General features: G+C 42.7%; 4 protein-coding genes across 6 annotated transcripts in view; 1 reads left to right on the top strand and 3 right to left on the bottom strand.

Moving 5' to 3' along the window:
• The window catches only part of inavaa (innate immunity activator a), a 10,877-nt gene extending 1,348 nt beyond the window's left edge, over positions 1 to 9,529 (top strand). Inside the window, exons 2-10 of one of the 2 annotated variants that reach the window (XM_056274605.1) lie at positions 2,532 to 2,628; positions 3,206 to 3,339; positions 3,702 to 3,824; positions 6,253 to 6,487; positions 6,591 to 6,644; positions 6,946 to 7,177; positions 7,272 to 7,418; positions 7,857 to 8,553; positions 8,655 to 9,529. In XM_056274605.1, the coding sequence (XP_056130580.1) occupies positions 2,565 to 2,628; positions 3,206 to 3,339; positions 3,702 to 3,824; positions 6,253 to 6,487; positions 6,591 to 6,644; positions 6,946 to 7,177; positions 7,272 to 7,418; positions 7,857 to 8,553; positions 8,655 to 8,747 (1,779 nt within the window). In that variant the 5' untranslated portion in view covers positions 2,532 to 2,564 and the 3' untranslated portion in view covers positions 8,748 to 9,529. The remainder of the gene's footprint in view (positions 1 to 2,531; positions 2,629 to 3,205; positions 3,340 to 3,701; positions 3,825 to 6,252; positions 6,488 to 6,590; positions 6,645 to 6,945; positions 7,178 to 7,271; positions 7,419 to 7,856; positions 8,554 to 8,654) is intronic. The other variant, XM_056274606.1, reaches the window with a different exon arrangement.
• Positions 9,530 to 24,233: 14,704 nt separating this feature from the next.
• Positions 24,234 to 27,509, bottom strand: rpl10a (ribosomal protein L10a). The gene is made up of 6 exons (XM_056273423.1): positions 27,474 to 27,509; positions 26,966 to 27,037; positions 26,802 to 26,882; positions 26,243 to 26,391; positions 24,585 to 24,757; positions 24,234 to 24,447 (listed from the first exon to the last, which is right to left on the bottom strand). The coding sequence occupies exons 1-6, from the start codon at positions 27,476 to 27,478 to the stop codon at positions 24,277 to 24,279; spliced, it is 651 nt and encodes a 216-aa protein (XP_056129398.1). The 5' UTR covers positions 27,479 to 27,509; the 3' UTR covers positions 24,234 to 24,276.
• Positions 27,510 to 40,248: 12,739 nt separating this feature from the next.
• fance (FA complementation group E) lies at positions 40,249 to 44,578 on the bottom strand. Its single transcript, XM_056274972.1, has 10 exons — positions 44,315 to 44,578; positions 43,315 to 43,915; positions 42,941 to 42,985; positions 42,806 to 42,862; positions 42,311 to 42,454; positions 41,450 to 41,573; positions 41,053 to 41,125; positions 40,859 to 40,925; positions 40,642 to 40,767; positions 40,249 to 40,552 (listed from the first exon to the last, which is right to left on the bottom strand). Exons 1-10 carry the CDS (start codon positions 44,551 to 44,553, stop codon positions 40,451 to 40,453), a joined length of 1,578 nt encoding a protein of 525 aa, XP_056130947.1. The 5' UTR covers positions 44,554 to 44,578; the 3' UTR covers positions 40,249 to 40,450.
• Positions 44,579 to 44,747: 169 nt separating this feature from the next.
• On the bottom strand, positions 44,748 to 50,175 carry mkrn4 (makorin, ring finger protein, 4). 2 transcript variants are annotated; one of them, XM_056274677.1, is made up of 9 exons: positions 50,146 to 50,175; positions 49,825 to 49,916; positions 47,887 to 48,015; positions 47,530 to 47,774; positions 47,344 to 47,426; positions 46,996 to 47,237; positions 46,790 to 46,897; positions 45,494 to 45,596; positions 44,748 to 45,381 (listed from the first exon to the last, which is right to left on the bottom strand). In XM_056274677.1, the coding sequence occupies exons 2-9, from the start codon at positions 49,875 to 49,877 to the stop codon at positions 45,241 to 45,243; spliced, it is 1,104 nt and encodes a 367-aa protein (XP_056130652.1). In that variant the 5' UTR covers positions 49,878 to 49,916; positions 50,146 to 50,175; the 3' UTR covers positions 44,748 to 45,240. The 2 variants fall into 2 exon arrangements, with proteins under 2 accessions (XP_056130652.1, XP_056130651.1); XM_056274676.1 differs by having other exon boundaries at positions 46,996 to 47,240.
• Positions 50,176 to 67,815: the final 17,640 nt, after the last annotated feature.

Consider the following 67,815-nt stretch of genomic DNA (forward strand, 5'->3'; position numbering starts at 1 on the left):
CGAAGAGGCCTCGGTCTGGTTCCAGGCAGCCCTCACTGTTTCCTACGCTAGGTCTCTCCCCGTTGGTAATTCCTGGGCCGACCACAGTGGTAATGAGCATGGTAGTGGCAGCAGTCCAGGAGATCACAGCTCCAAAGGCTCATGGGAAAGGGTGGTGGGGGGAAGTTTGGGAGACAGTGAATCCACATCGTAATCTCCTGCTCATAAACACTCACTTCCGTAGATGTTACATCTTTATGGTCCGATGAGCAGCGAGGATGGGTGGAACGGTCAACTACCATCCCCGACACATTGTGAGATAGCCATCATCAGCAGTGATCACATGAGCTGCAATCAGTGTGTTGTGACAGCAGCAATTACGTTAGGTAGGATGGGTGGAGATCAGGCTATCAGCAGTTTTTTTGTTATCAGGAAATGGATTGCTGTTCCTGTCATATGCAATGGCGAAACGCACTGGCTTTGCTCCTTCTAAGAAAATGATTGCAACACTCCCATGAAGACAGTTCTCAAGAGCGCTATGGCAAATTACATCAGTTCACTGGCAGCACGTCACAAGTTCTCGTGAAATCTGCTGTTTTATCCCAACCTACCCACCCACCCACTCACTCTTAGACCCCCGACCCAGACATTGTGAAAGTCTTGAGCAAGTTATGGAGTGTAACAGGGTAAAATCCCACATTACCCTGCCTGTCTCTGATTACCGGGCTGAATTGCTGTTGATGTCTTTAGTTTTCAAATTGCTACAGAGTCAAGCATCTGAGAGCCTTGTAGTCTCCCTATGTTGGCCTCTACCTTGTACACTAACTCAGCACTCTTCCTTTCCTTTCCCCCTTTCACTGCTGCCTTGTCTCAATATTGGTCCAGGGCCGGTCCAACAACACTCCTTGGCTGAACCTAGAGGTGTCAGCAGATACTGTGCCCACAGCAGATTACCCAGACTGGTGGGTGGATACAGGGCCTTTGTTGCAGTGTTTTCACTAAGCAGCGGTGATCCGCCTGCTCCTCATTGTGCTACTGTGTGCCCAAAGCTGCATCAGCTCACATGGGTTGCTGTGGTAAATGGGCTGATTCTGCGGGTTCGGCACAATAACATCCTGTCAAGCGGGGGTTCTCATCCACACGGCCTCTCTGTCTTTCTGGTCCCCACAGGAAAAGGCCTGATACCCATCTCTAAACACAGAGCTTCAGGAAGGCAGGACCCGAGGATTAGGATATATAGAGCATTGGTAACACATACTAAGTAATGGTGTGTGTGTGTGTGTGTGTGTGTGTGTGTGTGTGTGTGTGTGTGTGTGTGTGTGTGTGTGTGTGTGTGTGTGTGTGTGTGTGTGTGTGTGTGTGTGTGTGTGTGTGTGTGTGTGTGTGTGTGTGTGTCTTGCTCGCCCCAGACATATTGACAATTGAAATATTATTTGCTGCTGAGACTGAGGTATTGTTTTCATGGTGTTGTCCGACCTTTGCATCCTCCCAACAGTCATCCGTCCTATGAGTTGTGGCTTCACAACAGTGTCACAGAGAAACAAAATGAACAAAAAATATCCTCTAATCGAATTAGTGGCCACAAAGTAGTGGCTTGTGATCCGCTGAAATATTCTAGGAGAGGCCTTCAGTAGTGGTAGGCATGTGAGACCCAGAGCAAACTAATTGACCGAAAAAAAGTACAAAATAACGACAAAATGTTTTGTTTTGTTTTTTTACATCTTCAGGCAAATTTTTCAACTCGGCCGTGATCCTCCCTCCCTGATTTCAAGCCTCAACCGCTCCCAAAACAAGATCTCAAATTTGTTGTTGTTATTCTTTTAGTAATTATCTTGCTGTTGTGTGTTGTGTCTCTATGGCTGCCATACTTGTATTCATTCTCCATCAGATGTTTGGTGTAAAAGCCACAGTGGAACAAAGAAGACCGTAAACGTGACTTGGACCTTCTTGTTTACGAATTGTTTTCTTTTTTTTTTTGGTGGGGGGGGTTGAAACAGGCGATGGTGGGCCATGAATCAGCAGAAGGCCTTATGTGAGCTGGTGATCCATAGACAAGCCTGTCATTGAGACATTCTTCCACTTCAAAGTCCCAGGAGGGCTCTCTGGACACTGGTTGAATGGGAGCTGTGGAAGGGGGAGTGAGGAAGGAGGTTGCAGGGGGTTGGGGAGTTTTGTGGAACAGGTGCAGTCCATGAGAAGGGTAATTCCCGCTGCCATCTGCTTTCTTTTTCGGGGTTTGGGTTCTTTAAACACCCTCTGACACGCCTCATGGCGACACGCTCCCCAGGCCAGTCATGCTGTGCCCCGTCGCCATGGCACCTCGATTCGGATTAACCCCCACCCCCTGACACATGTGCCGAGTCAAGCGAGCATGGGGGTCTGCTGCCTTTTGTGTGTGTGGGGGGGGGGCTGGGGTTGGTAGTTGTGTGTGAAAGGAAAAGGACATTCACTACCCTTTGCTTTTTTTTCTTCTTTTTTTTTGAGGAGAGTAGAAGGAAGCGAGAGTGTTGAGTAATTCTGAGGAAAATTGTGCTTGTTTTTTTTTTAACCAGGTATCCCTAGATCCTTGCCGAGAGAAAATCGAGATGACAGCCATCGAGAGCAAAGAGGAGATCAGCGACACAGACAGTGGGATTATCTTGCACTCTGGTAAGGACGCCACTCCAAAATCACCTCAAAAAATTATCAGTACAGCAACTGGTGTACTCATTTTTGGATCAGAAAATGGCTGCACGATGATAAACAAAAAAAAATAAAAGACCCATCAAAAACATATCATTCAAAGCAGTTTCCAAAAGTCATGACCCACATCTTGATCTCAGAGGAGGGTGTTTCCGAGCACCTCTTAAACAAGCCACCGTGTTTCTGGTCAGGATTCTCACCTCTCAGATGCAGTTGCAAGTCATAAATCTTACCTTTTTTTTTCCAAACTTAGAGCACATCCAAAGCTCCAACATGTGTTTCTCACCCAACCACGTTTTTTTTTAAGCATTCTGAAAGTATGAATCGTGTCGTTACATATGGGTGTGTCCACGTGATTCACAATATTGAGCAATGAGTCACAGCATTTTTGTCTGTTGTGAGGCAAAAATGTAGATGTAAACTTGGATATTAACTAGAAATTTTTGATGAAAATTCTTAATCACGCTCCATGTGGAAAAGCCTGTGCTGTTGTCAGATGGCAATGAGAAAAAGATGGACTTAATCTTCTCTATTTGCACTACAGGTCCAGATAGTCCCACATCACCCATGAAGGACATGACCACCCACACCAGGGCCTTAAAACTGAAGCACCAGGCCCTGGAGGATCGCCTGGAGCTCTGTCTGCTGGAGCTTAGAAAACTGTGCATTAGAGAGGCAGTAAGTCACCCTTAGATATTAGGTTTTTTGAGAAAGCATTTGAGTCGATATTCTCTGGATTAGCTGGAGCATCAAAGAAACAAGAATAAAAGAAATTATAGTTGTGTGGAGTAACGGGGATAGAAAAAGATTTACATTGTGTGTGTGTGAGTGTGTGTGTGAGAGAGAGAGAGAGAGAGAGAGAGAGAGAGAGAGAGAGAGAGAGAGAGAGAGAGAGAGAGAGAGAGAGAGAGAGAGAGAGAGAGAGAGAGAGAGAGAGAGAGAGAGAGAGAGAGAGAGAGAGAGAGAGAGAGAGAGAGAGAGAGAGAGAGAGAGAGAGAGACATTGCACTCCTGAACTGACTTCTAGCTTTGTCGTCACAGGAGCTGACTGGTAAACTGTCCTCAGACTATCCTCTCATGCCGGATGAGACCCCTCCTCGAGTTCGAAGACGGATCGGTGCTGCCTTCAAGCTGGATGAAGGTCTGATCCATCAAGATGGAGAGGTACGGGTCAGAGTCCCTCTCACATATATCATAATCATCACCATTTGTGGTTTAGACAAGCAGTCCTACAGGATAAAAGCTATAATAATAACAATGGTAATAGATAGATTGATAGATTCTTTATTGTCCTGCATAAGGACATTTGCTGCCAAAGTCTGTACGTTAACACTAGAACGACCAAGGCCGTCTTTTTGACGGTTTTGGATTTACAAAGTTTAATAACTTGGCGGGGAAAAAAAAGATACAGACCTGCCGGTCCCTGAATGCTCCTAAAATCGCATATATTAGAATTAAAACAAGTTTTAGATCAATTGCACAAGAAAAGTTATAAGATCTACCTAAAACGACCATGAGCCGTCAAACAGACCACACGTAATTTGCGTGTGATCGTGCGCATCATGTCACTATTCATGACGTGTGTTGGTCGCATCATTTCCTTCACGAAGTTCATTGCTCTGTCCTAGAAACACACTGCCTTTCTCCAGTGCAGAGTAATAGTCTAAACTTGATTTTTGATTATTTCCAACATGTCTGGTTACAGACGCCGTTTCAGACGCAGCACCGACTACCACCGAGGCGTTGCAGTATTTACAGGAGCTGGACAGCGGCGATTTTAAATTGTTTGAAAAATAGTATTAATGTTGTTAAAATGTTAATTTTGGTGTCAGTTGTTTCTTAACAGACATACTGACATATGCAATGCATTAATATCTCAATTGGGTATTTATCTTGATGACCGTGATCTTGACAAACCGTGGGCCGTCATTTTGATGGCCCATGATCGTTCCAGTACTTTTAAATTCCGGTCGTTGTTTGGGACCGTTCCAATATTTATTTTCAGTTCTTTTTTTACATGTCATGTTTTATAGGCCTTGTTACGTTTGTCAGATCAGCAATATGTGTGTTCCGTTTTGTTTTGCAGGTGAAATTTTCACTTTTTCAATTTTGCTATTCAAGTTCGACCATGTCTCTCTGAAGTGTAAATAGTTTAAAAATAGTATTATCGTTGTTAAAATGTTAATTTTGGTGTCAGTTGTTTCCTAACAGACATACTAACATATGTAATGCATTAATAACTCAACTGGGTATTTATCTTGACAGAATAGAGTTTAAACACCGGCCGTCATTTTGACCGCCCATGGTCGTTTTAGGTAGGAGTGAAATCCCGGTCGTTCTAGTGTTAAAAACAAAAACATACATACTTGGATATATACATCCATACAGTCACACATCTGCACACAGGCACTACTATGTACTGCATTATACATACTACGTACATGACATTTAATGGCACATAGATACACAAACATGAACAGGGAGTCCAGAGGTCGTGCTAGATCATCAAATATTACCCGTCATATTAATTTTCATTTTTTTAATGAGATATAGCCTATTTAATAGCATTTAATTTTTAAAATAAATCGACCAAAATACATTTAATATGCACAATAACGCTAATATAGACAGAAGAATAAACTTAGATTATGCATTTATAAGAGAAAAAAGGAACAAACGAGACACCGACACTCTTTTCATGTCAACGTATGAATAAATTTTTTTTTTTTACAGTAAAACCTAATTTATCTGAACCTCCGATTTAACAAGAAGAATGGGCAGAAAATGAATTTGAAACAGCTTTAGTTAGTGATTTTGCCCCGCAGTGACAGCGGAAAAAAAATAAACAATATGGGGGCACTAATTAACACCGCCGCGGCTATCTTGGTGGTCGGGTTGCTACCACTTGCTTGCTCCACGGACTCCGCCTGCTCCTTGTCGCCAGCTATTCGTCATCGTCAGAATTAATTTCAGGTTCTTCTTATCTCATCCTCCACCTCATCAATCCCTCTTTTTTCACCGGGTCGTTTATCAACCACATTCGGCTTTTGAAAGAAACTCTGAACACTCAGCTGCCAGGACATTTGGTGATAGCCTACTTAGCTTGTTTAAAACAAGTTGGCAGCAAAGAAGACAAGATGCAGAGCTAATTAATGACGCACAATCCCTACCAAGTGGACAGTGGGGTTTACAACAGATAGTCTGCGTTTTTTTATTGACTGTGTTGCATGTGGATTTAATTGGTCAAATGACGGACAGCCTTTAGATTTTTCCATCATTGTTAAAAAAAATCGGTCAAAGACGGAAAATATTCGGTTAACGCGACCTCTGACAGGGACTTTCAGCAGGCTATTTTCTGAGGGAGTGGACCAAACTCCTGCCAAGGCAGGCTTTTTTCCACACAGTGGACCTGTACTATACAGAGTACTTATCAAATTAGTCACTTGTCATTACAATATTTTATGAGAATAAATAAAGAATTGAAAGGTAATAAAAAGAATATTACAATCCACAAGTGCAGTTGTGCAGAATGATTGGAGTAACAGTGAAAATGCATGCTGAAACTGATGTCAGCACTTTATCTTGACTGCAGGATTCAGAGTTGCAGGCACTGGAAGCTGATCTGGCTCTTCAGCGCCAGATTTACGAGGCCACTCGGAGACTCTCCCTGGAGGAGAACCTCAGCAAACCCCAGAAGAAGAGTCGACTACTGCAGTGCAAGAAGGAAGAGAGTAAAGTGAAGGAGCTGCAGGAAGCTGTATTCCAGCTCAGGATCAGGAATGAGCGTATCTCACCGCACACTGACACACTGACCGGCACACACAAAGGTGAGTGGCACTACTGTGCCCCTGTGGCAAAACTGTGCTCTGCAAGAACTATAGAGTAGTTTTGGCTTGATGGATTTTGACGATGTTCTATTTCTCTGTCTAGATCTCCCCATGTCTGATGACAGCTCTCTGTCAGATGTGGTTGCCCTGGATGATGGTAAGTGGATATCTGACCCCAATACTTACCTCTAATTTCAAGTTTTCCTTGAAAATGTTTCATCATATTTTGATAGAGATATATATTAGAAAAGCTACTTATTAGGCTTTAACAGCAATCATCCACTTTACTAAAATACCCTTGAGCAAGATTTTGAATCCCTGCCATTCCTATGGATGGTGTTCTGAAGCTGACCTCTCACTGACCCCCAGTGGTATAGAGCAAGGCAACAAAAAAAAAAAGACTGTCACTAAAACAAAGATTTTACATTCTATTTCCTTTTCCCTCTCACCACCCACAGATGTGGATTCCTCCTGCTTGCTCTCTCCTCCAGGGCTGGGCTCCCCCTACTCAGAACCCCTTCAGTTATCAGCCTCCCACCTCCAGTCGCAGTCCTCCCAGCAGTCACCGAGCCAGACAATCGGGGAGTACGAGCGCTCCCCCATCCAGAATTCTCCATGGAAGGAGTCTAGTCTGGACCAGCCTTACCAGAAGCCTATAAAACCTCTCTCTGCTTGCAGCAGCAGGTCTAGGTGAGAATCCTCAAAGCACAAAGCTGCCCAGACCATTCAGTATCCGACTGCACTACGTTTGTCATAGCATCCTGTCTGTTTGTGTTGTGTGCAGTAGTCCAGTGGCCATCCCAGTGAATACGGACAACAGGGTTCTTCCCCCCCAGTTCATCAAGAAGCTGGCAATCCGCCATGCCCACTCCACCAGTGCCCCCTCCACCCCAGAGTTGCATGTTCGCCGACAATACTCCCAGTCATTCAGGTAAACAAAGAAAGCCCTCTATCCTTCTTTTTTGTAATAGTAATAATAATAATGATAATGAAAACTTGATTTGTGAAGTAGTTCATTTCAATTCAACTTCAAGTTTTATTGAAAGCCAATTAAGTTTGCACACACAGGGAATCTGTCAGGGTGGGAAACTACACTCTAGGACATGCCACCAAGAAGAATTCTCAAATTCCTTAAACAAAGTTTACAAAGTGGTTTAAACATCAAGACAAACAAAATACACAAACCATGGTTACATATAGAAGAGGACCACAGCAAAAATTAAGCCATGGGATCCTGGTTAGGATGAGGGGTGAAGTTTAGGTTTTATCAATACAGAATATTCCATAAAAAACACATTAGAAATGGGTCTTCATCAGACATAATAACCGATCCAAAACTTACACACACATTGTCACACTTTCTCCTCAGACTTCCTAAAAGTAAGCCAGCCCCTGATGGGGAGCGGTTCAGCTCAGAAAATGGTCAGGGAAGGGCCAGATTGCTGCAGCAACGCTGCGTGGCTGACCTCATGATGCGTTCCCCAGAGTACTCCCCCCAGCGGCTGTATCAGTCCAGCTCTGAAGACAGCAGCTCTGAGCACTCGGCCTCCTCCTACACCAGCTCTCCCGGCAGAGACGGCCCCACAGAGATACCCAAGCTGTTCCCTCCCCCTTATGGTTTCCATTTTGGAGCTCAGAATAAAGGGCTGAACGATTTCACCAGCCCCGGGGTGTACAAGAACAACCAGCCCCAGGCTAGTCCCAGCCACAGCAGAGCCATGCCAAAGGAAGGCCCCCTATCCCCACAGGACCTGGACATGGCAAAGCTCCACCTGTCTCCACCTACCCCAGTGGCCCGCAACCCCCAGCAGAGACAGTGGCAGGAAGGAGGATCCTCCCCCAGGAGGATGCTAAAACCCCCTCCTCCCTACACCAGGCTAGTCCGAACACCATCGCTGAAGGAGTACCCAAACCATGTTAGCCGGCTGATGCCCAGGGAGATTGTGTCTGAGGAGCTCAAGTCATGGCACCAGAGGAATCAGCACCAGAAGTCACGGTCGGCCTGTGTGGAGCGCCAGGGCTCCTACAGCATCAAAAGCCCTACTAACCCGCCTCCATACAATCAGGTTAGTACACCCCCCACACAAAAAAAAGCCTATTTCAAAACATATGACACTCTGACATCACCCAACAAGAGCAAATGACTATGAATGACCTTGTTTGGCAGGGTCCTGGCAATGTCATTCTGCAGAGAGCTTCAGATGGGACTCCAATCCAGTGGTTTGTGGAAGAGGATGCTGAAATAGTGAGCCAGGTGTAACCTAGACTACAGAGCTACTGCAGTATGTTGTGCGTTTGTTCTTTTCTATTTATCTCTGTATTTATTAAGTCAATGGACACTCCGTAAGACTGTATGCCTTTACTGGCAGGACACTACCTTTGAAAATATGCAGAAAACTGTGGGCCTTTTGGTACCATGGTCAGCATACCTGTGCCCCACTTTTTTAATTTAAAACTTGATGTAAGGCAGTATGCCGGTTTATTTATTTTTTGAATATTCTAAATATTTGCTAAATTGGTTTTTCTGAGGTATCTGGAGTGAAATGAAGAGATTCTTCCGAACAAAACGAGCATGATTTTTCAAGTTTTATACATGTATCATGGATTAGAGCATATTAAACCGACATACTGTACGTTTCAAGAATCTCCTTGAGATCAGCACACATTTTGCACAATAGATTTTCACCTAGTTTCCAAATATTCCATAAGTTTGGGTAAAATAATTCTTTCCATGCTATATTTATCTATTTAAAGTCTTTACCCTCATAGCATAGACAACTATCACTAAAATTCCTAATATACGTTTTTAAAATTCATTGCTCGATTTTTCATATAATTAAGATGGAATAACAGTTGTGGACGCAAGATAACGTGAAATAAGCTGGATCTTAACCATTGCTATTAATTTTTATTAACCCCTGATGCCTTTTTAATAGTGAAGCGGTTTGTGGAATGTTTTCACTGCAATATGTTTTGTTACTAACTAAGTGATTGTATCAGTTTTGATATTGTTAGTATATTTATAATAAAAAAAAACTTTTTATATGGTTTAATGCAAAAGCAGTAGTGTGATGCCTTCTGAACGTTCTCGCGAAGTGACATCAATAAGACAAAAAAAAAACAAGTTCGCCAACATACATGGATGAGGTTTTTGAAATACATGGATGAATTGTCAAAGAAAGACACTCACATTTTACATGGTGTATTATATCCACATGCATTAGACCGTACCTGGTTTGACTAGGGTATTTTAGCTTGCTTGCACATCCCTACCTCACAGTATCGTCACCAAAAAAAGTTCAGACATTATTAATCCTCGAATGTTACTGAAACCACTCGGTAATTGACCAAGACACATGAAAAGCTGATTCGATGACTATCACCTTACAGTCATCGAGTCAGAAGAAAAAGAAAAAAAATCAATGAAGCATACGGCTCTGAAACTTCCAGAAGAGGAAGGTCAGGGTTAACATGAAGACAAGCACAAGGAGGCAACTGCAGAAGAGAGCCCAGCGACAGCAATGAGCCTGAGGACGCTGTCTAGACTTGGAGTCCAACCTGACGGGAGGAACCACACATCATGTTAAACTAAAGACACATCCATGAATATCACTACCGTGAACTTTGATTTACTAACCCTATAAAAAACTGATGATGAGGGGTCATGCTGCTCCTTTTATCCTTTTCTGCTTTTTTCTTCAACAGAGCTTTGCTCTTGTGTCTCTGCCTCAGAGTTTCCCAAGAGGAGCTGTAATGAACCGCCAATTCTGTTAGTGGTCCCCAACTTAATATTCAGAGGCTACTGTGGACGGTATGAATGCTGAACCATGAGAAGCCATTTCTGTGCATTACTTTTTGCTCTGCTTCTTCTTGGCAGCCGTTTGCTTTGGGGGAGATGGGGGGCATTCTGGGTTGGGGACCGGAGGGCTGTCCAGGGGAACCTGAATAGCTGAGGCTTGTGATACGGTATCATCCAGATCCATAACTGATCTATGAGATAAAGATAAGCTCAAACACACTTTATTGTCCCCGTGGAGAAATTTTACTTGAATTCAGTCACGACGGCACACAACACCATATAGCTGCCTACATAGTAGAGAAAAACATGTTACATACACAATGATGAAATCAAACACAAATGAAAGCAAATTGTCTCCCCCTCCCCCCCTTTCTCCCAATTGTACCTGGCCAATCACCCCGCTCTCTCAGGTGTCCCGAGGACTGCTCCACCCCCTCTGCCGATCTGGGGAGGGCTGCAGACTACCACATGCCTCCTCTGATACATGTGGAGTCGCCAGCCACTTCTTTTCAACTGACAGGAGTTTCGCCAGGGGGACGTAGCGCATGGGAGGATCACGCTATTCCACATAATACCTATTATATTATATTATATTGTATTATAAATGCTATTCACCTAACAGCACCGCCATACTCACTCACACCCCGGTTACATCCCGTATTGACTACTGCAATTCTATCCTCTTTGGTCTTCCCCTCAAGTGTCTTCATAAACTTCAATTGGTCCAGAATTCAGCTGCCCGTATCATTACTAGAGCTCCTTCCATAGATCATATCACTCCTGTTCTTCAGCAGCTCCACCGGCTCCCTGTTAAATACCGTATTGAATTCAAAATCCTGCTTCTCACCTTTAAGGCCCCTAATAACCTAGCTCCTTCGTGTCTTTCCAAACTCCATATCCACATGCCCTCCCGCACTCTCAGATCCTCTCCTGCTCTCCAACTCACTACATCAGCCCGCTTGACTACCATGGGGTCTAGAGCCTTCGGTCATTCTGCCCCCCGCCTATGGAACTCTCTCCCACAAGACATTTGCAACATTGACTCTCTTACAACCTTCAAATCTCATCTCAAAATGCACCTTTTCAAACTGGCATATTCAGTCTGGTCCACGCTTCATTGAGTTTTGTGCAGATGATGATTTTATACTAATCTGTTGTGTTAACTTTTTATTGTCTACCCTGCTTTGTTTTGATTTTATGCTGTCTGATACAGTGCTGCTTGTTTTTTACTATGTTCTGTAAGGTGTCCTTGAGTGCTCTGAAAGGTGCCCACAAATAAAATGCATTATTATTATTATTGTCCCCCCGAACAGGCGCCCCGGCCACATACCCATATCTGGCTTCCTGCTCACAGACACGGCCAATTGTATCTGTAGGGACACCCGACCAAGCTGGAAGTAACGCGGGGATTCGAACCGGTGATCCCCGTATTGGTAGGCAATAGAATAGACTGCTATGCTACCTGGACGCCCGCAAATTGTCTCTTTAACCAGAGACAGAGGGACTACAGGTGATGTGTATAACACGATGATATCGGACATTATTATGTGGCCTTGATACGAAGTATAAATTCGGTGGTAAGTCATGCTACCTGTCGTCCAAAGAGCAAACGTCATCCCTTGTCATGACTGAGCAGCTGGGTTCTGAGTTGAGGGCTGGTGACGGGACGGCGGTTTTGCTGGACCGCTCGCTATTAATTACCAGCTTACTTAGGTCCTGTTTTCCCTTCTCCTTAACAGAAACAAAAAGATACACCAACAGCATGGATATTTGGATAAAAGTACACTTGAGAGGAAATAAGGTTGCATGTCTCTGAACCATCTTACTTGGGTGTGTTTGGTGATGACTGATATGCTGACCCTACGGCGACTGTTTTGCTGAGAGAGAAATCAGAGAGCAGATCATAAAGAGGTGTTTGGGGGAACAAGGTAAAGGAGAGGTGAGAGGGAGAGCTGAAGTAGCACAGAGATTAGATCATGCAAATAGCCACGTAAATACATACATGCTCAGAGCTCTTCTTGTCCTTCTTTTTGCCTTCATTTTCATGCATGTCTACAGGAAGAGATACTGTGGTCGGTCAGATGGCAGGAAAAATAGAATAAATAAGAATGCAACTGTATGTTATGTTAACAGCCCCATGGACCTGGCATGAGCTTGGGTTCAGTGAGACTCCTGCGCAAATTGCGTTGGATCAGTTTCCTGGTCTCCTCCAGCTCCACTACATCTCTGTCATGGCGTCTCTTCAGGTTCTCCACATGAGCCACCATTAAGTCAACTGCCCGGCTCACACGCGCCTCCTATCAGACAGAGAAAAGCAGTCAAGTCAATTTTATCCATCCATCCATCCATCCATCAATCAATCCATTATCCAAACAGCTTATCCTGCTCTCAGGGTCGCAGGGATGCTAGCGCCTATCCCAGCAGTCATTGGGCGGCAGGTGGGGAGACACAGGCCGCCAGGCCATCACAGGGCAGAAGACAAAACAAATAGAGGTAAATAAAATATGAAAAACCGACAAAAAATGACAAAGACAGGGGGGGGCAAACTTGGTTTAGTAAGGTGTAGGAGTAGGGCGGGTCATACTCAGGTGCCAACATGAATTTGAAGGAAATTCTAATATGTGGTGTCTAAATTATGTTTTTTATGGTGAATTCAAATATGGGTTTATTGTTTGGATAGAATAACTCTAACCTACATCATTTTGCATTTCTAAATTGCCAATTTTACCCTTTCGAACCCCTTTATAAGATATTAAAAGATATAAGGGTTGTTAAAATGGTGACTGAGTCAATTTTATTTGTATCAGAAATGGCGAAGGAACTGAGAATGCTCTGATGGCAGGGGCATATAATTCAGAGATGACAGAGAGCAAAGTAAACAGTAAACCAACTGTACAGCACCTGGTGTACAGCTCCCAGCACTTCAGCTGTGTTAGCAATCCGCTCCACAGTTCCACCCATGATGTCCAGCGATAGCTCCAGCCTCTGGAGAATCCTGCTCCGTTTGCTGTCCAGACACAGGACTTTCAATGTCTGTAACATACATGCAAACGCACAGGTTGTGACTGCTCACCGATGGGGTCCATCATTCATTAGCTATACCTATCCATCCATCTATTATCTATATACCCATTTAGTCCATTTCAGGGTTGCAAGGGGGCTGGAGCCCATCTCAGTAGGTTTTTGTGGAAGGCAACCTGAACAGGTCACCAGTCTATCATCAGACCCACACACACACACACAACAGACTCTCCCACCATTAGTAAAGTTTCCATGTCATCTTCCATGAGCATCTTCGGACTGTGGGATGAAAACTGGAACACCAACAGGTGACTCACTTGAAAACAAGAGCATGCAAACACTACACAGAAGGGCAGGGATTGAAACCAAGACCCTCTTGCTGCGAAGTAAGTAAGCATGCCAAACACAAGGCCGCCATGCCGCCTCTCATTTCGTCATTTGCTTTTATTCAACTGGTTATGGTTCCTGCCTCCCTTCCCCATCACGTACCTCCAGGGTCTCCCTGCCTTGGGTCAGCTCCACCTGAATGTTCTCCTCCGCCAGGTTTCGGGCATGCTCCTCCGCCTGCAGCCTCTGCTTCAGGGTGTACTGGTCACAGCGGAAGGCCAGGGCAATCTGAGTGAAGGCAGCCTGGACGGAAGGAGAGGGCACATCACTCAAGGGACTAAATGCTAAGTTAAAGAATGAGCCTGAATTTTGGTACAAGTATGTACTTGATTTGCTTGAATGACAATGGATTTGATAAAAAAAAAAAAAAATGAAACATGACATTGAATGTGGATGCAAAGCTATAGCGGCATGCTCTATTTGCATTAAAGCGATTTTGGGGAAAAAAGTTAATTTTTGATAGCACAATTAGAATTTGTTTAGCATCTCTAGACTCTACCTTAAAAATTAGTCTAGAGATGCTTCTTCTAATTTGTCACTTTTTCAAATGATCTGATCCAACATGCAGTTAGTAGCTTGGTTGAGAACAGCCATGGTCAGAAATTGATCTTGGCTAGTCATTAATTGGGTGCATCAGTAATCCTAACACTGAAAACTGCACTTAACTGTGTCTAATCACAACAAATCGTAGTAAACAAGCACTAGTCCTCACCGCCACCTCATCCTCTGACATCTCTATGCTGTCATGTGGAAAAAAATATAAAATATAAATTAGAGCTCTTAAAAGATCAAATCTTATCAGATAATCGAAATGCTATGATGACCTGCACATTAATTTAACCCTTTGTATTAGATCACCTGTTGAGGCCAACACGCTCTACAATGGATAATTCATCCCAGGGTGTGACTGGTGTCTCTTCTTGACTGGAATCTGTGATAAGGACATGCATTTCAGCGTAATATCATTGAGTCATTATATTGACCATATTATATAAAAAAGATGTCAGTATGAAGGACAATCAACCATACCTTCTTCACTCTCCTCACAGCCAGGCATCGTGAACTGATTGTCAGCGTTATTCAACTCTACGGAAAGCTTTAAGGAATAGTTTAAAAATCGTCAAATTTGGTCAGTAAATGAATACCTTCTGACAGTGATAGGCTGTTTCAGAGACAGGAGCGCTGTAAAATCTTGGACTCACCTTACCCAAGCTGATGGGACTCAGACACATTTATCCATCAGTCTCATGACAACGTAGGTTGGAAAAATTTCAAATAATCCAAACTTCTCCATAATCAACTAACAATATAACAGTGCTGCCCCCCCCCCCAAAAAAAAAGCAGATAGCCACAAGCAAGCTTGTCCAGGTTAAAGTTTGTCTCCTCTCTCCGTCACTCTCTTAGCGTGCTGAGGGAATGGATAATCCTATTAAGAGATCAACTGTCCACTGAGAAACATGACCAGGATAGCCACTTAAACTAGCTCAGGGTTTGCTGCCGCCTCTTTGTACAAATTGAAATGTACTGTTACATAATAGTGGACAAGGGTTGTCCCCAACTGGATGTCTTAAATGAAATGAGCATCCCCCTGCATGTATGGATTTTATCCAAAAGGAGGCACATATTTATTGGAGGTGGTTAATTATACCCTTCTAAAATAATATCCAGTGAAATTCAGGTGAGTGGAGACACAAATCTTGACTCATGACACTATGGTATCTCATGAGGTAGCATGTTATGAAAGTTGTGTATCGGCGAGAACAAGAAAATTTGATTTGACAAGCCATCCCAAGACTATACGAGATGATTGAAAAACAGTAAATCAACAAATTAATTAACACGGGAATGCCAAATGCCTTAAGTTATCAAATTACAGATTTGGCATGAGTGGGCCACAGAATACAACAGTTTTATGACCAGTGGCAGCTGGTGCATTTTTCTCAGGGGGTGGTCCCAAAAATCAAGCACACATGTACTAAGGTATCCCTCCAGTGTATTTGTGACTATAAGTGTTACTTTTCTTGTATCCTCTTATTTATGTAGACCTGTGTTTTTATTTGATCATTCCTGTATTTATATTTGATCATTCCTATGTTTTTGTTTGATTGTAGTCATTTTAATCTCTCTGTAAAGCACTTTGGTCAACGTTTATTATTTATTACAACTCATTCTGGCGCATTTGATTAATTAGTGTGAATGCTGGGCATTCACACTATTGCTTTGCAGTTCTTTATTTATTTTTCTTCCGCCCCTTTTTTGACACTTTGTAGCTCCTTCACACTTTTAGCTACTGAAACCATTCAACTATCAAAATGTTCAACTCATTAAGGACATTATTGCCCCCCTTTCAGATTTTTCATACCTTTTGAACTTTTTGAAATATTCAACTTTTTTTTAGCCATTTTTTGAATGGGAGTCAATGGGGGACTTTTGCAACCTTTCCACCTCTTTTACACCTTCATACTTTTAGCCACTGAAACCATTCAGGTATCAAAATGTTCATCTCTTTAAGCCCATTAAGGTTCACATTTTGGCTTTTGAAATGTTTTATACTTTTAGACATATTAAGCTTTTTCTTCTTTTTCAAAACAATGGAAGTCTATGGGGAAAGGTTGAAACCCTCATCACCTTTGAACTGTATCTCCTCCTTCATTTTTTGAGCTAGAAACCCCATTTAAAGCTTAAACAGTTCAGGACATTCACTCTTTCAGAATCCTATTCAGATTTTTAAAATATTTTATAGTTTTTGAACAATTCAGCTCTAAAGTTTAGCAATTCTGCCATACACTTTGCCTGTTAGAATGTTCAGTCCTATTGTGACATCATATATCAACTCAACTGCCATCATTCAACTGCCAGCCTAATTACTGTCAACTCTCAACACCTGGTAGATTTGATCAGCTTCTGCCACTTCTTAACTGCTCTTCCTCCCTCTTCAACATTCCTACCTTCCTTCCTTCCTACCTTGCTTCCTACCTTCCTACAACCTTACTACCTTCCTTCCTACAACCTTCTTACCTTCTTTCATACCTTCCTTCCCACAACCTTCCTGCCTTCCTACAATCTTCCTACCTACCTACCTACCTTCCTTCCTTCCAACAACCTTCCTACCATCCTTCCTACAACCTTCTTACCTTCCTACCTTGCTTCCTACCTTCCTTCCTACAATCTTCTTACCTTCCTACCTTGCTTCCTACCATCCTTCCTACAACCTTCTTACCTTCCTTCCTACAAACTTACCTTCCTTCCTACAACCTCCCTGCTATCCTACCTTCCTACAACCTTCTTACCCTCCTTCCTACCCTTCCTCTTCATCGCCACTCTTCCTCTTCATCACTACCCTTCATCTTCATCTTCATCACTACCTCTCCTCTCATTCAACCCCTCCTCTCATTCTACACACATTTCAGTTTCCAACAATTAAACTATTTATGTATTTAGCAAATTATGGCAAATCTTTCAGTTTTTTATACCTTTAAAACTTTTAAAATATTCAGCCATTTCACATTTCAGTTTCCAGGTATTTCAGGTAGGCTAGTGACTTTCTGACTTTTACTATTTATCCATTTTCAGCAATGCTTTCGCGATTTCTTTCAGCAGCTCAGCATTCAAATGCTTTTTCTATGGAAAAGCATTTTTCTAGTTGCTTTTACTAGTGCAGAGCCCATATGGGTGTAATCCCCACTCTGAGCACAACATGGGTTGCAATGGCAGAATAGCCCTTTGTCCAGTCGCCACGGGAAGAACATCTGTATGTACGTATGTCTGTCCTTCAATTTTCTCGATATCCACTCATCCAAAAAACTTCACACTGGACACTGCACTTCCATGGGTCCTTATCAACACAAGTGCGAAGTCGACCGGATGAACGGTTGTCGAGAAAATTGAAGGACAGACAAGCGATTCCTTCCGTTTTAGTATGACGTCAGATGACGTACGAGCCACTCACTCTCTGCCACCACCCAGGGGTTGGTAGTGTTTAAATCAGAAGCATTCAGATAAGCTATTGGGGCGCAGCTCTCCAGCGCCCCAACAAGTTCCTATCCCTTGAAGAGGAACGAACTGCGCAAGTACAACCAATGGGCAAAAATTCTTTGCGCCCCAGGCCAGAAATATGTGACCTACAGTGCATCCGGAAAGTATTCCCTTCACTTTCCCCACAATTTTTTATGTTACAGCCTTATTCCAAAATGGATTAAATTCCCTTTTTTTTCTTATCAATCTACACACAATACCCCATAAAAACAAAGTGAAAAAGGTTTTTTAGAAATTTTTGCAAATTTATTAAAAATAAAAAACTTAAATATTGCATGTACATAAGTATTCACACCCTTTGCTATGACACTCAAAATTGAGCTCAGGTTCATTCAGTTTCCACTGATCATCCTTGAGATGTTTCTACATCTTGATTGGAGTCCACCTGTAGTAAATTCAATTGATTGGACATGATTTGGAAAGGCGCACACCTGTCTATATAAGGTCTCACGGTTGACAGTGCATGTCAGAGCAGAAACCAAGCCATGAAGTCAAAGGAATTGTCTGTGGACCTCTGAGACAGGATTGTATCGAGGCACAGATCTGGGAAAGGGTACAAAAAAAATCTACAGCTTTGAAGGTCCCGAAGAGCACAGTGGTCTCCATCATTTGTAAATGGAAGAAGTTTGGATCCACCAGGACTCTTCCTAGAGCTGGCCGCCCAGCCAAACCGAGCAATCGGGGGAGAAGGGCCTTGGTCAGGGAGGTGACCAAGAACCCGATGGTCACTCTGACAGAGCTCCAGCGTTCCTCTGTGGAGATGGGACAACCTTCCAGAAGGACAACCATCTCTGCAGCACTCCACCAATCAGGCCTTTATGGTAGAGTGGCCAGACGGAAGCCTCTGCTCAGTAAAAGGCACATGACAGCCTGCTTGGGGTTTGCCAGAAAGCACCTAAAGGACTCTCAGACCATGACAAACAAGATTCTCTGGTCTGATGAAACCAAGATTGAACTCTTTGGCCTGAATGCCAAACGTCACCTCTGGAGGAAACCAGGCACCTCTCATCACCTTGCTAATTCCATCTCTACAGTGAAGTATGGTGGTGGCAGCATCATGCTGTGGGGATGTTCTTCAGCGGCAGGAATGGGAGACTAGTCAGCATCGAGGGAAAGATGAATGGAGCAAAGTACAGAGAGATCCTTGATGAAAACCTGCTCCAGAGTGCTCAGGACCTCAGACTGGGGCGAAGGTTTACCTTTCAACACCAAAACGACCCTAAGCACACAGCCAAGACAACAAAGGAGTGGCTTCGGGACAAGTCTGTGAATGTCCTTGAGTGGCCCAGCCAGAGCCCAGACTTGAACCCCATTGAACATCTCTGGAAAGACCTGAAAATAGCTGTGCAGCGACGCTCCCTATCTAACCTTACAGAGCTCGAGAGGATCTGCAGAGAAGAATGGAAGAAATATCCCAAATATAGGTGTGCCAAGCTTGTAGCTTCATACCCAAGAAGACTTGACGCTGTAATCACTGCCAAGGGTGCCCCAAGCAAGTACTGAGTAAAGGGTGTGAATACTTATGTACATGCAATATTTCAGTTTTTTATTTTTAATAAATTTGCAAAAATTTCTACAAAACCTTTTTCGCTTTGTCATTATGGGGTATTGTATGCAGATTGATGAGAAAAAAAGGAATTTAATCCATTTTGGAATAAGGCTGTAACATAACAAAATGTGGGGAAAGTGAAGGGGTGTGAATACTTTCCGGATGCTCTGTATATTTCGGTAACTTTAGGCTGAATCCAAATGTCCATCTCATAGGCTTTTTTTCTTTTGAATGTTTTTTAATTCCAGAATACAAATGTAACAAAAGCACAGAAACTTTCAAGAAAAGTACAGTCTACATTCAAGATGAAAATGTACAATAAGTACAAAAGAGCAACAGTAAAATACATAAATACATGAACAAAATGTAAAATAAACCAATTTCAGCTTCTGACAAATACTCATAGATATAGAGCTTTCTTAGCTATAACCAATTTCAGCTAATCTAAACAAAGAGACAACTCCTTCGGAAATATAATAAATATGTTCCTTCTTTTGCTTTCGGTGCTATAGGGAAACAAATATATCTATATCTGATTCCTGAGTAAGGAGAAGCAGTTTGGATAATGGATGGATGGATGGATGGATGGATGGATGATTCTACTGGAGGCCATTGTGGTGTAACATTGTGGTGCAACATTCACTTCCTTTTTTAGAGCCGAGGCAAAACACTCCTTGGTGAAAGAAGATCTTGAAAATTTGTTATTGTATTTCTTGTCTAAGAAAAGACAACCTTCAGTGGACAAGGGGAACAAGTTTAGGTACTACCAACATGTACATTAAGGTCCCCTTAAGGGCTTGTGGAATCGCTGTAATCACCAGGGCCGGGTTAGATTGGATAGATTACACTAGGCAGAGCATTTTTTGGGGCCCCCCCCAATCCAAAACAAGCACATTTTGATGCTTTGTAAACAAACATTACTTTTAACTGATACATAATTATTATGGTTAATTAGTTGGGTATATATTTTGTTTATTATTGTGTATTTATAGTTCGTTACTCGCAATTTGATAGTCAAGCTGTTCTGTGAAAAAAACAAAAACAAAAATGTTAGGCTCACGTTCGCTGGCCTCTTCCGTTTCCGTGAACGTCTTGTCCTCTGACATCAAACCAAAGTCCTGCTTCTCCGTAGTGAAACTGGCTTGTTTCGCTTTGCTTTCTTCCTCCGTTGTCCATCGTTGCTCGTGGTGCTTTTGTGTCATTGTAAAAGAAGCGTCCTCAATTTGGTGGTCTTCTTCCAGGCAGGTGAAGACCCTGTCTGGTTTCGCAGACCCTGTCTGGTTTCGCAAACCTGAAATTCACCAGCCACTTGGAGCTGCCTTCACCTGTGATTATTTCCTATAGAAACAAAGACCATGTCAAATAAATGCACTGCAGAAGATCAGGCTTTGATCATCTTTTTTGCTATTAGAAATGTTTTTATGTATAAGCATTATTATTATTATTGGTATCATACCAGTAGCCATTTGTCCGACCCCTTCAGCTTCGTGATGAAGTCCACCAATCTTTCACTGGCAGACCTGCGGGCTTCTCTTGCACGTTTTGCCATCTTTGCTGTAGTGGGTGTAGTGGTCATCAAGTAATGTAAAGGAACCTCTAGGGATGTGTGGCAAAGGACAACTTGTGAATTCTAGACCAACCCAGAGTAATTCATCAAATATCGTAATAAACACAACACGCAATGACAATGTATGGTCATTTTTTGTTGTGGCTGTCCTGTAAAGTTTGTCAAATGTCACTTACCCCCCTCTGGTTCTAAGCCCTTATTATGTTCCTGTAATGTAAGAGAGCAACAAGACAGATGATGACTGAAAAATATATTTATTTAACAATGCACTTTTCAACATTAGTTAATAAAGTGTTTGAAGCACCTGAATATATTAGTTATTAATGGTTCTGATTATACCGGTAGATAAATTGAATTTCAATCTGACCTGGACGACTTCCGAAAACGTCCATTTCCGGAATCTTGGGAGCTTGAAGACAGGAGGCAAGTCACCTCTCAGTAGAGCTTTGGACTGCTTATATGTCACCATGACTCTGCCAAGACAACAGTAGTGGTAGATTTTGGGCTCGTGTATGGACAGACAAATCTGGTTTGGAAAACCTCCAACTTCCACCAATACAGACAATGGTGCACGAGCTTCCTCTGCTGTTTTTGCCTGTTTTTGCAAGCAGCCACCTTGGAATCTCCAAAACACTTGCATTCCACCATTTCTTCAGGGACCTCATGTTTAAGTGGTTTCTCAGTAGCAGTCTTGCTGCAGTAATTGAGTGACCGGATATGCTCACACAGACTGTGCCTGAGGCCACTCCATTGTGCAAGCAACTGAAATTGACGACAGTCCTCCAATTTACACTTCGTCACATGTTGTTTGCCCCATGTTTTACATTGTACATATATGGGCACACTGAACCATGAGTACCTTTTGGGATGGCAAAAAGGCCACGAGTTTGATCAACACATACGCTTTGAAGGTGAGATGCAGCTGTAATGTCTTTTGGCCTTGCATGTTTTCTTTCTATGTGTACAAACAAGTTCTTTTTGTAAAGAACAACACAGCAGTGAGGGCACTTCACTGACTTTAGATTTGCCACACGTGAAGATGGCAACTCTACACTCTCTACTGATGCTGAGGGAGGATGTGTGAACGAAGGGTCTACACTCTCAACTGAAGCTGAGGGAGGAAGTGTGTATGAATGGTCTACACTCACTAGTGATTCTAACCCTACTGATGAGGATGGCACAGATGGGCTGATTTCAGCTGAAGGTGGCACTGACGGGGGTAGCACCAATGGTTTTTGGCATCCAGTCACATGTATTATCAAATCCTCTTTGCGCATGATCGTTTTTGCACAATACGGGCAGTGGTAATGACCCGTGCCTCGGCATGGCTGGTTGCATCTGCAAGTTATTTTGTCTGCAAGGGAACAGTAATCAAACTTTTAAAAAGTACAACTTCACAACAACAACAAAAAAAACACAAAAATTTAATTTAGATAAAATATACAATGTACAATTATGAATGTTATCACATCCAACAGTGAATTAAATAAATTACAAAACAAATCTCAGTTCCTTGCAAGTAACTTTCTGCTTTCTTGCCAAGGTGATCTACTGACTCCAAATAACACTGTTGACCTTTAAATCTATGGCAATTTCAATCGGAAAGAGGGCTTAACAAATTCCAAACTTGCTTGCTTCTCATCTACTTACCTTGTAAATGCACTGCATTTTGGATGTGGGCATCCAGGTGTTTAAAAATGGTCTCCTCTCGTGTGGTGGTAAATTTGGGACACAGAGGACAACCCAATTGTAACCCGTGGGTTGTGCGTCCTAACTGGCTTCCAGGCTGGATTATGGATGGGTGCATCTGGAAAACAGTGTAGTTTTTATTATTATTATTATTTCGGGCAATTCTAGATTGTTATTTTAAAGTGACTTTAACCAGTAATACATACAAAGCCGTCGAGGCACTTACCAGTTCTGCGCGTGCCCATATAAAACTCTCAACAAATTCCTTATAAAGGTTATTGCTGTGCATTACATTTTTCTTAAATACACTACATAAAATGAATGTAATCATACAATAGGCTACTCGCCAGCAATTAGTAGCCCGCTAACCTTGGCTGTCAGGCTAGTAACGTTAACTGCGTGCTACACTGCACACTCTGGGAGTTAGCCAGACTGAGCATCCGACCAGCTAACTACAGCCGCTGCCCATTAGCGTAGAAGTGGTTCAAACAGTTTGTACTCAAACAGTATCCATTTTAAACTCAATTAAACTAATTCATTTACACAAATATTTTAATAAGTGCTTAGCTAGCTACATGACCTGCAACAACTACGCAACGAAACATAGCTAGCTAACGTTAGCTAAATGCTTAGAGCCACTTGACATTTCGAATGTATTTTCTCCATATCCGTAACAGTTATACCCACGCTCGCTGGATTCTTCGATACATTAAGTTTGATAGACAACACTGAAAAAAACCTTAGAAAAGACAACTAACCTTTCAAAGTATCTTCTTACCGCTGTCGCAGTATTTTCTACTTCCTATTTCCGTTTTATGGCGGATTGCAATCTTAAAAACAACACGAAGAAGACCAACGTCCGGCCTCCTGTCAACCGCAGAGGTCACGTGATTTCCTATCAACTGCGGATTTTATCTGCAGCCAGATGCATCTCGTTAAATCCGGCGAAGTCTACACCCCAAGTGGACTCTCAAAGTCTACATCAAATCCGCTTGAAGCCCCTTGTGGACTCGATGAATTGTGGCTTATTTTTTTTGCGATTACAAAACATTACAAGATACATTTATACACAAAGATGCAAAAATAAAGATATAATTAAAACGCTTGCCAGGGGGAGGGATGCATTAAGACGCCACAAATACCAACTCAATAGTATGAGACCACAGATGAGTACAGACGTATAGTTTTCACTCCTTTCACGTTGGTTTATGACCTAATAGTATCCAATTAATGTTGCAAGTTGGTTTTTAAATGCGGTGAAAGGATTTGGACAGCCCTCAGTACTCGCAGATGTCACGGGAACACGCCCTTAAAGTCCACGAGACTGCATGTGGGGCCAAGTCCGGACATTCGGATTCAGCCTTCGACAACGTTGAACATTTTTAAACTACAATTTATTGCAGATTATAGATTTTACTTACTATAATATTTACCTTGCTCATTTAATATTAACATATATCGAAATAATTACGTCTTTTTCAACGACGGTTTGGGAGTCTGGGACGTAGGAAATGGTTGGGCGGTAGCTTAGCGCCCTCTATTGGCCGGTCACCACCACTTTTTTGTTGAATCTCGTTTCAATTTACTCAAGATTGTACTCTGATTTAGATTAAAACCTAATTGGACAGCACACCGAAATCAACTGTGAAACTATGTACTAGTGGGTACTGTTGAAAAAAATAAATCCACACAAGCGAAATTGGAGTATCGCCACATTTTTTATTTATCTGAAAAAGCTAGTCTTAATACAGGCGCTGGGGCTTTCCCATGGTGCTCTTGATGTAAAGGGCACGCACATTCTGCCAGTTCTTCTTCAGCAGAGATACCAGGAAGTTGACGGCCAGGTGGATGTTGTACACCAGCTCATCTTCAGTCATCTTCACATGTCCCACAGCCACAGCCAGACAAAGCACCTAGAAATCAGGGATTTGTTTTTCAGTGACTACTAATGCTCTAAAAGCTTGTACGTTTAGAGCATTCACAGCAGCAAATTCTTAATATGGACCAACAATCCAACAGTAATTTTTCTTTTAAGCACTGGTGAGCCTACCTTCTTCATCTGGAACTTGATGGTTGATTTGACCTCATCCACCTTGGTGTTAAGGTTCTCGTTGTGTGTTAGCAGGGAGGGGAACTTGCCAGCTTTGTTCAACCCTGGGCCCAGGATACGAGGGATCTGCTTGATCAGAGATTCGGAGGCCAGGAAGGCATCGTACTTCTTGGCTACAAGACAGCAGAAACGATTAGGGTGTTTATACCTGGCATTAATATGTGTCTTGGGTGATTCGGTCACAAGTAGACAGCTCTAAGTACATCAGTTCACACCTGGCATTAGAACATGTCTCAAGTGATCCCTTGAGACACGTGATCGGACCTCACTTCCCCGCTCTATATGCGAATAAACACCTACACCACTGTGGTAGGGAGGGGTGTGTGGTTTAGCCTCGGCTTCAAGTGGAGAGAGGGAGTGTGGCTCACGGGAAAGCAGCACACTGGCCCATGCAAGTGAACGAAAGCCATTATTAAATAAACCTTTTTAATTGCCTTAAACTGTCTCCCTTAATCTCAAACCCTCTCTGTGGCACGTGTCACAATAACGTAAATAAACATGTACAAAAATGTGAAACAGGAGTTAAAGCAACAAGGATTTAACAAAATGAGACCTTGCTCATTCATCCTCAATTTACTGCACCAATTAGTATGACGTACTCCACATCTGTAAGTAATTACTGTCAAATTAAGTTGTCATATAAAATTTGAAGTGCTCTTAAGTAATAAACCATCCCATATCCCAACTGCACTTATCTTCTTATATTTCCATCCCTCTTTATTGCAAAGCACAACAGGTTTTTAAAAAGTGTTTTGTAAATTAACATTCTGATGCTCAAGATCTGTATGGAAGCCCTCACACCCCTGACCTGATACATTAAAGACATTGTCTATTGTGGGTAAATAGTTTCACATTGTAACAATAGATGGATACAGCAAATGCATGTTGCACCTGACAGACAAATCTGATGGGGAAAATTAACAGTGAATTAGGAGTGTCAGGCTCAGATTGTTTGCCTTTTCATTTTGCACCCAAAATACACAGCAAAACTTTAAATTCTTAAAAGTTATGTGCTAAAATCTAAATGTCTGAACACTAAGAGTTTGTAATTCTCAACCCGAAACCTGTCAGGCTTGACCCGATCACGTCAGTTCAGGCTCAGATTATTTAACTATTCTTGTGAGAGGGTCGGGCTCTCAGCTGCGGTGGATAAATGAACTTGAACCTGAAGTTGAATTTGAATATGCGGGCGGGGGCTCTTCCACAGTTGTGAGTCTGATATAACACATGACATTTATGAAGGGGAAAAAAAATCCCAGGGGAGGCTTTGGTGACTGTGTAGTCAGAGGATGTCAATTTACTAGGCAGTCCTTTAGTGTGGCTTGGGACACGTGCGTTTACACTTCAAATGCAATGTGGACAAATGCGTCCCAGGCCACCTCCAACTGTGACCTTAGCAGTCAGATCTCAAGATGCACTGAGGACATATTGGGTGCATTCACACCTGTAATCAGAGCTGTCCACTTGTGATTGGATCACCTAAGACGCATGTTAATGCCAGGTGTAACTAGCCTAAATAACCAGTTGAGATCACATTTATTATGTCTGGAGTCTATACAAAGTCATTAATTAGATATGAAATCGTGAGTAATTCCTACCCAGTTTCTTCACAAGCTTCTTATTCTTGTTGAGCTTTTTGAGGGCCTCGATGTCCATGTGGGGCATGTCAGCAGCTTTAGCCTCATCACAGTGCTGCTGGTCTCCAAGGACGCACACTGAGAACTTCGGCCTAGGAAGGGTCTTCAGCCTACAATGAACATAGGGTTAGTAATAATACTTGCTAGCCTGCTTTCAACCCAGGATATTGCTTTACCATGTGAAAGTCTTACCCATACCGCCATCATGGCCGAAATCCAGATGACATCATCCGTAATTAATTGCAAAATGGTCGGCTTGGGAACATGAGCTTTATCAGCCCAGTTGCCCTTTGCCTTCCCTCATGTTTTAAGACCCAGGGTAGGGGTCCGTCTGCTTCGCCTTCCCTGGTGTGGGTCAGCTCAGTCAGACTACCCAGAGTACTTCTCTATGTCTGTTTCTGGCCTGTCTGGGTCATTTTTACTTTGACCAACCAGGGCAACTTTTGTCTAACAAGTAAACATTCAGACAGGGCTGAGAACACACAGAGGGAAGGTTGGGTGAGACGTTAAAAGGCCAAACCTGACGGTGCCAGAGAAACGCTTGTCCTTCTGGGGATCATAGTTCTTCAAACTGATCTGCAGCTCCACAGTCTCCAGGAACCTGAGAGCACATACATTAAGGTTGTTGTAGATTCGTGGCAGAATTATTGGAGACATAGTTAGTTTCCAATCTAGATGTCTTACTTCCTAGGTTTGGTCACAGAGCCCTGTAGGGTTTCCCTGACAGCTTCATACAACGTGTCCCTCGAAACCTTGCTGTTAAAAAAACAAACAAACAAAGGAATATTGGAGGATAAAGTTTGTTTCAAAGATCATGAAATCACATCTTTTACTGGAACTTTATTAACGTGTATGGATGTTACACAATGATGGGAAATTATATTAAACTCCATCGGGGAAGAACAAAATGTAAGACTATAAATATTCTAGAGAGTGTTTAACGTGTTTTACATTCGCTTGCTTTTGAAAATATGGTTATAATTGCCCGATGACTTTAGATTACATGTGGGAACTCTGAAGTTGTACAGTTCACCGGCGTTACCGCGCTCGCGTATATACAACCACCTAAGAAAGACATTTCTGTGATAAAACAAGACAAACGACGATCCGTGACATCCTATGCTATAATGATAAAAGATGGGAATACAAACAACTGTTAGTTTGTTAGATCAAATGACTAAATTTTTCTAACCTCATTTTCGTGGCTTGTCCCTCTCGTTTCGCTAGGCGGAAAAGGAAGTTCCGTATGAAATTGCGTCAGTTAAAAGCGCCCGTCGCCAACGTCACTAAAAGGCCTCCATGTTGGTAGAGGCACTCTGTTTTTTCCTCAGTCTTTTATCAACAAATTCAGCTATTAACATTAATACAGAAAAGAAAAAAAAACAAGACACAAAGCAGTCATTAATACGTAGAAAATAACATAAGAGCCAGGGGGATTTTTCTAAATAAAAACATTAAATAAAGAACACAAATAAACAGTTTTTGCAGCTTTCTTGTTTTGTGAGTCATACAGTGTTTATGTACAGTTTGGATTAATTTTAAAATATAAATAACGGCTGTTCTATATTGGCCGAAAATGAGCTCTGGAAGGCATTTAATAGGTAACATAATAGCTGACTAACACCAAAAAATAAAATCAAAGCTACAATCCTGAAGATACTCACATCGGCATTTGTTGTTTGATTGTTTTCATCGGTAACATTCTAAACGTATACTACATATTTAATCAGTATATATTAATGTACTCACAGACGTCACGCAAGTTGTATACAAGACACACTTGAAATGCTTATCTTCTATAATGTCATTTTATCCTCAGTTTTAAGTATCATAAATGACTGATAACAATGACACAACAAAAAAAATGACAGACACACGTCATTTCATTTTTTTAAGGCCTTTGTCGGCCATTTAGTAGTGGGGTTGAAGAGAGAAATCAAGTCAATTTTGTTTGTATAGCCCAATATCACAAATTACAAATTTGCCTCAGTGGGCTTTACAGCAACACAGTATCCTGTCCTTAGCCCTTCTCATTGGATAAGGAACAACTTCCTAAAAAAAAAAATTAACAGGGAGAAAAAATAGGAAGAAACCTCAGGGAGAGCAACAGAAGGGCTCTGTCCTAACAAATCTTTGTCAATAGGGGAAATACAGAATCAAAAACATCCTCCACAGCCTCCCAAAGGAGCACCAGAGACTGCCCTTCTTGTGCTTGACCTTATGTCCTCCCTTGACCTTCATCTCCTCTTCATCAGGTGAGGATGTTTCCCGCTTCATCCTCCACAGCCTCCCAAAGAAGCACCGGAGGTGGCCCTTCTTGCACTTGACCTTATGTCCTCCCTTGGCCTCCGTCTCCTTTTCATTAGGAAAGGATGTCTCAATAGGGCATAAACTTCTTAAACAGCATCCTTCCATTGGGTCTGGACTGTTAAAGATTATTTCCTGCTCCTTTTTAACAGGGGATGGTGTGCCTGCCCTGGCCTTTTCCTCTTCGTCGGGTGATGATGTTTTCCCCTTCATCCTCCACAGCCCCCTAAAGAAGCGCCAGACACTGCCCTTTGTGGACTTGACCTTATATCAGGTAAGGATGTTTCCCCCTTCATGGCGGCATCTCTATGCAGAGCGGCATCTCTCTGCAAGGCCTCCACCTGCTGCAGGGGCACGTCTTTGTCCAGGAGGATCAACTCCTTTTCTCGCTCCATGGCCTCCTTGGCAGAACGAGCAGCCTGTGCCTCTTCAGGTTTGAGGAGACACTCGCTCTGGAGGATCTCCTTTAGACAGAGGAGTTCCTCTTGATAAATAAGGAGACACTCCTCTTCTTGCCATTGCTGGAGGTGTCTATTTAACTTCTCCTCTGCCTGGAGGGGGGTAGCAGCCATATTTTCTTTGCTGTGGACCCAAAGCTCATTATCATCAGTAAGGTGTTCCACCCACTCCACCAGAGCCTTTGTTTTCTTCATGGCATCAGTTTTTAATTCCTTTGCCTTCAGGGCGGTGGCTCTCTGCAGGACAGCGTCTCTCTGCAGAGCCTCCACCTGCGGCAGGAGCATGTCTTTTTCCAGGAGGATCGACTCCTTTTCTCGCTCTATGGCCTCCTTGGCAAAATGAGCGGCCTGTGCCTCTTTGGATCTGAGGAGACACTTGGTCTGGAGGGTCTCATTCTGACAGAGTATTTCCTCTTGATAAATAGATTTCTCCTGGAGAGATCTCTGGTGGTGTGGAGTCCTGTCCAGGATAACTTTCAAGAGATCTTCCACCTCAGTCGTCCTCCTCCTCTGTTCTTACAATGCATTCAACTTCTTTTTTTGCTCCATGGCCTCCTTGGCAGAAAGAGTGGCCTTTGCCTCTTTGGACTTCAAGTGACAGTTGCTCTTGAGGATCTTATTCTGACAGAGGTGTTCCTCTTCATAAATATATATCTCCTGGAGACATCTCTGGAGGTATGCAGTCTTGTCCAGGCATTCTCACGAGAGATCTTCCACCTCTCTCATCCTCCTCCTCCTCTCCTCTTGCAATGCAGTGGGGGGTATCTCCTTACTTCAAGGCTCCTGTAGTCTCCATCTCCTCACTTCCTGTGTTGCAGTTGGTGGTCTCTCCATCCTGTTGTCCCCCTCATCTGTTATAAGACACTGTATTACAGAACAGGATCAGTTAAATTACAATTTTTGTCAAAACTAATTTCCTTTTATTTTCGTTACATAATGAGGACAGTGATGTTCACTATGTTTGCTATACAACAGATGGAAAATATCATAGGCGGCACTAGGACATCAGGTATGGAGGAGCTACATTTCCTAGGAATTTCATGAAAAAAATAGCTTTACCTAACAGTAGCCATGGAACTTACAAATAAGAAAGTCCTCATTTTACTAAAATACGATTCAACGAACCTTATTTAACTGTGAGCATTTTACTCAAAATTACAGTCAAATTTCCTAGGCCTTTATTTATATCTTGTAGAGGAGCTCAAACAGGAGTCGTGACAACTTTCTCTTTCGGCTACACAACGTGCACCATTTATTCCTTCCATCATTAATTACAGCAACAAAAAACCCGCGCAGCGGAAGTGTGTCACTGTAATCCCGAACCGAGGAAACAGCAGCTGTAAACTAACGTTCCTACTAGCTCAATAAAGGGAATTATGTAGCCCCATAACCACTACAATCTCACCTTTCTGAACAATGTTACAAGGTACTTTACACAACAGGATAAAATAATACACATAGTTAAGACAAAAAAACAAAATACAATAAAAATATAGGACATAATGCCGGATCCGCTCCACAGAAGAGGTAAAACACGGTCAGGATAGTCATAAGAGCATACTTAAAACGAAGAGAATTGGCGCCGATAAAACAAAAGATTATGATTAAAAACAATTCAAATGGGGTGATGTAAGAAAAATATAAAGAATTAAAAATTTAAACTTATAATAAAAGTAAAATTTATTGTAGCGAATTCGGGGGACAACGCAACCACAGGAACTGCCGCGGGCGGAAAGCGAACCCGTATCGGCCGCACCGCAGGAGACATTGCTAACCGCTTGACTAAAGGGTCAGACTCGCCAGCCGAAGGCCAGCGTGTCTACTTATCCGTGCACGTTACAATATAAACACTATCAAACATTTAAAAAAAATTGGGCAACAACGGAATTACTTTAAATAAAAGCCTTCCTGTAAAAGTAAGTTTTAAGAAGTGATTTAAAAGAAGGCAGTGAGTTTGCTAGCCTAATTTCCTCAGGTAGGGAGAGCCACAGCTGTGGGGCTCTTCAAGAAAACGCCCAGTCGCCTTTAGCAACAAGGCTAGCTGAGGCTGGCCGCTACCAGGGGCCGTCACCGGGCCCATGGGGTGTGAGTAAATCAGTGATACATGAGCGAGGCCATGTAGGGCTTTAAAAGTAATTAGTAAAAGTGTGTAATCAATCCTATACCTAACATGCAGCCAATGAAGCATTGCAAGAATGGGAGTGATGTGTTCATGTCTCATGGGATTTATTAACAGCCTGGCAGCTGAGGGGATCATACCAGCCCCTAGCCTCTTAATAGCGCCGCCTATGAGTTGGATTAAATGTGTTTCAATCTGCTCAACACAAACACGAAGTCTGACAGTATTGTAAAATTATTAAATCTAATCCCAAAGCAGCAATGTAATGTTTATCTATCAACTCGTTCATCTTCCATGCTTGGCAACCGTAACTAAGCATTCTAAGCCTAAAGTGATTCTACATTTCCGATTTTTTTTCATATATATTTTTTTTAATTCTTCTGCTTTTGTTTTGTGTATGCAACCCTGGTATAAACCGTTTGTGTTGTTTATCATTTCCGGGGTTTCTTCCTCTTCTTCTTTCTTTCAACTTACAACAAAATGAACCAAGAGCGCCCCTCAGTGAATAAAATAAAACATCAAATTACAACACAAGAAGCATCACATGCACGCATTGTAAACCATAAACTTTACAACTATCTTTTCCTTACTTTTTTTTAACAATCTGTTAGCCAGTCCAACTCAAATCTTCCCTTTGCATTATACCTTTCAGCCCGCTCACAATTCAAAATCAGCGAGGTATGATGGGGGTCCTCTGTTTACTCTGACTGGGTATCTATGAACAGGTGACTGCGACTCAGAGGGTTCAAGGGCTCTGGGGTTTGTTCAGGATGGACTTCAGTTCAGTCCATGACATCTTGTCCGCCATCCCTGACTTTCAACCCATATGACTGAAAGTGGTGATTTTTAACCGCCGGTAAAGTCTTAAAAGTGAGACAGATGAATCGCTGGTGATGACGTGGTCGTTACATTTGGCTGTCACCATGGAACATGTAACAGCAATGACCCGGTATGGGCGGGGACTGTAGGTAGGACACAGCTCCCCCTCCTTCTTCTGATGATATAACACCATGTCGCCCACTTTCAGAGCCATAGGGGCAACACAGCGCCGCCTGTCAGCATTGTGTTTCATCCTGTTCTTTACCACTGCATCTGCTTGTCGTAGCTTTGCATCCGTCTCAGACTGGAAGGGAAGAGGAGACTCAGGCAGCTTGATTCTGAGGGTCCTACCAAACAGCACATCAGCAGAAGCCATTCCAGTGGGGCCGTGCCTATATTCCCCGGGTCCTATGTTCCTAGCGATGGGTATCGTTATGATTTTATCGATACTACTACTCTTATCGGTACTGCTTATCAGTTCGGTACTTTATCGATACTCTTATCGGTTCTTTTTTATTATTATGCAAGAAAAAAAGACACTTAATTAAGAACAGAATCGACATTGCTTTATTATTCTATTATATAACTTTATATAAATATAAACAAATATTATTTATTCAGCAGCAACAGCAGCAGCAATGTTTTAAATGCGTCTGAATTATAGACTTTATAATCAACATTCAACAACAACAAATAAGATAAGAAAATAAAAGTAGATAAAGATAAAGAAAAAATATATATTAAAAATAAATTTGTACAGCAAAAGGCTAACGGAAGTTCAAACAAACAAGAACCTAGAACATTATCCTAACAGTTCTTCTGCAGAAAAATCAACATATCTGCCTTCTCCGGCAGGAGTCGTGATTTCTCCTGACTTATAGCGTCCCCGGCTATTAGCCTATCTAACTCCGTATCTATGGCTTATATATTTGTAGCTAAACAATTAGCTAAGCAATTATATTTTATTTATTGGCCTATTCGTAATAATTCGTTATTAGCCTAGCTAACTCCGTATCTATGGCTTATATATTTGTAGCTAAACAATTAGCTAAGCAATTATATTTTATTTATTGGCCTATTCGTAATAATTCGTTATTAGCTTAGCTAACTCCGTATCTATGGCTTATATATTTGTAGCTAAACAATTAGCTAAGCGATTATATTTTATTTATTGGCCTATTCGTAATAATTCGTTATTAGGCTAGCTAACTCCGTATCTATGGCTCATACGGCTTACCTGCAGTGGACGTGGATGGAACACTACGAGCAAAGCAGTCGAAAACGCCGCATTTCTGCAGATTAATACCATGTTTCGACAAAAGATGTTTCGGCGGATTGCTTGTATTGCCACCCTTACTGGCAAATGATTTGTTGCACTTGTGGCAACGAGCGTTGTTGTCATCGACTTTTGAAAAATATACCCAAACTTTTGAACGTTTAGTTCTCTCCGCCATGATGAGCCCTTGAGCAGAGCTGTCTGCGCGTGTGTCAGCGAGTGTGTGGAGCACAGCACAGCCCCGCCCCTCGCGCAGTAAGAGAGAGAGACAGAGAGATGGAGAAAACGGCGAACAAGATTATGTTCGCGACGTTTAAATTCCTCGAAAAACACAATTGCCACAATATAAATCTCACTCCATGATTTCTCGAGTACCTACCGACTACCGATAGCAGAGCCGAAAACGTCGGATCTTAAAAATGCTCCGGTTTTTACTAATTTAGAACCGGTTCCCGTTTAGAACCGGGTTTTGGGGGGCATCCCTATATGTTCCCCGATCGGGGAATATGGGACCCTTTCGAGAAAAAAAAGGGTCCCATATTCCCCGTTTTCCCCTAAAAAGGTCCTATAATCCCAGTTGCAATAGACACCGGGGAACATAGAACCCTCTTTTGGAAAAAGGGTCCTATATTCCCCGCTGTTTCCAGGGGAACATAGGACCTTTTTCCAAATAAAGGGTCCTATATTCCCCGCTATTGCCAATCGAGGAACAAACCGGGGAACTTAGAACCCTTTTTGCAAATTATTTCCTTAACGGGTCCAAAATAATAAAAACTGGGGTCATGGCTGAGTTGTAGGCTACGACAATCTATTCCTCCGCTGATTAAATTAGGCCGTATTACCACTGTTGGCTGTTGTATATCGCAGGCCACCTTGAGTGTGTATCCAAATTCGGCCTAGAGGAGGCTGTAATTTGCTTTATTGTTATTTCTTACCAATATTTACTGCAGTAGGCCTAGTTAGTTGGCTCTCCGGCTCAGCATGGACAGTCGGCAATCAACGCAAGTTTGTCTTGCAGTAGGCCCGCCTACCAGTATAACCTGGCCATTTCCACCTTCGCTCAAAGTTCAATTTGCACAGCACTGGACACTTCAGCCACTCTCTTGTTACTTTGCAGTTCGTTTTCCATATTAAATCACTTGGCAGACTTTCTTTCAAAAAGACTTTAATGATGAACTTTTCAGGCAGAGAACTTAGACCAGGACTTGGAATTTAGGACCAGCACAAAGTATCCATCAACGGGGGCCGCCTACCTTACACAATAGGCTAATTGCCTAATAATAATAATATGTGCTTCTCAAAAAACTAAAGGCTTGTGGAGGTGCTAAACCAAAAACATGAATCAAAGACAAACATCAAAGGATGTAAGGTACTACTACTTTCGGCTGCTCCCGTTAGGGGTCGCCACAGCGGATCATCCGTTTCCATTTCTTCCTGTCTTCTGCGTCTTCCTCTGTCACACCAGCCACCTGCATGTCTTCCCTCACCACATCCATAAACCTCCTCTTTGGCCTTCCTCTTCTCCTCTTCCCTGGCAGCTCCATATTCAGCATCCTTCTCCCAATATACTCGGCATCTCTCCTCCACACATGTCCAAGCCATCTCAATCTTGCCTCTCTTGCTTTGTCCCCAAACCGTCCAACCTGAGCGGTCCCTCTAATATAATCGCTCCTAATCCTGTCCTTCTTCGTTACTCCCAGTGAAAATCTTAGCATCTTCAACTCTGCCACCTCCAGCTCCGCCTCCTGTCTTTTCGTCAGTGCCACTGTCTCCAAACCATATAACATAGCTGGTCTCACAACCATCTTGTAAACTTTCCCTTTAACTCTTGCTGATACCCTTCTGTCGCAAATCACTCCTGACACACTTCTCCACCCACTCCAACCTGCCTGCACTCTCTTTTTCACCTCTCTACTGCACTCCCTGTTACTTTGGACAGTTGACCCCAAGTATTTAAACTCAAATGCCTTTGTCACCTCCACTCCTTGCATCCTGACCATTCCACTGTCCTCTCTGTCATTCACGCATAGGTATTCCGTCTTGCTCCTACTGACTTTTCATTCCTCTTCTCTCCAGTGCATACCTCCACCTCTCCAGGCTCTCCTCAACCTGCACCCTACTCTCGCTACAGATCACAATGTCATCCGCGAACATCATCGTCCATGGAGACTCCTGCCTAATCTTGTCCGTCAACCTGTCCATCACCATTGCAAACAAGAAAGGGCTAAGAGCCGATCCTTGATGTAATCCCACCTCCACCTTGAACCCATCTGTCATTCCAACCGCACACCTCACCATTGTCACACTTCCCTCATACGTATCCTGCACCACTCCTACATACTTCTCTGCAACTCCTGACTTCCTCATACAATACCACACCTCCTCTCTCGGCACTCTGTCATAAGCTTTCTCTAAATCTACAAAGACACAATGCAACTCTTTCTGGCCTTCTCTATACTTCTCAAACAACATTCTCAAAGCAAACATCGCATCTGTGGTGCTCTTTCGTGGCATGAAACCATACTGCTGCTCGCTGATCGTCACCTCTCCTCTTAACCTAGCTTCTATTACTCTTTCCCAAATCTTCATGCTGTGGCTGATCAACTTTATACCTCTGTAGTTGTTACAGTTCTGCACATCGCCCTTGTTCTTGAAAATCGGTACCAGTATGCTTCTTCTCCACTCCTCAGGCATCCTCTCACTTTCCAGGATTGTGTTAAACAATCTAGTTAAAAACTCCACTGCCATCTCTCCTAAACATCTCCATGCCTCCACAGGTATGTCATCAGGACCAACTGCCTTTCCATTCTTCATCCTCTTCATAGCTGCCCTCACTTCCTCCTTGCTAATCCGCTGAACTTCCTGATTCACTATCCCTACATCATCCAACCTTCTCTCTCTCTCATTTTCTTCATTCATCAGCCCCTCAAAGTATTCCTTCCACCTTCTTAGCACACTCTCCTCACTTGTCAGCACATTTCCATCTCTATCCTTGATCGCCCTAACTTGCTGCACATCCTTTGCAGCTTGGTCCCTCTGTCTAGCCAATCGGTACAAGTCCTTTTCTCCTTCCTTAGTGTCTAATCTGTCATACAACTCACCATACGCCTTTTCCTTTGCCTTTGCCACCTCTCTCTTTGCTTTACGCTGCATCTCCTTGTACTCCTGTCTACTTTCTTCATCTCTCTGACTATCCCACTTCTTCTTTGCCAACCTTTTCCTCTGTATAATTTGCTGTACTTCCTCATTCCACCACCAAGTCTCCTTGTCTTCCTTCCTCTGTCCTGATGACACACCAAGTACCTTCCTAGCTGTCTCCCTAACTATTTCTGCAGTGGTTTTCCAGCCATCTGGCAACTCTTCACTACCACCCAGTGCCTGTCTTAACTCCTGCCTGAACTCCACACAACAGTCTTCCTTCTTCAACTTCCACCATTTGATCTTCGGCTGTGTCTTCACTCGCTTCCTCTTCTTGGTCTCCAAAGTCATCCTACAGACCACCATCCGATGCTGCCTAGCTACGCTCTCCCCTGTCACCACCTTGCAGTCCCCAATCCCTTTTAGATGGCGCCTTCTACATAAGATATAGTCCACCTGTGTGCACTTTCCTCCACTCTTGTACGTCACCCTGTGTTCCTCCCTCTTCTTGAAATATGTATTCACCACAGCCATTTCCATCCTTTTCGCAAAATCGACCACCATCTGTCCTTCCACATTTCTCTTCTTGACTCCATACCTTCCCATCACCTCCTCATCACCTCTGTTCCCTTCACCAACATGTCCATTGAAGTCCGCTCCAATCACCACTCTCTCCTCCTTGGGTACCCTCTCCACCATGTCGTCCAACTCATTCCAGAATTCTTCTTTTTCATCCATCTCACACCCAACTTGCGGGGCATATGCGCTGATAACATTCAGCAATAAACCTTCAATTTCCAGCTTCATACTCATCACTCTGTCTGACACTCTCTTCACCTCCAGCACGCTCTTGACATACTCTTCCTTCAGAATTACCCCTACCCCATTTCTCCTCCCATTCACACCATGGTAGAAGAGTTTGAACCCACCTCCGATACTCCTGGCCTTACTCCCCTTCCACCTGGTCTCTTGCACACACAGTATGCCTACCTTTCTTCTTTCCATCATGTCAGCCAGCTCTCTCCCTTTACCAGTCATAGTGCCAACATTCAAAGTTCCAACTCTCACCTCCACATGCCTACCCTTCCTCCTCTCTAGCTGCCTCTGGACATGCTTTCCCCCTCTCCTTCTCCTTCGCCCAACAGTAGCATAGTTTCCACCGACACCCTGCTGGTTAACAGTACCGGTGGCGGTCGTTGGTAACCCGGGCCTCGACCGATCCGGTATGTAAGTCTTATTTATGATCCGCATATTTGATTTGGCAAAGATTTTACGCCGGATGCCCTTCCTGACGCAACCCTCCCCATTTGTCCGGGCTTGGGACCGGCACTAAGGATGCACTGGCTTGTGCATCCTCAGTGGCTGGGTTATCAAAGGATGTAAGGTAACACTCACCAAATGGTAAAAAAATAACAGAGGCAGTCCTCTATTTCACCATTTTATTGTTTGGCATCAGTCATTAAGGTTTCTGAAGAAGACCACCCGGCCAAGTTAATGACTGATGCCAAACAATGAAATGGTAAAATAGAGAATTGTGTCTTTTTTTTTCATTTGATGAGTGCTACCTTACATCCTTTGATGTTCTTGGTGCGGTGCTTCTGGTATATGAAGTTCTCATGTACCAACACTTTGCCCCCTCGATCACCATCCATAACTATCGCCATTGTTTGTCTTCTTGTAAGCTAGTAAGCACATGACAGTGAGTCCACGAGTTATCACCGATAACAACCGATTGTTGCAAACTGTTCCAAGTTGGCGGGCGGTTTAGACATTGGTGAATTTTGATCATGTGGTTTAGAACGTCAGGAAACTTGCGTGCAGATGACCACACATCCACAAGTTTTAAATATTTCCAAACTCGAAATCATGTGTGCATTTGGCTATTTATAAATTATTTTTCGAGCAATATGTGTTTTGTGATTCAGCTTTAGCGTTGTTGATTAGCCTTTCATTCATATTTTGTCAAAAAGGCGTATTCATTAGCCTATGCCTATGTCCCGTTATTTCTGTAGCATACAGCATCTTAGAATCTTAAGAGACCAGGCAGATATTATTTTGTTATTACCATGCTATATTAGCCTACTTTATAATTATAAATATTTCAATTATACAATTTTTAGCATTTCTAATATAAGGCTATATTGTTATTATTATTATTATTATCATCATCATCATCATTATTATTAGGCTATTGTCATGTTATTATTATTATTATCATTACAATTATGATGCTTAAAGGGCCTTACTGAGCAGATGGTTTCTATCTAATATCTGTCAGATGCTTTTCCCAATGATGGGAACGACGGCTTTCTAGGGAACATAGAAGAAGTGGGTCGGAATTGACCTATTGTCGGTATCAGCCAGCTTTCGCAGGAGTCTATCCCTGGTACAATGCACTAGACCTCTGGGAGATGGACTGCTGAGGACGGAACACAACACCTATCCTCAGCTCCCAGCACTTCTGGCACAATGTGCTACTCATACGCCGAGTTGGCGGCACCCGGGATCGAACTCACGACTATAAGCGAGAGCTCTACCGACTGAGCTATGCCCGGGTACAATTGCCCAAGGAACATAGGCTTACTATATTACATTCAGACACAGACGAGCCAGCTCACCTACTCGGCGAGGCGCATTTTCCTCGATAAGTGACACATTTCACGCATAAATATCAGGGAACTACCGGGGTGGGTTATGCGCCCAAATATAGGCTATAGCCTAATACGTTGAAATTGGTTTAGTGTCGAAAGTTTCCACATACTTTAGCCAACCTGGACTTTGTGAATTCGTTTTTGTGATATAAAAATAGAAATCGTATGATTCATTGTCTTCTTAATAATCTGCCCTGAATAATGCATTATTGAAAATGCACTTTTTGCGCCAAACAGCGTCAAACCTGCTGACCGGGGAACATAGGACCTTTCTTTATAAATAGGATCCTATGTTACCCGGGTGCCCTAGGGGAACATAGGACCCTTTTTATAAAGAAAGGTCCCATGTTCCCCTGCACATACAAAACGGGGAACATAGGATCCTTTTGGGGAAAAGTGGGGAATATAGGGCCCTCTGTATACAAAAAGGTCCGATATTCCCCGGTCTCATACAAAGCGGGGAACATAGGACCCGGGGACTATAGGGAGGACCCCATTCCAGTCGAGCAGTGAGGCGTGGCACGGTAGTTGCGGAGGAACGCAGAGAAGCATACAGTCTGTTTCCATGGACGTCCTTCAACGTGGGCAGCACGTACAGCCTTTTCAAGGGTACGCAATAAAACGTTCAGCCTCTGCATTAGCCCAAGACCACTGTGGAGCTGTCTTTCTATGTCCGAAACCAAAGTATGCTGCAAAGTCTGCATATTCTGAGCTTTGGAAAGGTGGGCCATTGTCTGTTTTAACCTCTAGTGGAATTCCTAATGTAGAGAATATTTTGTCAAGTTTAGGAATTGTGGCTCTGGCTGATGTGGACTGTAGAATCTCTACCTTTGGATACCTGGAGTATTCATCAATGACCACCAAAAGGTAAACACCAGATGGAAATGGACCACAGAAATCCACGCCAACTTTTTCCCACAGTGATGACGGCAGCTCAGACATGCAGAGGTTCTTGTGTTTGATAGGGCACAACAGCCTGACATTTGGATGCAGCCAGCTATCATGGTTTCTTCCTCTTTGTCGGTGCCAGGGAACCAGACCTTTCTGATCAATTTCTTCGTTTTGACCACAGCCCTGGTGGCCTTCATGTGCAAGTGATATTGCCCTTTAAAAACTAAATGTGTAGTAAATATGTTGTGAAACATTGTGGATGCTATTGTTATCCTGAAATGTACATCTGACAACAAGATTATGAAGATGATGAGCTTTATTTTCTCTAAGATAGAGTTGGAATATGAGACAAGCTAGAGGTAAGGACTCAAGTCTCAGCACCACTGCAGGGAACCGAGGGAAAGGAAACTAACTCCATAGCAGCTTCAGCCACATCCACTTTGACTGGAGCCAAGGCAGAGTATGTTTTTTAATGCGTGCGCGCGCACACACACACACACCTTGGAAAAGCTAAGGCGTGATTTTTTTCAAAGCAGCTTGAAGGGACTTCTTGAGGAAGGTCTCATTTGTAGTGAGGCAGCAGGACAGAGAATGCTTGCAGAGAGAAGTCACCTGAAGAAAAAAAAAGGCAATCATAAATTAAAAATAATGCTTTACTCACCACCATTTAGCCATTATACTTAATAGGAGATTCAGCTTACATGACTGTTATATTTGGTGAGTATAGTTAACATCATTTTTGCAAATTTCATGGATTTTGTGAATTGTGGAGCCTGGCTGATGAGTTGCTTGGTGAAGTTTTTGAAAATGTCTTCATTCAACTCAAGCTGAAAAAAAGGCAATTCTTTTTTTAAGAAATGACTTCGCAACTCATGAATTCTTTTACATCAATTTCAATATAAAGTACATTTGGCTCACCTTGGAGTCTAACAAGCTGTGAACGACGGAGAGCACAGGCTCAGTCCATACAATTCCAAAAGTCATTCTGGGTCAAACAAAAATATAACATCAGAATTTCAAGTGTTATCACCACAATTCATTGCCATTCATTTATCCTAAGAAATTAAAACAGCAGCTTAAGCATATTGATTGATTTGTGGTGGTTCTCTCACTGAAACACCAGCAGCCTGTAGTGGGGTTCCAGACAGTCTATCAGTCTGTTCAGCAGTTCAGCTTGAGGATTCCCTGAGTAGAAAACAAATACAAAAAGTCAAGATCATCAACACGTTGAAACAACCAGGGAGATTATCCTTCAAGCATCAAGCACCCACCCAGTTAAAGAGTCCTCAACTGAGACAGCCCCACTATTTCTTGGGGCACTTCACTGTAGTTGACCAAAGTGTTTTGACCTCCCAGTAAAAAGGAGAGCAAGCGCAAATACAAATTCCTCCTTTGGGGAATCAGTCTAGTATTTAAGAACAGGAGTCAATGATTCCCTAATTGTCACTAGCGAGTTCAAAACTGATAAACACATGCCATCAGTCTATACACCCTGACATCTTTTCTCACCAAGGTCGTTCTCCTCCAAAGCAGGTCTGATGAGGGCACAGCAGGTTGGTCTGGGGTAGCGACTACAGAGTGATGTCACTGCTGTGACGAGGCATCTTGAAGCCGACTCTGAGAGGGATATGACCTGCAAGTACAGCAGAATAATATCAGTATAAAATCGCAATTAAGTTACAATCCTCAATTTAAATTTTTTTCATCATCAATGTATTTAAGACGAAAGCTGATTCACGAATATCCAAGTCTTGAACACTTTTGTAGTTAATGATTTTAATGGTTAATGTTAAGTGTACTTTTCAGTAAGTGTCTTGCAATTTAATCACAGCAGCCAAATGCTAGACAATAAGGCAGGTCATGGTGTGTTTTAAAAAGAAAGTTGATGGTAACAAGCAGATATGACAGACTAATGGATGATCTTTGCTAACTTAATTACAACTTCAGCTAAAACTCAGGCTCAACTATATGTCTTGTTCAGCTGTGGGGAAGGTGCCAACACAACAGCACTGGTGACTTTCATATCAAATGGATCTCTGCAATTTCGAGTGGCCAATCACCAATACAATTACCAAGTGTCAGTGAGTTAAACAAAAATGATGATCTTCACAATCATAGTTTTACATTTGCATTCTTTAAAAAGGTAATGTTCTCAAACCATATGCCATTGACAGCCATATGCACTTGGGTTTTCATCCCAACCTATACTATTCTGCCTGATTTCACACATTAGCACACCCTAAACCAACGAGAGAAAGAGAATCATTGTCAATCAGCTGGTGCAATATTTGTAAGAAAATCCTTGCATACACATGGCTCTTGTCGGCACATTTTTTCGAGACCACAGCTCTAAGGTGTCCTCAGGGCTACCTTTCTCAGTAGGAGGCTCTTAATGAGTGTTACTGCTGTACTGTGGCTGAGGTCAGGGGAGAGTGCCAAAAGACAACTACAGAGTTTAGGCAAGGTCTGCTCTGGTGTGTCAGGCAAGTTCAGCAGGCCGCACAACACCTTGGCCTAAACAGAAGAGCAAAAGACCTGAATTAGTCTAATCATAGTGTCAGCAAATGACCGGATACAGTAGGTAACTCCAGCTAAACCATCTTATTTGTCAAGAAAGTATTCAAATTGCACACCATAAAGGCTGCAAAGCAAACCTAATTTTTTTTTACATAAAACGGTTGGTTACAAAACTAATGGCATGGAAATAGTCGGTCTTCTTTCTTGCAAATGTCTCTCACTGCTATTAACTTTTAAGCATGTATATTACTCTGATGACTAAGTGAAACTAACATTAGAGGGTGCTCTTGATTTGTATTACAAAAAAAACCAAAAACTAAACAACTGTTAAATCATTCAAGGACATACTTGATTGGGGTCACATTCATTCAGCACCTTCAATACATCTGTGGGGCTTTGATCCCACTGAAAGTAGATGACAGTACAAGCAGAATCAATATCACTTCTGTTTATTTACCAACTTAATCAGAGACTTGATCTTACCTCTGAAAAGCTCTCCAGCAGCTCTTTGATTTGAGGGATAGAAGCCTAAAAAGAAGGAAATCAAAGAAACTAATGTGATTAAAAGAAATAATGTTACATCATAAAATGAAAAACGGGCCAGATTAGTACATATATTCTGAACAGTTTGGGAAATTACCAGCTACTAGCCATTTGCTGGCAAGTCTTTGCATGTGGCTGCCAAGTTTGTCTTGTCCATCTGCCTTGCTCGCAGGTAAGCTCCCAAGATTTGGTAAGCCTATTCTAAGAATATGATTTGGACTGATAATGAAAGTGCCTGAGTAATTTTGAGATGGGTTATACACTGTGGCAGATGTACAAAAATTTGGATTCTTGTCCTAACTTTGACTCTTTACCTTTATATGTTCAGGTAAGGATTCACACGTATTGTCCGTTGCTGGCTCTAGTAGTTCAGCAGAGGTTTTATCTGTGGGGAAATCATTTCTTTCCGGTGTCTCCTCTCTCACACATTTTCTCTCCAACTGTGGACCCTCACTATCACAGACCCCCTCCATGGGTGAGACATCCATCTTCAGACGTTTTCTATCCTGTCCAATTTCCTCGTCATCCGAGTCAAGAGTCATAACGCTAGTTCTCCTTTTCCTCTGGGTCCCCGCATCTGAGGTCTCTGATGGATGCCCAGACGGACTTGCATCTTTTGGACCACTGAAGCACTTCGCCCATCCTCTCGTTTGGCCAGGATCTGCTAAACACTCAGAGAGCCCTTGAAGTCTCTGACTGCATTGCGGGGTGCACAGCGGCTCCTCACCGGGGCCACCCAGGTCTCTTCGCAGCTGTCGAATCAGGGCGGTGACCCAGGGGTTTGGACAAGACTCCTGTTCGAGGCACTCCAGTACACAAAGCGCCTGGCTCTGAGGAAGGGTGGAGCTCACCATGTGAAGGAAGGAGAGCAGGTTGCATTTGAACGTCACTGGCAACAGGCACACCAGGGGTTTACTATGGGGGAAAGAGGGAAAGGCTGTAACCCATCGATTCTCAATACGGGACTTGGGTACCAGTGCTACTGGTTTTCTATCCTGCCAGGTAGTTTAATACACCTGTTGGTCCAACCCCCCGCAACCTCGAGGCTGCAATGAATACAGGTTAATTTGAAACTATCCCGCAGAATTGAAAACCAGCAGTCCGAGGACAAGATTGAAAAACTAAAGTTCTGCATGTTGGCAATTCAATATTCAAACCACTGTTTAAATTAACATCGTCACAATTATCACTGGTCCGAAAACATCAACCCGCAGAACTGACCTAACACTTATCACCAACACAGCTTCCCTTTCCCGTGGCTGGCAATGCCAGGTAAACGTACAATAACACCATAATCGGTAGTTCGCCACTTACACTTCAAGTGGTTGGCTTTCATTTTCTAGCCACACGTCCTCTCGGCACAGCGTCTCCAGGAGGTTGTGCAGGCTGGGTCGACTATTAAACCGCCGCTGTTTTTGTAGGACACGCAGACCTTTATGAGCGCCAGAGTTTTCAGACAGGACAGACACAAGTAACCTGGTTTGTCCGTCAAACCGGCTTAATACCCGCACGTCCGCGGTCTTTTGACACATGCTGCTTTTGAAGTCGGTCATTCTAAACAAAAAATAATTACATTCGGCAGCCGCGTTTTGTTCTCTTCTTCCCCGTTCTTCTTCGTGATTTTACCGACATGGATTTCTACAAGGCCACCTAGCGGCCAGAGTACCAAAACATTTAAACCCGCCGCTTCCAATGAAACTGAAAAGCTATGTAATTAATTAATGAAGAGATTTGCCCGTTTTGGCAGAGCAAAATGTGAAACAATTGTTTATTCATTTGTGTATGCATACAAACTTTTACAAAATGAAAATGATAAAATCTGACATTAGATCTTCATAACATGAGAATTAAAAATGTGCCATCTTTTAAAACAAACTGCATATTTGGTGAACGAATGAACCATATATCTACAAATCTACAGTAACAGAGTAATTGATGCCACAAAACTCATTATAAAACTAACCATCTTCAACTACTATGAGACCCTTCCCGTCAAAGCCAAAGATTCAAATAATCGCTCGTTCTTCAAGCACAAAAAGGTCATTAAACTTGCAAGCTCGTGTTAGTCAGCTTGTCACCTGAGAGCTTGCATCTAAAGAATGACCGATGAAGAGATTCAGTTTTTAAAGGGAGAAAGCAATTCTAGAATCAAACAAAAATGGCATAATTTTCTGGGGCACAGAAAATGGGGGCCCTCTTTAGTCCTTGAGAACAGTGGGGGGAAAAGTGAGCTATGACATTCAGAAGAACTCGCTTAGGAAGAATTCATCAGAATCATCATCGTCGTCATCATCATCCTCCAAGTCCCAGAGGAGGGTCATGGCAATGACAAAATCAAGTAGCTGTTGGCCGTCCAAGTTTTCTACATCCTCCGTACGACGCTGGTGATAAGGAAAGGCAGAAGACAAACTTAAAACCTTTCCACTGGCATTCAGGACCCGAGTAAGACATTTGACGTCGGGGCAAGCTTAAGGTAAACTGAAGTTTATTTACCGACTGCGACGTGCGGCGCCGTTGAGATTTATCATGCCAGTAAATGCATTCCGACTTGAAAGGGCAACATCCGTGTCGCATATAATAAACACATCTTCTTTTACTGTTGCAACAAATTAAAAAGAAATACAAGATTGAGAATTCAGTGCATCAATCTAATTGACCAATCCCATATGCAATTCACATGTGTGAATGAGAGGGTGGACAATGGAATGGTGAGGATGCAAGGAGTAGAGGTGACGACAGCGTATTAATTTAAATACTTGGGGTCGAGGTATGCACTGGAGAGAAGAGGAATGAAAAGTCAGTAGGAGCAAGATGGAATACATGTGTGAACGAGAGGGAGGACAGTGGAATGGTGAGGATGCAAGTAGAGGTGGTTAAGGTGTATTAGTTTAAATACTTGGGGTCAACTGTTCAAAGTAAAGGGGAGTGCAGAAGAGAGGTGAAGAAGAGAGTGCAGGCAGGGTGGAGTGGGTGGAGAAGAGTGTCAGGAGTGATTTGCGACAGAAGGGTACCAGCAAGAGTTAAAGGGAAGGTTTACAAGATGGTTGTGAGACCAGCTATATTATATGGTTTGGAGACAGTGGCACTGATGAAAAGACAGGAGGCAGAGCTGGAGGTGGCAGAATTGAAGATGCCAAGATTTTCATTGGGAGTGACAAAGGAGGACAGGATTAGGAACGAGTATATTAGAAGGACAGCTCAGGTTGGATGGTTGGGAGACAAAGCAAGAGAGCCAAGATTGAGATGGTTTGGACATGTGTGGAGGAGAGATGCTGAGTATATTGGGAGAAGGATGCTGAATATGGAGATGCCAGGGAAGAGGAAGGCCAAAGAGGAGGTTTATGGATGTGGTGAGAGAGGACATGCAGGTGGCTGGTGTGACAGAGGAAGATGCAGAGCACAGGAAGAGATGGAAACAGATGATCCGCTGTTACGACCCCTAACGGGAGCAGCCGAAAGGAGTAGTAGATAATAATTGGCCACTCCCACTCACGTTTGTTATTACAGACAAATGAGAACAAGGGTAAAAACAGTGTACATATTTTTAAATGCAATCATTTCCAAACACTGACTGTTTTCAGGGGGAACAAAAATCAACACTCCCCATTTATATAAAAAGGCCTAACATGACCATATCAGATTGCTAGCAGCTGTACAGCGCTGATTCCTAAACAGTATTCACATTTAGCAGCCCACAAGGTCTGAAAGAGTAGATGCCATTGTAGCAGTGTCCAGTTTGTTTCAATACTAGGTTTGAAATTACCCTGGAAAGGAGACCAAAGGTCATACCTGCATTTCTCTTTGAAGGTAGTAATGAGGGCTTCTTTTGCCTGACCTTCAACCCAGTAATTGTGAGGGACATAAAAAGCAGACTTCACTCTGCATTGTGGGCAGCTCCTGAGGAATGAAAATAGCAATATGTCAAGAAAAAAAACCTTTAGGGGTTTGCATTTGAGGAGCCAACTGATGGTTTTAATCATTTTGCCAAAACCCACTTTATTACTTCCTCTTGCAAGTCTTTGGTTTTCCTCCAAGTAACAATGCATTCTAAACAGTAAGAATGATTGCAGTTTGGCAGGACGCCGAAGCGGCGTGCGTCTGGACTCATCTTGTCATAGACCTTCTCCATGCAGATGCCACAGGTCACATCTTTACTCTGGAGGAAGGCCTCAGTTTGTCTCTGGTCACGAGAGGAGAACGCAGCAGCACCAGCCTCTGCAGTCTTATCCAATAAAGTCTCCTTGGCACACAGACACAACTTCACAGTTAAAGTCAAGTCTCTGACTGGTAATATACAACTGAGCTTAGTATAATGAAAGACATTTTAAAGTATGCAAGCAAACCTGCTGACTGCTGCGATGTGATGCACCTGCTACAGTCACTGAGCTCTGTGATTCCTGGAGTGTTTTTGGATTAGATTCAGCACCTGTCAAAAGAAAAAAAAAAGGAGGTAAAGTCCAATGTTATATCACTGAGACCAAAACCTTAGAGAGTAAACTTAATAAAAAAAAGCAATTCTGATGAAATACCCTGCTGAGGTAGATGCTCTCGTGACCTCTCCTCAAAGAGGTTTGTCGTCGTCGTAAGATGTGATACATTAAATACAGAAGCTCTGTGCTCTTGGCTAGACACCATTTCGGCTTGAGAGAGCACGGGCTCAGACCCTCGTCGGCTGGGCAATACATTTCCAACACAAGAGGAGTTGACATGGGGTGCTGAACCCCTTCTACTGGCAACAGCTGCATCACCATCAGACTGAAGAACATGGAGATATCTGAAAACCAACAGTGAACAGATTATGTAGTGTTGCGTGAAGGTCAAGTTTACAAAAAATTGCAACTAGTTCAGGGTCAATCCAAACAAGGCAAGAAAGCAGAACCACTCACCTGCAGCGGCCACCATACCAGCATGCACCTTTTTGGAAGTATCTGCATATTTGAGTTGATGGTATTGCTGACCAATGATGAAGATAATGACACCTTGATCCAAATCTGCAGTAGCCATTCACGAACGCTCTAAATATATATATATACACACACATATATATATATATATATATATATATATATATACACACAAAAAAAAGAGAAGAAAAACTTGGTTAGAAACTCCAAACATTTTGCTTGACCAGCTTACTTTTCACCAAGCGGGTGATCGTCCCACCACAATGTGTACAGGATCAGTAGACATGACAGCAACCCAAATAAAGTTGAATCAGTTCATCTGGATACAATGTTCATTGACAGAAACTTATCATCACTCATTTTTACCCAATTTCCCCTCGGGTGTGAATAAAGTATTCTGACCTTGGTGACTTCTTCAGTCTAAACTGACTGCACGTATCCACACCCTTATAAACAATATAGTTGCATAACGACCGTAACCAATGATCAGGTTCATATGCAAATAGTTTCATATGCGTATTTGCATATGAAACTGTCAAGAAACGTAGCCAATGAACTGACTCAAATTTCTTACCTGATTTACTGAGCATGCATAAAAAGACATGACAGCAACATTCATGAAAGACTTTAAGGCATAAAACTATAAACTAGTTTGATATTCACAGAAAGGTGAATCAGTTCATCTGGACACAACGCTTATTGCGAGAAATGTTCCATCAATCATCTAAGTGACCTCTTCTGTCTCAACGGACTGCAGGTATCCCCACCCTTAAAAACAATACAGTGGCATAATGACTGAAAACGATCTATTTCATATGCAAATTGCCAAAACCATCAACTAGAGTTACTATGGCAATGTGTACTATTCACAGAAGATCGAGGAATAGTTGCAACAGCATTGTGAGAAGGCAACAGCCCCCCCCCCCCCATTCGGTGATGATCGTCCCCTCGTCAAATATGGCCTCTTTGACTCCCTGCCATCTTACAATGCTGTGATTGCGACTGTTCCCCAATCCTCTGAATAGTAGACATTGCCAATGTAACTGTAGTTAACGGTCACAGTCAATTTGCATACGAAAGCAATCAATGTTTTGGGTCGTTATGTCACTGTTTGTTTGTAAGGGTGGGGGTACCTGCAGTCAGTTGAGACTGAAGAATCATGTTCATTGGCCATGTAGGTTTGCACAAATTCCTATATATGGAATTTGACTCCAGTTCCATGGCTCTCTCAGTGTACAACAATAAAAAAATCTTCAGATATATACACACAAGGGTTGACTTGTACAGATGAAATAAGAGGTGATAAAGTGTAACGGCGCAGAGAATAGATGTTTCTCTCAAATGTGTCCAGATGAACTGATTCACCTTTCTGTTTTTATCTTGTCTGGATTACTGAAGCATGCATACAGATAGCTTGATATTCAGATCTCGTTCTTAACTGCTTACTTGACAAATATGTTAAGTACACCGAGAGAGCCAGGAAACAGGAGTAAAATGCCATGTATGTGCAAAACTACATGGCCAATAAATATGATTCTGATTCGTTCCTAACTGCCAGTTGTCCTACCATCAGCTAGCAAACAGACATCATCTAATCAAATACGCACCTGCTGTGGCCACTGTCAAAACCGGCGTGAAAGTAAATATGTGGGTATGAACAGTCATGCCGAGCCATCTTTCGCTAGTCAAGAGAAAACTTTGCGGAGAGACTTGGGGAGAAGCGGTACGGGTGAATTTAGAGTAATTAAAAGTCGCGAAGCCAACGACCATCAGTTAACAGCTGATTGCTTGACTCCTTTTTAATTACCTTTAAAAATCAATACACACTTCGTGTTCCACTGCGTAACTGCACCTTACGTTACGTAATCAAACAGTACAACGCCTAATGTTTTGAAATTATACTTTACCAAATTTGCTTACCTACAAATGACTCCCGCATGGACAGCTGGATACTGCTTCACTCCGCGCTCCATTGTCCCGTCTTTACAATACACGAAGTTCACTTCCTCCACCTAAATAGAAGGCAGGCAACAACAACAAAATAGGGCACAGGCGTTACATTTGGCCAATTAGTTGAGGGCGCCAAACGCTCGTGAGTTAAGTTTGGTAATGGACCGAATGAAACGTGACGTCTCAGTTTAGGCAGTTTTTTACTGTTCCCTAAACTGCCAAAGGAAAGATACAAGATGCAAATATAAACACCGTTTACTTAATACGTTAAATGATTACGTTCTCTGTAACCTCATTTTCACTGGTTGTCCCTCTCGTCTCGCAACGCTCAACAGGAAGTGTTTTCTCTTCTTCTTTGGTTATAAGCGGTTTGAATCCGAAATATTGCTTCGGCTACTACCGCTTCTTCTGCTGCGGTTGATTTTCTTCTGCTTCTTGTTCGTTTTTAACAAATTAATGCAACGAATTTAATATACAGAAGGCAGTATACAGAGCAAACATACATAACAAAGGAGCCAGGGATACACTACATTCCATTACATAAAAATATTAAAATATATTTTCTTTTCTTCCTCTTCTTCTTCTTCTTCTTCTTCTTCTTCTTCGCCAACATCAGTTGGCATCCATATTGTTGCATTACTGCCATCTTCGGGATTCAATTAATTCCTACAGTATCCCGATTGTCACACTTTTCATTACAGCCCTGTTTTCCCGAAGATAGTTTATCAAGCATCTTCTGCCCTGTCCACTAGCACCATACTCCAGTATGTTCGTTAATTCTGTTCCTGTCATCCATTATCATTCCAATACCTAATAATCTACAGAACCAAGTATCTAATGTTATAAAAAATGTGACCACACAACGCTTTGACCACAAAGCATTGGTTGTCAAAATTGTTAACAAGGTGTCTAATTCCAATTAATATTTCACCTACTAGTAGCTCTAAAGTTCTGTCTATTACTGATCACTTCCACAAGATGCTTAAATTTGGTTTAATAAATATCAGATCATTGTCTACCAAAGCTTTACTAATAAATGATCTGATTCTTGAAAATAGTTTCGAAATGATTGGGTTATGTGAAACATGGCTGAAACCAAATGTTTTCCTTCCCTTAAATGAAGCTTCCCCACCCAACTACACTTATGCCCATGTAGCTCAGGAAAATAAACAAGGTAGGGGTGTTGCCTTAATATATAAATCTATTTTCGATCTGACTTTTGGACTTGAATCTAAATTCCAGTCTTTTGAGGAGCTTGTTCTTGGTCCATCTCCCTCAGCCATGAATAGACTCAGCTTAGTCTATCAGCCTCCTGGCTGTTGCTCATTATTTCTTGAAGAATTTGGAGAATTTATCTCAGGCCTTTGTTACTCACTCTGATGAGATTCTAATTCTTGGTGATTTCAATATTAATCTGAATAAGACTGCTGATCCTCTAAGTAAAGTCGTTCTGGCCCTAGTTGATACTTTTGGGTTCACTCAGTTTGTTCAAGAGTCGACTCATTGCAGCGGTAACACCCTTGATTTGGTTTTATCTAAAGGGATAGCCGTTTCTGATCTGAATGTCTTGCCTACCACATCTGCTGTGTCAGATCATTTTCTCATCAAATTTGAAGCATTATTGGCCTGTCCAGTTTATGTCAGCACAGATGTAATTGCCACTCACCACACTGGTCCCTCCACTGTAGCTGCATTTGGCCAGCAGCTGCCTGAAGTCTTGGCTCCTACCTGACTCAGTTGAAAATTTCACTAGTGACTTAAATGTGGCCCTCTCTAGTCTCCGCGATTCAGTTGCACCTCTCACTACCAGAACTAGGTGACTAAAGAGGCCTAAACCCTGGTTTAACGATGAGACATGTGCTCTTAAGTGGGCCTGCAGGAGACTGGAATGTAAATGGCGAAAATCAAAATGGGAAGTTTTTTTTTACCTATCGTGGCATGAGTGTTTAGTGAAATACAAATGTGCTTTATCTGCTGCAAAAACAGTGTATTTCTCCCACTTAATCAATAATAATAAACATAACCCCAGATTTCTCTTTGACACTGTATCTAAACTTACTAAAAAGCAGCAGTCTATTAGCTGCTCACCATTCATGGTCCAAGAATTTCTAGATTTTTTCTGCAATAAGGTTGATGAGATCTTAAACAAAATTAGTTCTTCAACTCCAGCTACTCCTGCAGATCCTGTCTTACCAAATTCATATCTATACAATGAGTCACTGATGGGCCCTGTTATTACAGCTTTTCAAACTATTTCTCTTGATACTTTGACTAAGTTCATGTCAACTTCTAAACCAACTGCTTGCCTACTTGACCCCTTATCAGCAAAACTTTTTAAAGACCTCTGGCCTTTTCTGAGACCTACAATGCTAGACATTTTTAATTTATCACTTACTACTGGCATTGTTCCCAGCAGTTTTAAGATAGCTGTGGTTAAACCTCTACTTAAAAAAAACACACCTCAATCCAGGGTCTCTTAATAACTATCGACCAGTCTCTAATCTTCCATACTTTTCTAAAATACTAGAGTTGTGTATCAACAACTTTCAGCCCATATAGAAGAAAACCATCTATATGAACCTTTTCAATCGGCTTTCAGGCCCTGTCACTCCACTGAAACTGCTCTGACCAGAGTGGTGAATGACATTTTACTAGCTATGGACTCTGATTCCACTTCTGTGCTTCTACTACTGGACCTCAGTGCAGCCTTTGACACCATTGATCACTGTATACTATTAGACAGATTAAATTGTAATTTTTGTGTCTCTGGATTAGCTCTCTCTTGGCTTAAGTCCTACTTATCTGGAAGATTGTGTCTGCTACAGTAATATTACGTCAAAATACTCTGATGGTGTACCTCAGGTCTCAGTTCTTGGCCCTCTACTTTTCTCTCTTTATATTTAACCTCTTGGCCAAATAATATGCAGTTATGGAATTAATTTCCATTGCTACGCTGATGATACTCAGCTGTATGTGCCTATAAGGGCTGATGATCATACTCAAATGACTAACTTAGAGGCCTGTGATGTTCAGTATAAGGGGAATACACCTTTAAGGACACAGGGAGTTATGGAACAGTAAACAGAGCAGCCACGGGAGCGGGAAGGGAGATCGTCGGATTATGTGCACGTTATGCACCGAGCGAAATAATCATGCCGAAGTTCCACGGGTAATTCAGAAAAAAAAATGTTTATGTTGCGATACTGTTATGTCTGCACACATCGACAGTGCTGCATTTGATTTGGTGCTGTTCTATTGTGCTGGGATCGATTGGTGATGCCTGCGGGCTCTGGGTTGTTTGATCGCGTCTGCCTTTGATGCTGTGTCAGTCTAAATAAAGAATGCCACGGAGAGGTTGTGTCGAGCGACAGCGCTGTGTCCTGAAGTGATTTAAAAATACAATAGATACCTCTAGTGGGATTTGTTACAAAGAAACTTCAACCCCTATCCTATAGCAGGAATGTAATGTTTAAACCTCAACCCCTATCCTATAGCAGGAATGTAATGTTTAAACTTCAACCCCTATCCTATAGCAGGAATGTAGTGTTTAAACTTCAACCCCTATCCTATAGCAGGAATGTAATGTTTAAACTTCAACCCCTATCCTATAGCAGGAATGTAATGTTTACTTTCTTGGGAATGTTGGAGGGATGTGATGTTCAGTATTAGGGGAATACACCTTTAAGGACACAGTGAGTTATGGGATAGTAAACAGAGCAGCCACGGGAGCGGGAAGGGAGACGAGAGTCAGCCAGATTATGTGCACGTTATGCACCGAGCGAAATAAACATGCCGAAGTTCCACGGCTAATTCAGAAACGGTGTTATCATCTGTGAGAGTGAAAAGTAGGTCATTACAAGGCCTGCTTGGCTACTGTGAAAAATTGGATGTCATTTAACTTTCTGCTTTTAAATTCGGATAAAACCGAGATGCTGGTCATTGGCCCTGCTAGACACAGACACCAATTTGATCAAGTAACATTAACAATCAACAACTCTGTGGTTTCACAAAGTGTGGGAGCCAAAAATCTTGGTGTGACGTTTGATCCCAGCCTTTCCTTTGATAAGCACATTAAAGAAATCACCAAGACTGCATTTTTTTCACTTACGTAACATAGCTAAAATTCGGTCTTTTCTGTCTATGGCTGGCGCAGAGACTCTTAATACATGCATTTGTTTCATCCAAACTTGATTACTGTAATGTTCTGTTTTCTTGGCTGCCACATTCTTGAACTACAAGTCTTCAGATGGTTCAGAATGCTGCTGCTAGAATCCTAACTAAATCTAGGAAATTTGCCCATATTACACCAATTCTAGCCTCCCTTCATTGGCTTCCTATCTGTGTTAGATCAGACTTCAAGGTCCTTCTGCTGACTTATAAAATCCTAAATGGACTTGCCCCATCTTACCTGTCTAAACTCCTTAAAGTGGCGGGTAACTGAGCTCGAATCTGTGTTTTGGGATACCCATACCCCAGGAACGTCACCAAGGAAGCCGGCCAAAAAAATCAAGAAAGGAAAACGGGAAAAATACCCCAAAACGGTCTAACTCCTCAAATCAGTTCTATACATGGTTCAATACATTTTAACATGTCAACAGCAATACATCTCCCATATTTATAAAGTATTTTGAAGCAAATCTGTCAATTTGGTTACCCTGCTCTTTAAACAGTACATTCCATCTCGAGCTCTTCACTCTCAAAATACAGGGCTCCTGTGTGTACCCAAAGTTAAACAAGTTTGAGATGGATGTCTACATTTCCATTCTATGTGCTGTTTGGTTAATTCGCCTGCTTTTTCGTTTCCCTTAATGCTTAAGTGAGTAGCAACCCAGAAGAATGTGATCTCAGTGCATTATTTAATTACTTTGGAGTGTATTGCAATTGTTTTGAATAGTAAGTCCTGACTTACTGGACACACCTGAAATGAGACTAGACAGTGCAGATGTAAAATCACTAAAAACAAGGACTTTGTTTGGTCTGTTTTGTTCGATCCATTCTAAAGCCATGAAAATAACACACAACTCAACTGTATACAGTTAAGAAAACAGAAGTGCATTTGGATATTTCAACTTTATAACTTGGAACTGTAACGGCAGAGCTTATACTATCTGTTGCTGGACCATTTGATCCATCAGTAAAAAAAACGTGTACATAGTCTGTATATTTGTAATCTGTATAACAGTAAAACTCATTCCTTAGATCAAAAAATGTTGAATCAGTTTATCGGGATACAACTTTATTGAAAGAAACATTTCATCACTAATTTAAGTGACCTCTTCAGTCTAAACTGACTGCAGGTATCCCCACCCTTATAAACAATTCAGTTGCATAATGACCGAAACCAACGATCAATTTCATATGCAAATATGGGTGTGACCATTAATTAGAGTTGCAATGGCCATGTGTCCTATCCACAGAGGACTTGGGAATCTTTGCAATCACAGCATTGGAAGGTGGTAACAGATGTACTCTTGCCCCCTCCCCCCAAGATGTACTCTTAGCCCCCCTCCCTCGGTTCAGGGATGGTAATTCTCTCTTCTTTGACTCCCCGTCCAAACCAGCGCTCCTCCCTTGAAAGAGTGGCCACTGCGGAGTCCTGGCCTGATGTGTTAGCTCTTCTGTATTGTGCCATCCTCTTGGCCAATGTCTGTTTGGTTTCCCCAATGAACAAGTGACTGCAATCCTCCCGGCACTTAACAGCGTACACTATAGAGGCTAACTATCTGAGTTTCATCACCAGTGGAGGCAAGTCCAATACCTTGCAGATTTATTCTAGACCAGATGGATTTGTGAATACTTGCGTCTTCTCCAGGAGTGCCAGAAGTTGTCAACACTGAAAAGAAACTTCAAGCCTGGAGACGTGGTGTTTAGTAGTCGACAGTTTATCCCTACGAAACACATGGATAATGGGAAGAATAATCCAAACCATACATGACTCCAGCGGAATAGTATGCATAGTGAAGCTGCAGGTAACAAAACCAGCAACATGGAGAGACCCGTAAATAAACTGTGGTTGTTGCAAGAAGCAGTGTCAACACAAGAGGACCACATGATGAAGACAAATGCGAAGAAATAAAAAAGGACTTTAAAATAGTTAATTGTAGTCTATTGATGGCTGATGACTCTTTGCATTTGAGTTGAGTTTGATCATTGTTTAAGTATGACGGCTCTTACGATTTGAGTTTGTTTGTTAATGTTTAATCTTCCTGCTTAACCATTAGGGGCTGGATATGTCAAAATGTGAAGACATTCCCTTTAATAGTGAGTGACGTCATGTTAAACGATCGAGTCAGAGAGAAAGCTGCGCTAGTTTTTTTTTTTTAAACTGCGTTCGTCAGGGAACGAGCCAAGATGGCGCCCTAAACACACATACATGTCTGGATGAGCTCTGCAAACCCAAGTTTGTTTTTGTTTTTTTAAACTATATAGTGTGAACAAAAAATTATTATCAACCTAGTTTTGACAGCAGTTCTACCCAGCTACTTTTGGTCAACCTCAGTATTACAAAATGAAAAGCTCAGAGAAAAGAATGCGTGAAGCTAAGAAGTTGCTAATTCTGCTAGCAAACTTCACTACATAAACCCCCGGTGAACAAACTGAAGTTAAGAACGCACTCTTTGACAACATGCACGACTATATGGGCGCGGATTCTAACCCAGTGAAGATTACGATGATGGAAGATGTTCCACCTCTTCCCATTACACCGTCTTAAAGAGCAGGGTAACCAAATTAACAGAATTGCTTCAAAATACTTTATAAATGTGGGAGATGTATTTTTGTTGACATGTTAAAATGTGTTGAACCATGTATAGAACTGATTTGCGGAGTTAGACCGTTTTTGGGTATTTTTCCCGTTTTGCTTTCTTGATTTTTTGGCCGTCTTCCTTTCGGTGCCACGCCCCCAGAGTCTGAAACCAGTGGACGCTGCAGATTTTTACACGTTTTTGAAGCTTTGTTTTATATACTTCGCAACATTTTTAATCATACAGAATTGGCTGGGTGGTTACTGATATGTTTTCTTGGGGTATGGGTGTTAGAAGACTAGACTAATACTTTATGTCTATCTCTGCGCAGATGAAGTGGATTATTAAACCGTTATAAAGAATCGTACTGACTACCGAACTTCTGCTGGAGGGAAAAATGCAGCCTCCGTTTTATTCGGTCGTTTTGGGAGAAGAAGAAAATCAACAGCGTCTCAGTGACGTAATCAATCCGCGCATGCAAGCGCAACACCACCCACTTGTGGACAAACAAAGTCGTAAACAAAATAATAGTACACAGTAACACATAGTCATACAAATACACTGGTGTCATATCTCAACACTCCCACTTATGAATCATGTGCTTACTGTATACCTTTTCATATTCATAGAACAAATCAAAAGAAACTTGGTATAACCCATACCACTCACATTTCACACACCAAACATTGCCTTAGCAAATGTCTTCAGTTTTACCTTGGATGTGGGCTTCGTCATTACACCCGCAACCATTTCGTCTGTAGGGCAATACACCAATGACATCCTTTCCTGTGACTCCTTGGAGTACACACAATGGTCTGATTGGTTTTGTGTAAAACCATCACCTGTCAAACACTCGTGTAACAGTAAGTTCCAATTGCGGCCAGACTGCTTGAGGCCGTAGATTGACTTCTCTAGTTTACACACTAGTTTTTCTCCCTTCTCAATATAACCCTCAGGTTGTTCTATGTATATGTCATAGTCTATGGGGGCATGGAGATAGGCCGTCTTTACATCCGTCTGGTGTAAAATCAAGTCATATTGAGCCGCCTTCTGTAGAAGCACTCGAACACTTGTTAGGTTGGCTGTTGGCGAAAATGTCTCCCCATAATCCACCCCAGCTCTCTGGCTATATCCCTTTGCTACAAATCTAGCCTTGTACTTGTCGTGTCCGTCTATATCTGTCTTTATCGCATACACCCACCTTCCTCCCACTGTTTTCTTGCCCTCTGGCAATTTCGTAAGGGTGAATGTTTTGTTGTCTCTTAGAGACTCCATTTCCTCGTCCATTGCCCTGGACCACTTTTCTGATTCTGGCGATTCCATAGCCTCTTTAAAGGTCAGAGGGACACCGCACACCGCCCTGTATGCACAATCTATAGTAGTGAGTGAGCTGTCATCACTGTCGCCCTGACTATAGTCAATCAGGTATCTCGGAGGGTTGCGTTCCCTTTGGGGGTATCTCCCACTGGCTGAGGCTTGTGATGTCACCCTTGGGTGCTCCTCGTCATCATCCTCGGGTGCTGACTGTGTACCGTCAGTCTGTACATTTTTCTGTACTCTAGGCTGAGTTGCAGCTGTCTCAACAGACTTTCTCTCTCTTACCCAGTCTTCTGGGTGCAGACCTGGTGTCTGAGTCTCATTTTCACTAGTTGCCTTGTGTACAAATTTAACTAGTCTGTGTTTCTGTACTTTCTCTTGGTCAGGGTAGTAGACTAGGTAGGCCGGGCTGTTCTTGTCGTGTCCTACAAAACCCCCCCTCTCACATCTAGAATCTAACTTTCCCTTGTCCTGCTGTTAAGCATAGCATTCTGTCCCGAATTTTTGCATTCTAGCCATGTTGCACTTTTTTCTTGTCATTGCCGTGTATGGCGTAGTGCCTGTGTGCTTGTTGAAGCATCTGTTTCTGGTGTGGGCTGCCTCTTGTACAGCATAATGCCAGAGGCTCTTTGGTAGACCACTATCTATTAGCATACACCTTGCCATCTCGAATAGTGTGCGTCCTTCTCTCTCTGCAACGCCATTTTGATGGGGAGAGTATGGGCAGGACGTCTCATGTCTTATTTTGTTCCGTCTCAACAGGGTTTGAAACTCCTTGCCTGTAAACTCAGTTCCATTATCTGACCTTATGCATTTCACTGTCCCATAGGGAGCTACATCTGCCAGAAATTTCTCGGTCGTTTGCACTGTGTCACTCTTTGTTTTTAAGAAATAAACACACACAGCCCCTGTGCACACATCTGTAAATGATTGCATGTACCTGAAACCATTAATGGACTCGTTTGCCACAGGACCGGCTAAATCAGTGTTTACCAACTCCAGTGGTGTCTTGGCTTTGTCTGTAGATTTCCTGTTCCTGTTTTGGATAAACTTCCCTTCTATGCATACTGCACACTCTTTGTCAGGTTTACACACTTTACCCTTTATATGCATACCATCAGTGATATCCTGTAGCTTTATGATATCGTCATAGTTGCAGTGGCCCATTATCTCATGCCAAGTTTCTATATCATGGCTCACATGGCACTTTTCAACAACACATTCAGTTTGCAAATAGTACATTTTCCCCTGTACAAAAATGTCAAACCTGGTACCATCCGGTGACATCAGGGCATCTCTGCCCTCTTCGAAGAACACACTGGCTCCGTGTGCTGTCGCAGACTTCACAGAGAAGAGCTCTTGGGGGTACGATGGAATATATAGTGCGTTCCGCAGTGTCACTCTACACCGTCGCCCCTCACTGTCGAGCAGACATACCGTAGCATCTCCCCTGCCCTGCACCACACCAAAGGTGCGCTTACCGTCCGCCAGCTCCATGCAGTGTTTCTCTGGCTCGAACGAGCTGTCAAGGCTCTTGAACTTCTTCTTATCATTGACTATGTGGGAAGAAGCCCCACAGTCCACAATCAATCCTGGTTTGAACTGTTGCCGTCGTCCTGGTCCTGCTGAGCTGGTCTCTCCAGCCTGCACTCTGAAGATGTAGTTCTCTTCTTCCGCAGCATTCCCCGGTCCCTGACCTCGACCTGCTCCGTGACCACCCCCGCCGCCGCCGCCACCTTGCTCGCGTGCACACCTGGCTCCATCAGCGCGGTCCTTCTTCTTGCACACTTTGTCCGTGTGACCCTTGACCTGGCAGAAGCTGCACCACACGTTGCGTGAACAGTCCGATTTCCGATGGCCTTTGTCACCGCATCGCCAGCACACCGTTTGTTCATCATCTCCCTCCCAGCGTTTCACTGGCTTTTTCTTAGGCGCTGCGTGGGCCTTCATCACCCTCTCGGACGTCTCGTCCGATGCTGTAGCATTAGCTACATCTTCAGCCGCCTCAAAGTTTCTCAATTTGGCCTTAAATTGTCCCAATGTCAACTCACTGTCGCCATGTGTCACCATTAGAGTGAATGGCTTATATCTCTGGGGTAACCCCCTCATCACCATGGCCATCATTAGTCCCTCACTCGGTGCTTCTCCCGCCCCTTTGAGAGCCGTAATGATTTGTTCAGCTCGGATAATGTATTCGGTTATCGTCTCATTATCAGCTTTCTTTAGCCCAGTCAATGTTACATACAGAGTGACAATCCGGGGTCTGCCCTTACCAATATAATGTTCCCGCAACACCCGTAGACTCTCTCTACCTTTGTTCTTCGTTTCTCTGAAGATCAGTCCCAAGCTTGTGTTGTCCAATAAAGGCGCCAATGCGCAGTAGGCGTCCGCGTTCCGCTCCTCGTCTAGGGCCTGCTCTTCCACTGTCAAAGGTCCCACGGGCTCGGTAAGAATGGTGGTTTTCAGCCCCCACACCATGCATGCAACAGAGCATTCGCTCTTCCCACAGTTCATACTCATCGGCCTGTCCGTTGAATGTGGGCCACCTGCTCTTCTTTCACTCCATTTCCCTAGGTAGCGTTAGCTTAGCTTAGCGTTCCGTTAGCTTCCCGATAGCCTCTCTCGATGCTAACTAGCTTCACACTTGCTAACTTGCTACTTCGTGCTAACCTGCGCGCATCCCGCCATCCGAGGTTATCACACTTTGTGTACTTCTTTTATCAAGCTACTAAATAATCCAACGTTATCTGGGCCCATAACCTGTTAGAAGACTAGACTAATACTTTATGTCTATCTCTGCGCAGATTAAGTGGATTATTAAACCGTTATAAAGAATCGTACTGACTACCGAACTTCTGCTGGAGGGAAAAATGCAGCCTCCGTTTTATTCGGTCGTTCTGGGAGAAGAAGAAAATGAACAGCGTCTCAGTGACGTAATCAATCCGCGCATGCAAGCGCAACACCGCCCACTTGTGGACAAACAAAGTCGTAAACAAAATAATAGTACACAGTAACACATAGTCATACAAATACACTGGTGTCATATCTCAACAATGGGCATCCCAAAACACAGATTTGAGCTCAGTTACCCGCCACTTTAAGTCTCCTGCAGTTAAACGGAGAAGAATTGAAAACACGGAGACCACTTCCATTCTCTCCCAGCTCTCGTCTCTCTGCTTGTTGATAAACAACAGATCCGACGCCTTGGAAAAGATGGTCAGTGACAACTCCGATGTGATTGCAGAAGTGAAAGAAGCAGTTAAGGAAAACGCTAGGCAGATTTCAGGTGTTAAAAACCGCTTGACTGTGTGTGCTGAGATAAAAACCATGAAGGATAAAGTGGAACACACTGAATCACGGATCATAAAATATGAAGCAATCTCTGACACACATGTGAAACAGATTTCTCGTTTGGAATGCTACTCGCGCCGCTGAAATCTAAAACTCTACAGTTTAAATGAAAAGGAGAAACAGGACGTGCGAAAAGAAGTCATCCATGTATGCCAAGCTCTTCATCCAGAGGCCAAAAATAAAATACCAGACGTCATAGACACGGTGCATCGCCTTGGTCCCAGGAAGCCGAACAACACCCAATCCAGAGGCATCATCCTGCATTTCACCTCTCGAATCTACTACCGCGACGCTGTTTGGCGTTCTGCGAAAAAATTCAACCTTTCCTGAAGAATAACAATTTGAAGCTGGCAGAGGACTTGTCTGGAGAAGACAGGGAAAGGAGATGTAGACTTTGGCCCGCCGTAGAAAAGGCACGGAAAAAAAACAAGCAAGTGTAATACTTAAAATATTATTGGAACCATAAACCATATATATCAAACGATGGTAGGTTAACTAAATGTCATTATGTGAATTATATTGCTTGCTACATGTAGATAGGAATGCTTGTGTAGCCAAGGCCAGCGAGAGGAGGTAAGAAGTCTGGAACAGAGAGACCCTTGAGGCAGGCACGACACGTCAAAACAAGATGAACCCTCCCTACCCAAAGGGGGGATAGCAAACAGAGAGGGGAGGTTATGCAGACGGAAGGGATATTGTAGAGAAGTAAAACAAGTCGGTAAGAAAGCTCAAGGCCATGTGTGACGAATGAACAAGGGAGGTTTAGCATATAAAGAAGCTCACACACAAAGAAAGACAGACACATAGGGAGGATTGGCTGTTTGTGTCTCCAGATATCTGTCAAAATAATAAACTGCGGAATTATCTTCAGAAACGTCTCGACTGTCTTTTCTTCACATTAACGGACTCGGATGAGGGGATAGCGAACGAATCCCCGACACAAGCTTTCTTTGTTGGAGGCCATGCTTTTGGAATGGATCGGAAATATTCCCACCTGAGAGTCACAGTTGGTGTGCCAAATTTAGCACAGGTACAATCAAGGTACCGTTTACAATGTCCTTCTTTTTTTTAAATTTGTAACTTTTTTGCATTAATGCCAGAGGGTTTTTTTTCCTCAAAATATTTTTAATGGAATTTAAACAGTAAGCAATACTTACAAAGATTTTAAAAGAAGTGCATGATATGTCAGATTTACATGATATAAAAGTGATATAAGAACATGACAATCTTATCCCCAATCCCCCCCACCCCTCACCGCCACCCCACTAGCCCCATCTACAAGCCGGGATGTGCTTTGTAAGAGGGTATATCTCGTCCCTGGAGTGAAAACAGGAAAGTGCTGAAAGTCGGGTCTAGGATTTAGAAAAGAAGAAAAATAAGGTAAGTCAGTAAATGGAAGATGGGGGGGGGGGTCAGGAACTGGTAGACCTTCACAGGTTATATTACTGACACAAATTTAAAAAACAAAAACAGAAAACAGAAGAGAATGGAGCAAGAATTCTTCAGATTGGCTGGAGATTCTTAAAGTATTACAGGAAAGGTCCCCACACCTTTTGGAACTCGTCCTTGGAGTTACAGACTGAGTAGCGGATCTTTTCGAGGTTTAAACAGGACATAATATCGTTCAGCCACTGAAGATGGATGGGTGGGGCAGCATCCTTCCATCTCAGCAATATTGCACGCCTGGCCAATAGAGAAGCGAAGGACAATATGCGGCATTTGGATGGGGACAGGTGTACGTCATCCTTGCCAGTGGTGCCAAAAAGGGCGACCAGAGGGTTAGGTTCTAGTTTGAAATTGAGGGTTAGGGATAAGGTTTGGAAGACATCTTCACAGTATTTTTCAAGTCTAGGACACGCCCAGAACATGTGGATAAAGGAAGCCTCATCCCCCCTACATTTGTCACATATGGGATAGTTTGACTTTGGACACATGAGCTCTGTGCACCACCTTAAATTGTAACAGACAATGACGGGCACAAAGGGATGTTGAATTAACCAGCTTAAAGATCAAATTCCATATATCATCTGACAGTGAGAGGCTTAAGTCCTGCTCCCAGGCAGTTTTAATCTTGTCAAGAGGGGCATGTCTTATACCTGCGAGCTTGTCATATATTACGGATGTAAAACCTCCACGTGACGGGTGTAGACTAAGGAATGCATCAGCGGTGGTCATATCAGGTGCCTCAGGGAAATATGGTATCTTGAGAGCGGACAAAGTGTCTAATTTGTAGATATGTGAAAAAATCCTTATTTGGTAAATTAAACTTTCCAAAGAGTTGTTCAAATGACGCAAAGATATTGTCTATAAAAAGATCTTTGAAGCTCTCAATACCCCTTCTGTGCCAGTCCTGAAATGCAGACTCAAGTAAGGATGGTTGAAAGAGGTGGTTGGATGAAATAGGACTAGAGAGATGAAAAACATGAAAACCAAAATGTTTTCTGAACTGAGCCCATACTCTCACGGTGTGTCTGGTGACCGGATTATCAATTAATTTATTTGGGGGAAGAGGGAGTGAGGACCCAAGCAGTATTGGGATGGATAGGCTTTTGCCAAAATTCAACTCCACTGCTACCCATGATGGACAGTCAGCTCGGTTATGAAAGTGCGACCAAAACGCAAGACAGCATATATTACCCGCCCAGTAATAGAAACGGAAATTGAGCAGTACCAAGCCTCCATCTCTTTTTGATTTTTGAAGATGGACTTTGCTTAGCCGAGGGTGTTTACCCTTCCATATATAGGATGATATAACTGAATCTAATGAGTCAAAAAAGGATTTAGGGATGAAGGTTGGTATAGACTGAAAAAGATACAAAAATTTAGGGAGAATGTTCATTTTGACTGAGTTAATTCGGCCCACCAGGGATGTCGATAGGGGTGACCACTGCATTAGGTACTGTTTCACATGTTTTAACAGGGTAAGGACATTTTCTTTAAAAAGACACTTGTGTTTTCTTGTGACTGTAACATCAAGGTAAGTAAACTGATTTTCCACAATCTTAAAAGGGAGGTTGGTATACTCTGATGTAGATGTCTCCCCATTCACGGGAAAAAGTTCACTTTTGTGTAAATTTAGTTTGTATCCTGAGAACTGGCTAATTTGAGTGAGTAATGTGGGGTAGGGAGGTGTCTGGGCTTGATATGAAAACCAAAAGATCGTCCGCATAAAGGGACACTTTGTGTTCAACTCCCTTCCACCAAATCCCTGAAATATCCTCGCAGCTACGCAGTGCAATCGCTAGAGTCTCTATGGCCAAATTTAAAAATAGTGGACTTAAGGGGCACCCTTGGCAAGTTGCCCGTTGGAGGTTAAAAGGTTGTGACTGCTGAGCTGGTGAGGACTGAAGCAGTGGGGCACAAATATAGTAATTTCATCCACGTAACAAAACCGGGTCCAAAGCCAAATTTTTCTAAGATTGCAAATAGATACGTCCACGCCACGCGGTCAAACGCTTTTTCCGCGCCAAAAGAAAGGACACATTCAGGAATCACTTCTGAGGGGGAATACAAAATATCAAGTAGACGGCGTGTATTAAAATAAGCGTGGCGGTTTTTCACAAAGCCGGTTTGATCATCGGATATTATTGATGGTAGGATGTTCTCCAATCTACGGGCCAAAACTTTAGCTAAAATTTTGGCATCAACACTTAATAAGGAGATTGGTCTATAGGAGGAGCACTCTGTTGGGTCTTTGCCCTTCTTTGGAATTAGGGTGATACATGCTTCATAGAATGATGTTGGAAGTTTACCTTGCTTAAATGAATCAGATAGCACTGAGCTTAATTGAGGTGAAAGCAATGAAGAGAATGAATTAAAAAATTCCACGGGGAACCCATCAGGTCCCGGGGATTTTCCCGACTGCAAAGAAGAGCTAGCTGGGGTGATTTCCTCTTGTGATATAGGCTCCTCTAGTCTTGATTTGTTGCTGGGAGAAAGTATAGGGATGTTTAAACGATTTTAAAAAATTTCCACCAAAGTTTCATCATTTTGGAATTCAGAGGTGTAAAGTCGGGAATAGCAATTCCTGAATGTGTCATTTATCTTGGCATAATCCGAGGTGATGTTGCCATCAGCCATTTGAATTTTTGTAATGAGCTGTTTTGCTTTAAGTCCTCTCAGCTGATTGGCTAATAGCTTACCAGATTTGTCACCGTGGATATAAAATAAACTCTTGCTCTTCAAAAGTTGACATTCAATTGGATGTGTCGAAAGGAGGTCAAACTTAGTTTGGAGTTCCACTCGCTTTTTATAAAGTTCTGGGTTTTTAACTTGAGCATATTGCTGGTCTATTTCTTTAATTTGATCGGCTAGTTCTAATCGTTCTTTTTGGGCTCTCTTTTTCATATTCACAGAGAAAGACATTATTTTCCCCCTTAGGTAAGCCTTCAGAGCATCCCAAACAATCAGGCTGGAGGTTTCAGGTAAGATATTTGTATGAAAATAGAAAGTTATCTGCTCCTGCATAAATTTCATGAAATCATTATTTGACAGTAGGGTCGAATTAAATCGCCAGATAGTACAACAGGGGCGTGGTCTGATATAACTGCTCTGATAATCACAGGAACGGGCCAATGGGATCAATTGGTTATCAATAAGAAAATAATCAATCCTAGAGAAGGTATGGTGAACATGTGAGACGGAGTACTCTCTCCTGTTTGGATGGAGAAAGTGCCACACATCAGAGACACCGTAGTTAGATAAAAAGGATTGAATAATTGAAGCAGACTTACGCATTATACCAGGGTTGGTGGAAGACCAATCCAGCACAGGATTCAACCAGCAGTTGGAATCCCCACCGAGTATGAGAGAGTATGAACTCAGATCCGGTAAAAAAAAAAAAAAAAAAAAAGTTCAAAAAAAAAGTTCAAAAAAACTCCACATCGTCTGTGTTGGGGGCATACACATTGGCCAACACTACCATTGTATTGTATAATTTCCCTGAGACAATGATATAACGACCGTTTGTGTCCAACACTACATTGTGATGCTCAAAGGGAATATTCTGGTTAATAAGAATTGAGACCCCCCTGGCTTTGGCCTGGAAAGTGGAATGAAAGTGCTGCAATGCCCACCGTGACATGAGGCGAGAGTTATCAGAGCCACGAATGTGTGTTTCCTGTATAAAGGCAATTGCTGTTTTAAATTGTTTAATGTGTGCAAACACTTTCCTTCTTTTAACAGGGTGATTTAAACCCTTGACGTTCCAGCTCAAGAAATTTAGAACACTATCCATTTTGCTTAGCTGAGGGCACAGGTTGGTAAGGACAAATGATGTTAATACTCCAGGTCTTAGAATGAGGATGTAAAGCAGATAATAGGACAGCGACAAACCATACATGAAACATAGGCTCCTAAAACAACACCGGCATTGAAAGATCCACCCCCCACCCCACAACAACAAATACCCAGAGAACCCTAAACCCCATTGCCAGCCTCTCCCCAAACGATAGGCTGCACCCACCCTCAGCCACTCTCCCATCGAAATCTCGAGCTGGTCTCTCCCCAACTGAGAGACTGCATCCCACCCCCAAAAATACTTGCGCCGCAAAGTGAACAAGATTATAAACCATAAGGAGAGAATAATTACCTTCTTCCTAAACTTCCTAGAAAAAAAGGACTTCCCTGCTGAAAAAAAACAAATCACTAAAAAAACCCTCTCCCCATTCTCACCTGTTAGAACTGAAAAGGTGTGAATTAAATGTTCTAATCCCCCCAACCAGAATAAGAAAAGGGAAACAAATGTAATAATATTATGATAATATTAATAATAATGTTTTACTTCAAAAACAAAACTAAAAGAAAGAGAAAAAATTAAAACTAAACAGGAATTACATGCAAAGATGACAACAAAGTAGGATGAATTTGAAACTAATATGGTGTGACATAATTAAAAACATACAGTTATGATACAAGAATGAACTGAAAGGCTACATAAACAAAAGTATTGTAGCGAATTCGGGGGACAACGCTACCACAGGAACTGCCGCGGCCGGGAAGCGAACCTGTATCGCCCGCACCGCAGGAGACATCGCTAACCGCTCGACTAAAGGCTCGGATCCGCCAGCCATGGGCCAGCGTGTCTTCTTATCCATGCACGCTACATTGCCCCCCTCCTTCGCGAAGCGCGTCCCCGCGCTTAAGCATATCAGCTCCTTCACGCCTCAGGGCGCATACGCTTTCCGATGGCCTTACGGCCGCTCCATCCCACTTCTGACACCAATGTAGCGAACTCGGGGGACAACGCAACCACAGGAACTGCCGCGGCCGGAAAGCGAAACCGTATCGCCCGCACCGCAGGAGGCATCGCTAACCGCTCGACTAAACGGTCAGACCCGCCAGCCAGCGGCCAGCGTGTCTTCTTATCCATGCACAGTATGATGAGCAAATAACTAACGAAAAAGAAAAGAGAACTGTCCGACCTAGACGAAATTAGAAGAGGGGACAAAGCATGTGTACGTTAGTGGTACTGACTCACCAACCGCCCAGCGTCAGGGTGTGCAGCAGTGAAATAGTACAAATCAAACGCTCCCCTCCAAAAATGCCTTGG

Source organism: Lampris incognitus, chromosome 2 (assembly GCF_029633865.1).
Source record: "Lampris incognitus isolate fLamInc1 chromosome 2, fLamInc1.hap2, whole genome shotgun sequence".
Lineage (NCBI taxonomy): Eukaryota > Metazoa > Chordata > Actinopteri > Lampriformes > Lampridae > Lampris > Lampris incognitus.

Coding starts and splice junctions, on each gene's coding strand:
- fance (XM_056274972.1), bottom strand. CDS start 44,553: ATGACCGACTTCAAAAGCAGCATGTGTCAAAAGACCGCGGACGTGCGG. Junction 42,455..42,805: donor ATGAATGTGACCCCAATCAA/GTATGTCCTTGA, acceptor TCTTCTGTTTAG/GCCAAGGTGTTGTGCGGCCT. Junction 41,574..42,310: donor AGAGCCTCCTACTGAGAAAG/GTAGCCCTGAGG, acceptor CTGTACTTGCAG/GTCATATCCCTCTCAGAGTC.
- rpl10a (XM_056273423.1), bottom strand. Junction 26,392..26,801: donor CGTTTCTCTGGCACCGTCAG/GTTTGGCCTTTT, acceptor TGTTCATTGTAG/GCTGAAGACCCTTCCTAGGC. Junction 24,758..26,242: donor GAAGCTTGTGAAGAAACTGG/GTAGGAATTACT, acceptor GCTGTCTTGTAG/CCAAGAAGTACGATGCCTTC.
- mkrn4 (XM_056274676.1), bottom strand. CDS start 49,877: ATGGAGCGCGGAGTGAAGCAGTATCCAGCTGTCCATGCGGGAGTCATT. Junction 48,016..49,824: donor CATGCGGGAGTCATTTGTAG/GTAAGCAAATTT, acceptor ATATATATTTAG/AGCGTTCGTGAATGGCTACT. Junction 46,898..46,995: donor TTGCAAGAGGAAGTAATAAA/GTGGGTTTTGGC, acceptor TTCATTCCTCAG/GAGCTGCCCACAATGCAGAG.